This window comes from Chrysemys picta, chromosome 1 (genome assembly GCF_011386835.1).
Source record: "Chrysemys picta bellii isolate R12L10 chromosome 1, ASM1138683v2, whole genome shotgun sequence".
Lineage (NCBI taxonomy): Eukaryota > Metazoa > Chordata > Testudines > Emydidae > Chrysemys > Chrysemys picta.
In genome coordinates, this window is record NC_088791.1 from 246048482 (window position 1) to 246120570 (window position 72089).

Genomic DNA, 72089 nt, shown 5'->3' on the forward strand with positions numbered 1-72089 from the left:
ATCACTGGGGTTGGGGGAATTGAGACAAAAAAATTTGTTTAAAAAAAATCCAAAAGACTTGATAGATTCACATTCAGTATGGGTCTTTTCTGTGTGGCTCATTTATGGTATTAGTATTGCAATGTTAGTTATAGGCATTGTGAAAACTCATACATATAAAGAAAATGTGAAAGTTAGCTTAATAGTTTATAAGATGTCATTAACAAACCTGAAACTAATCTCTACATTAGCAAGTACTGAAGCCTAATATAAAAATATTTATTTATTAGCATGATTACAAAAGAAAACAACCTCCAGGACTCACAGGACTATCATGATCACACGTGGTAAAATGATTGGTACTACATGCTGCTGGATATCACTGATCATGTGGAATGATGATGTTTACTCCTTTGAATGCTACTAATGTTCTAATCAGAATATGAATCAGAGCTACAAGAACCCATTCTGTGCTGAGAATATGTACACTTTGAACCATCATGTTGGGATATTTCTGACAGATGTGTTTTTGCAGTTGTATCTGAAGAAATGAATACATCTGATGAAGAATCATCACTAGGACTTGAGTCATGACAACATCCATCTAGAAGTGAACAATTTGAATGAGTTGTATTACATTTTGTAGACTTTGATCTATGTTTGTCATGCCTAGATGATCTTTGATGGTGTAAATGCTTTCTATGAAGAGCAATATCTTTATCCCGTAGTCTTTGATAACCATGTTCTTTTGGTTCTGTACAATGTTGTCTTGGTTTGTGACAAGATTGATTTGTTTTTAAAGTTCTAGGTCTTGTTCTGTGGTTCTTGCATGTTTTCATTTCTGAAGACGAACAATTGTCAGGGGGCATTTGTGAAGAGTGGTTACATTCTAAAGTTTCAGTTGACGTTGACAGAATTGTATTTCTTTCATCAATCCTTTTTGATGGAGAGTTAATGGAGGAAGTATTATGGCCTGGTTGTTTTTCTGAAGGTTCTAAGTCTTGGCCATTTTCTTTAGATTTGTCTTTTGGTAAATGCACTGGTAGTTGATTCAGGTTACTATGTTCAGACTGATTTTTCACTACAGCAATGTCTTTTTTCAGTTCTTTGCAATCTATTTCTGAGATTGATTTGGCTTCATCTTTTGTTGGGTTTTCTCTTTTGTAAATGTTGTAAGTATTAGTTATTACTGGTTCCCTACAATAATAAAAATAAGTTCAGAAAGCAATATATACTTTTATGAATTTGGATAACAATTCAAAAATTATCTTACAGCAGAAACCTAATTTACCATCTGATGTTGTCTTTTACTGTGAGGAATTAACACTGTGTTCCAGAATTCAAAAAACCATTATGTGGATCTAACCATAACATCTTAATTATTCGATAGCAACCATGTACTATATAATGGGGGAGAAACAACAACTCACTGTTTGTTCTTCGCAAATATTGAAGTAAATATGTGCATCAACACTATTACAGCCAATATCAAACCAGTGACCGCTACACAGGCTATGATAATGTGCTTTAGAAGGCCTTTAAGATCTGCAGCTTTTGCTTTTTTCCTGTCATGAATACCTAAAGGAAATTGTACAATTCCACATTAGAGGGGGAAATTAGTGTATTATTAATAATTTTACAATGTGTTCTAAACATTGCCGCAAATCATAGTAAAACATTCTTCTCCTTTTTGTAATTTCTTTGCATTAGTAAAAATCCTGTTACATTTTTGCATTAAAGTAGCACCAAACAGAGCTCTTCAAAGTCATGCAACTTATGCACTTCGGGATATATTTTTGGTATATTTTCTTGAAATGCTCTTATGACTATGGCAATTTAAATACTTTGTCTAGATCAACTAGTAAGGATTCAGCCAAACTCCCTTTCCAATCACTCAGATCAGCTAACAGACAAGCATACATGAGAACCACAATACATTCTTTCCTATTCATGCTAAAAGCTTTGCTAGTAAGGCCAATCCTGTGGTCCTCAAGTGTCAACAGGAAGTGAACTGTAATTTCAATATTTAAGGAAGGCTGTGACGTTTTATTATTTAAACCCAGCATTGTATTTAGTGTTTACATCGTTGGACCAATTTTAAATACACCTCTACCCCGATATAACGCTGTCCTTGGGAGCCAAAAAATCTTATCGTATTATAGGTGAAACCGTGTTGCTTTGATCCGCCGGAGTGCGCAGCCGCCTCCCCCCCCCCCCCCCCGAGCACTGCTTTACCGCGTTGTATCCAAATTCGTGTTATATCGGGGTAGAGGTGTACAAATTATCTTTGCCTTGGAATCTTGCTGTCATATAACCTATCCAAATTAAGGACATTTCAAACAACATATCAGCGACTTAAATGGTGGGGTAAATTAGATAGGTGCAAGAAGTGAAGTATTGTAACTTTCACTGATGTGACACTTTGGCCCTAATTCATGAAGATACTCTTACACATGTACCTAACTTTAAGTTTATAGACTCCTAGGACTACTCATGCTTAGGGCTGGTCTACATGGGGGGGGAGGGGGGAGGAGATCGATCCAAGATACGCAATTTCAGCTATGTGAATAGCGTAGCTGAAGTCGAAGTATCTTGGATCGAATTACCTGGGGTCCAGACGGCACAGGATCGACGGCTGCGGCTCCCCCGTCGACTGCGCTACCACCGCTTGCTCTGGTGGAGTTCCGGAGTCGACGGTGAGCGCGTTCGGGGATCGATATATCGCGTCTTAACGAGATGCGATATATTGATCCCGGATAAATCGATTGCTACCTGCCGATACGGCGGGTAATGAAGCCGTACCCTTAAAGTTCAGCATTGTACTTAAGAACCTTCATGAATTGAGGGCTAAATGTCAAAACTGTGCAAGTTTAATACTACTACTTAAACCTGACATGCATTTTACACCACTAATTAAAGTGTAAAAGGATACTGAATCTGACCTACAATTGGGATTATTCATAAACTGAAAGTTAGGCAAGTAGTGATGTAGCTTGCTAAGCTAAACCCTCAGTGGGTGTGTAAAAATGAGTGTAACCCCTGATTTGGTATTCTAGGGTCAAATTCAAGGCTGGCATAAGTGGATACAACTTGTGTAGAAGTTAATGGTAGCTGCTCCGGCTTATGCTGGGCCTGGACTTTCTCCCAAATGTGTTGAGGATGGTGTGGATGTAAATTAGAATGGGGAGGGGGTGGGAGGGAATGGGGAGGGCAGCTTTCATTTCCCTGCTCATTACAACACTCTTCCACTCCATCAGCACGAAGCTACACTTATTTTGCATAGCCAATGAAAGCCAAACTTGCAACTTTCACTTTATCATGCCCTAAACATGTTTAATTTACAGCACTTTTAAAATATCTGCTAAATTTGGCTTTACCACCATTTACTTCAGGTTGAATGTGGCCCTCTGTTTCTCCCCAAATACTTTTTAAGCCTTGTTTATGAGAGATCTAAAACAGGACTCGTCACTACTCCATATGTGCCTCTGTCACACAATAGCTCCTCCTAACTCATAGAAGCATCGTAATAACGGAGATGAGTGAATAGATGGTCATGCTTAATAAATATATTTAAAATAGCAACAAGCTATGGTTTAAAATGTCTGATCATATTGTAGGGGGTTATGTGTAATAATGAAATACCCTTCTATCTCTTTCAAAGAGTAAGATTTAGGGGGAAGAGATTTCTGAGTTTCTGTCAAACAGTCCTGCACCTATAAGTAAGCTATTTGCTTCTATGACTTCTCTCCACCCTACCCCCGCTTCCCAGACCCTGTACCTACTAGTCTCCATCTCTCTTCTAGTGTCGGTATTGCTTTCCTTCCCCCCTTCTTCGTTGCTCTTCCTTTTTGTTTTGTTAGGACCCATTTCAACATTTTACTTAATCTCTCTACCTTTAATATAATTCATTGTGATGATTTCCCCCCCTTCAAAGCCAATCAATGATGCTCCTTCAGCTGAGTTGAGGTTGTCCCTAGAGAGATGATTATCTTCCCTCAGGGCTATGTGTACTGCCTCTGCAGTAATCTGACCTTGGATTTAGATGCTCTGCCAGTAAACATTTGGCTTCAGAAGGAAGCTTTGGAAGCCCAGAAAAATCAGTATGCATAGAAGCTGGACACACGTTGTACTAAATCTACTCCTTAGAAACAGCACCCTTAATTCTGGCAACCTAATCTGCAGCAACAGTTCTCTGGAATCCAAAAGCCAGCATTTATAGCAGTAATTTAGCATATATCTGATACTAAAATCCATTAACGTAAATAATCTCTCAATGCAATAGAGAGAGACTACCATCCAGCAGTGCTGCTACTGGACTCCACCTTATTCTCTCCAATAAATGCCACTAGTAGCCCTTTCTTCCCATAGTCTATTTCTAGGAATCACATGCTGTAGGTTTTCAACTGGATGATTGGCTGGTTGAGGGAAAATACATCCACACACATTTATTTGTTGCATTCATGTTAAAAATAGCAATATTGCATTTATTTAACTTTTCTTTATCTGTCGGCTGAGCTTTATTCCATAAAGTCCTGCTAACCCAGAGCCTTACTGGTGAACTATCTGTAAATTATTTTCTTGTGACTTGTTTGATGAATTCTGAAACCAAAGCCATGCAGCTTGAGTACCAAATTAAATTTAGTAAATAGGTAGACCATAGTTTTTGTATCGTATTTAGCTCTGATTTCTCATTAGATGCTTTTATTGTAATCTAAGCAGCCCAACAACAACACAATCTGCCCTTTTAATGTTGTAATTGAGGTCTATGCAAACAAATTGCCATAGCCATAGAAAAATGTTTGCCCTCTTTCAGCTGAACACACACAATACATTTTAGCTGAATAAAACTCAACTGAAAGGCATAAATCAAGAGTTTAAATATAGCAGTAGCTTACTAAGTCAATAAATACAGGACAACAAAGCTGAAATTATACCCCTGTTGCATTAGGTAAGACTCCTTTTAACTAAACTACAATACATTTTGTTGAGATGGGCAGGCAGAGCAAGCTGGTATTTTATCTGTTTGCCTACACTAAACCCTTGTCTTAATGTGCAGCTTTATTTTTTTTTAAATAAGTAACAGCCAATATTTTACCTTCATGCTCTTTAAAAAATTCAAATCGTTTGGCATCCTTCATGTTTGCCTTTGTTGTGACACTTGTAGGTTCTGTTTGGGAGGGGGGAAAAAGTAAATTCTAAGTGTGTCTTAATTAGTAGTACAATAAGCACTAAGGCAAATTATGGCTTCTCAGCAATCACTTACTCAGCCCATAACTGTGACATGCTAACAGGTTAAATGTGGAGCTGTGGCGAGCCAATATAGGCATTTCTAATGCACCTATGGCAGAGATAGCTAGACGCTAAAGTCAAGAAGATAAACTTAGAAAAGCTTTTTCTGATTTATTTTGAAAAATTTGACAGTTATTAATAATTTAAAGCTTGGCCTCTGACACTGTGTACACCTGCAGGGGTAGTTACATGTCTAACTACCTGCTTTGTGAATGCAAAACTTTCAGGTACAACTTTGGAGTTCAGTTTGAGGCAAGCACAGACTATGACCCCTAATATTTGGGTGCAGTCTGTTGTCGTTTAATATAAAATCAGCCTGTGGTGTGTAGGGAGTAGTCTATTTAGCAGGAAACAACTGAAGTGAAAAGCCATTTAGTGGTTATTACACTAAGAGATAAAACTGGAGACATTACGTACAGCAGACATTTTGATTTGCTACTCCAGTTTGTAATGAATGGATATTACCTGGCACAAGTGTTGCTTTAAATTGGTCTATATTTTCATCTGAGACTTGTAGACTGCGACTTTGTCCCTCAAAAGGTGTCTGTGTCTTGTTTTCCTTTTCACTGAATTCTGACTTCTCTTTAATAAGAGAAAATAATTAATTTTAAAATGGCATTCGTTAAGTCTTCACTACCTGATTATGACCATATCAATGATGTAATATTTCTTGGCTTTAAAAGTTAAAGATCATTTTGTATTTTTGTGAGTGAGTCATCTCACCCACCCATCCCCAACCAACAAACAAAACCGAACCCCCCTATTTTTTTTTGGGGGGGGGGGAATTAAACTACATAATAGTTTTCAAAATCAAGTTAACTGATGCAGATAGATAAACCAGACATATTGGGTGACTTCTAAATCGCACATATTTTACTTTACCTTCCAATTACTGCATTTTTAGCACATTACAGTAAGATGCTGAATAGTTTATTAACAAAAACACAAACACCACCCCACAATTTTGTAGAAGCAAGTCCTATTATGTAGACTCCTGACACTATAGGCACAATATCCAGATAGAAAGTGGACTGAGCCAAATCACCGCCAAGATATATTCAAGGCACCCTGGTAAAAATGAATGAGGAATATGCAGCCCATGAAAATAGCAGCACTACCAAACCAAAGATACTTAGTCTAAATATAGTCAGTTAGAATTATATTAAACTACCCCCCACTGCCACATATATATTTCACACATATTACCAATAGACCTTCATCTCCCCCCTCCACCCCCCAAAAAAGCTCTGTCTGTGATAGGAGGGTGGGAGGTGATAGTGTATGATCATGTTTCTGGCCATTTGGTTTTAAATGAAAGTATAAACATTTAATGTGCTTTTTATACTATAAGGTTCTGCTCCAAAGCTCACTGAAGTCAATTGGAGTCTTTTCACCAGTCTTTCATCCAATTTTAGGATGAAAATTAATATCCCTTTTTTTTTTTTGGTTTTATGGTAAAATATTTTAAATGTTTTATATTTCAAATAGTTTGTATCCCATAATATTAATGAATCAAAAAGGAAATGGGTAACAAATATTGGTTCATAACATGTTACATCAGTATAAATACAAAAAGTAACACTAGTAACAAAGTCAAAGTACAAAACATTTGTCATGTAACTGAAAAATGTCTAACAGCTAATGCAATATTCAACACAAAACTAACAACTTATTAGAACCAGCTCCCACTACAAACTTCCATATGCTGACAGGGACAAAAGAAGGTTGGGGGAGAAGTGACCTTAAAAAAGAGCAGTGAGGAAGACGTGGAGTAATGGGGAGGGTCTCATGGGAAAGGTTCTAAAGACCTTGTGAATCATTATTATTGTGAACCCTAGAGGCTTCGATACTCTTGTGCTCTAAGCTCTGTATAAACACACAGTGAATGACAGTACCTGCTCCAAAGACCTTACACTCTAAAAAAGAACAAGATATAACAAGTGGATGAGATAAACAAGTGAGCTAGAGGAGTGGGGGGGCAAGAAATAGTAGTTGTAGTACAGAGCAGTGGTGTGTGCAATTCTTAGCCCATCGGTAACAGTTATCAAGTAGCAGCAGCAGTGATCACACTGCATTGGCCAGCAAACATCCTTCTTTCTGAAAAGGAGTTTAAACAGCAATATAACTTATGAATGGACAGTGGACACCACTTAAAAATTGGTATTTGCCAACCTGTACTACCCTTTACCACAATTATTGCCTATTCCAAGAATAGGGGGACAGTGTAGTATCTACTGCAGATAGGTAACTACCTACCTACATTTCTAAAGAACCTGTCACTATATCGTCTATAAGTATGGCCATAATATCTACTGGCAAGTTATTTCTTTTAAATGGCAACCATGGAATCGTTTCCACATGTCTAATTTTCAATAACTAGGACATCCCCGATAGGCTGGGAACAGTTTGTAGATGAAAGAATGGATGCATGCAAGAGAGTACAGACTGATCTTTAGCAGTGTGGTTGGAGGCCCATATAAATTACCTAGAATATTCTACGTGGGGAAATCCCAGGAATATTTTTTTAAAAAAACCTTGTAAAACAGAAGCAAGATTAATTCCTTCAATATGGTATGTAAGCTTTTCTGTGGGAGCCCAAAATTATATGAATCGGAACATAGTCACCAATTGTATGAGGGACCTGTGAGGAGGAGAGCGAAGATGAATAGCATTAAGTTAGAAAATGAGCTACTCTGACCTATAAGATCTTTACCTGGAAATAGCAATCTCTAATAAATGCCAAATGGCACATTTTTCAAAATCAGTCTGATGGTCTGATCTCTCTTCCAGGCATGGAAGTAAAAACAAATCTTTCTCTGGTAAATCTTCACTAAGCAATTATAAGTAAGTGAAATAAAACTTTTTTATCATGCAATTAATGAATTTGCAGGCTTCAATAGATGATGGCTGCATATGAAGGAAACTGTTATTGCACATGCCAAATATCAAACTTGCATGTATTGAAAGAGAACCGTTTCGTTCCAAAGCACCAGAATATCTTGAATTCTCCAGAACTGTTTTCCTCTGTACAACTGGGACAGTAACAACTCATTAAATCTGCAATTTGGTCTTTAGCATACCTAGACGTTCTCAGATGAATGAAAGCGATAATACGTATTGTTCCTGAGTTAACTATACCACTTTCTGATCATTTTTTCCCTGAGTTTATCTCACAGGTTCCAGGTTCTTTGGGGAGGGAGGGACGGGAACAGAAAGGGCTCTTCAGGTGATCTGGGGACCAGTTACTTACATTGTAGGAGTGAAAGCAAACCCAAGAACATTGGTCAGTCACTTTCTATGGATATCTACTATATGTGTATAGGGGTAGCATACCAAAAAAGTACCACCACACCGTCGGGTCACCGTCATCTTATGATTGCACAAGATGTAATAGGTTTGTCTTTAACAAGCTTAGCAAAAAAATTACTGTCTGCTCATTGTGAAATTTTCAAACACTCAGAATTTGGTCAAATCCAAACCAGTTTCCTCCAGAGTAAATCCACATATGTACTATTTGTCAATGAGAACTATTTCCATGACAAACTGCAGTATTCAAAGCACAGCATTTTTGACTGTTGGGTAGTGAACTCCAAAAGTTGCAAGAATTTCAAAGTACGAAAAATATGTTTTCCTCGTTCTCCCCTCACTAAAAAAAAAAAAAAGAAAAAAAAGAAAAAAAAATGGCTGGATTATTTTTGCTCAAAGTAACCAAACAGAATTCACCTTTGGACAGAACAAACTGTGGAAAATGTGAGACACCCACAGCTTAATGTGTCAGTCATGACTGAAAATAGGACTTTGTCACAGCAGGATTAATGAACTTTTAAAGCCCATGTCTAGGACCCCAGCTCCAGGAATCACATTATGATGACACAATATCAGCTTTTTTTTTTCCCCTCCAAAAAAGTAATGCCTAGTCCTCTTGCTTCCAAAGAAAAAAGTTTAAAAACGTGAGCCACGTGTAACCAATGCAGTGAGGCCTGCCTGAGTAAGCTGACAGCTTGGAACAATGTCTTAAGAGGTGTGAACTACCCCAGCCAGCTCAGGTCCATCTAAACTGCACAAAAAACCCCACAGCAGCAAGTCTCAAAGCCAGGTCAACTGACTCAGGCTCACTGGGCTTGGGCTGTGGGGCTCAGAATTGCAGATGCTCAGGCTTAGGCTGGGGCACTGAGACACACCACCATCACGGGGTTTCAGAGCCCAGCTTCCAGCCTGAACATCTATGCTACAATTTGTAGCCCTGCTGCCCAAGTCCCACGAGCCTCAGTCAGATGATCCGGGCTAGCTGGAGCCGTGCCATGGGTCTTTTATGGCAGTGTAAAGTGTAACTGCTGCTTGAACTGACATATGTGAGCTAGCTTTATTCTAGCTAGCTGGGGTCCTGGAATAGTGAAACTGGCAGCATGAGCTGCAGCACAGGCTAACCCCACGCCTAATTACCCAGCGTTCTAGACAGGTTCATACAGCTCGTGCTGCCACAGCCTCGCTGAGCCAAGACCTGCATTAGTAGAGAAAAGCTTGCTCAAATATGTTGGCTTGAGCTGCAATCACAGCCAGTGCCTGCAATCTAGAAGTACCCACTGTGGGATGTTAGCTCTAAGCCTCACTGCTCTGGGTGGGACCACCCATCAAAACAATCCTGATGCTCCTAAGGGGAGGGGGAGAGCCCTATTCTCACTCGGGGGGGGGGGGGGGAGAGGGAGGAAGGGGGCTCCATATCCTTGACTCTCTGGGAGACAAGCCCTCAACCACTACCACTTCAAGTGGGAGGAAGGGTCCTGGCCTAAAGGTGTGGCCCTGAATTGCCTTAATCCTGCCCTAGTTTTAATGCTCAACAGTTCAGCAGCCTGCTAACTTTGTAGGATTGCACATTGTCTCTGAAGCTGCAATGAGAGAGACTGGCTTGGCAACTATGGTGCCTTAAGGAACAAAGGTCCAACACAGATAACTTCAAATCTCAGCTTCGATAATTTAAAGAACTGGTTCATAAAGAAACCATTCTAGAATGACTTTTCTAAAATGTTTTGGTCAAATTCATTTCTAAAGTAATAATACTGACATGAGTGAAGTTACTCCAGGGATGAATTTGGTTCAATAATGAAAGAACTAGATTAGTATAAATGTTTTAGGGGGGAAATTAATTATCCCTTGAAAAAGATTTTTTTACATACTAATCACAGAAGGACTTGCTAGCATCTCGTGTTTCAAATACAGAATAATTTGCAAGCAGAAGGATAGCACAACAAATATTTCTGTTATTCCCTGTTAATTACAATTTGCTTAATTTAAGGAAATTCCACAGAATGAAAGCTCTCTCTTGAGATTGTTGCTAGTAGGCAGCATAAACACTGTACAAGGCAAATAGTTACAGTATATATAATAAACTACCTATCACAAAACATTTTTGCTTTTTCTTTGTCCCCAGGCCGATTCAACTCTACGATGTTCACTGCAAATGACATCAGATTCCTGTCTTTAGAGATCTACTGTGTAACATCTTGCATAAAAAAGTTAATGTCTTCAATTGTGACTCTTTTAGCATGTTGGGTCATGCTGGAGCTGTTCCTTAAAGTAGAAACTGAATCTATGATAGTAAAAATTCTAAGAAAATAAATAGTAGCTAATGATATATCGAGTAGAGAAGGGAAGCTAGAAGTGATGACCTGTAAGTAGGGCCTGCGCTCTGAAAGGGCCCATTGTGTTTGCCACCTGCTGCCTTTTGCAAACCCTGAGTCCTGCTGCTGCTATCACTGAATGATACTCCACTTGCTCTTATCTAGGCAGAGCTATAGCAGTGACAATCAAAGCAGCACTCCCTGCTCTGTCCCATACCCATAGATCAGGTAGATGGACAGCTCCAGCATTCAGTCAAAATGCATAGCAATGCTATAACTGCCAAAATGTCTCTGCCCCTAATCACAGAGGGGGCAGAAGAGAGCTACCGGGGTACAGTAGCAGAAAGCCTCCCTTTCCTCCCAGCAGCCAGGAACAAGAGGGTAAAGTCATCTTTTCAGCAGCTGGGTGGGAATGGGGTAGAAAAGATGGAGTGCCCCAGCTTGCTCGCTCTCTGCCTCTTGCAGATAGATGGTTTGGGATTAACTAACTAGTTTATTAACATTCAGGGTCCATTCTCCACTGTCTTCTCTGCTGATGTTTCCATCAGGGAAGTGCACATCAGGCAGCACATGCCCATATGCAGTTCTGTGCCATTTTCCCTTGGGAGAAAGACTCATTCATGGATACTTAAAGTGACATGAATTTAAGTGACAAGTGGCAGGAGATTAAGCAGGACTGAGAGTGCTCTCTGGATGTAAATAATCATTGCCCCTTATGCAATTAAATTTCAAAAACAAATTAAAAACACACAAACCATTACTCCTGTGTGAAACTGCTTTTCCTAGGGCACTTTTAAAATCATACATAATGTAAAATATGCTGCGAAGACACCAAATTACACTTGAAACCCCAAGAGTTATGTGAATGAATACCTTACAATCCATGACTTTTGATATGATCACAATAGGCCAAAGTGAGAGCCATGCCTGGCCGGCCTCCACAGTTGTGGGGCACTTCTTGCTTCCTGAGGGACATTAACAAACTTGTTCTGCGATCACTCAGCCCTATGGACTCTGCCCCCTCCTACTGCTATAAACACTGCAGTGGAGGTGCCAGGGAATGATGCTGGGGAAGTGGTGTCTCTTCTGATAGCTCTGAATGATAGGGTTGGGAAGACTCTCCCTACCTGACTGATAGCCAGTGTTTTAGTATCTTCCTGTATCAGGACCTATTTTAACTGATGGCCTTGAAAATTACATGTGATGAGCTTTTGTTAGGAATGCTGTATATTCTTAACTTGCTTCAGTAAAAACTTCAAAACATGTTTTTCTCTTATGTAGCTTTTAAAATACTTAATATCTTAGAAGGACCTTTACACTTGTCAGCCTTGAATCAGAAAATGAAACTTGTTGGAAGCAGATTTCTAACAGCCAAGGGCTACTATAATTACATCCCTATTAATATGCATGTTGGTTTGCTATTTTCTTTCTATGTGCAATCAATCCACATTTCCCTTACCTTTATGTTTTTTTAAATTTTGAAGAATGTTTTCCATGACTGAAGAGTTCATACTCTTACTAACTGTTAAAGGCACCTGTGTTTCTATACAACAAGAGAGGGAGGGGAGAAAATGTTTATTTTAAAAATGTTTTTACTTCTATAAACTCAAAGTATTGCATTGACAAGTTGCAGTGCTGATATATTTCATTGCTTACAAGCAACTCGGGGAATTGCTGTTCTCAACCTAATCCGTAACAAATGAGCCTTTCAAGCTATTAATAAATCAGGCCCAGAAATATTTTATTTCCTTTCTTTTATTCTTTGGTTTTGTGTATTTCTTTGTATTTTCATTTTTCTTTACTAGTGAGTCTTTGTTCTGTATTCTCAGGGCCAACTCCTAAGTCTTTACTCGGGCAAAATATTCATTAAAGCAACATTCTCTACTCAGTATTTATTGTCTGTTTTCAGTGTCTTTCCCCATGATGAAATAATATTTATTCAAGAAAGGCTACCCTGAGCAGAGCATGGTTATACTATACTATTCAATGTCACAAATGTGTATGAGGAGGTGAATTTTTTCTAGTGCTGGAAAAGGTACTTGAAAAAGAAAAGCATTTACCCATTGTTCTACTGCAATGACTTCTCAGATCCAATTCTAAAAGCAGAAATAATAGTAGGATCGATAGGCCACTAAACTCAATGGCAACAGGGCATGGCGCCTTCTCCATCACTGAACTGAACATGGCATACCAGCTGATGACTGGTTGTTCAGTGGTCTACACAATGCTTGCTGTACCTCTTTCCAGAGGAAGAGTGAGAACTGCTGAGAGAGGCTTCAGTTTCTTCAGGCACTCCTCTGACTACCACTGCTCTCCCTTCCCTAACAAGAGGTTTCACCTTCTAGCACCTTCCTATTTGTTTAATTGCTTGGGCTACTAAATAGGGTGCTGCATGCATCTGCACTCTTTGCATGCCCCTAGCACCAGCTCTAGGCCTATGTGAAATGTACTTCTGATCTAAGTTCAGTGGCAGCAGGATTTTTATGTGCGTACATACTATAGCCACCAATATGTTTGGTACGGCATTTGAGGGAGCTTTTTTTATAGCAGGATTTTTTTTTAATTACATTGTGTACATAGTTTAGGGGTAATAAATTAGCCCCTGATCATGCAATCACGTATTTACCTGCTTAACTTTAAGCACATTAATAAGTCCCATTAAATTTATCTACTGAAATCATTACTAAAATCAATGGGACTGTTCATGTGCTTGAACTTAAGCAGGTACATAAGCAATTGCAGAATCAGGGCCTTTATTTGTAAGTTCTTAAAAGAATAGATGGCTATTTGTTTTGCATGCCTTTTTCTCTCTGTTCAAGAAATGTAAACGTAGTTACATTTCTTATCTGGTAACGTTTGCCTCTCTCATCCTAGCTATTGGAGGCATTCAGCACACAATTTCATAGTTTCTGGATTTTAATAATGTTATTTACCAGTACCTCTTACACTGTGTGAAGTTTATATAGCAACTGTCTGTAGTCCAAGTTAAAACTGAACTGAAAATAGAGGCCTTGTACCAGATCTTCAGCTGATGTAAATTGACAATGACTTTGGTGGCACTTCACCAATTTACATCAGTGGAGGATTTGATACTCTCTGTGTCCAGTATGTTAACGTGTGTTCATCCATATTTCTAATATAACAATGTTATGTTTACAAAATATAAATATTAATGGAGAGTGAAATATACATACTATATTCTTTCTGTAAGTCCTGTAATACATTCTTCAGCATTCTCACTGACACTTGAGAATGGTTTCCTTTTACACCTTGGAGATTATATGTTTGAACACCTATAAAAAATATTAAGTTACTAGAAAGTGATTGAATCTTATATTTAAAAAGTTATACCATAAATATTTAGATTTACCCATGTGATCTTCCAGCGTCTGTAAAATACGGTTCAACTGACGAAATGGATAAGTAGCAGACTCAGGCAGACCTGCAAACAAACATATGAAAACACTTGTGGTCAATTCTTCCATACTTTAATTGTAATGAACAGTATTTTTGCCAATCAAAAATGAGGATGAAAATATCTTTTGGAATGATTTAATTATGTAGCTAGTAAAGTGGTAGTAGCTAGTAAAGAGGTGCCATACAATGAGTAGATGCAAATGGATTTTAGGGCTTCTACGAGAACACTCTGTGATAACAAAACTAAAAATGTAAATGGCTTCACCAATGCAATGGCTCAGTGGAAGAACATACTGGAGACAGAAATAAAAACAGGCTTGTTAGATTGGCAGCTTACAACGATGGCAGAACAAGCCACACTGGAGTGTCAGAGACACACTGGTGCTCGCAGTCAGGATTTCTCAGTGCTAAGCATTCAGGCAGAACTTTTCTAATAAGTTTTGAGAGTAACAGAACCATTAGTTGCCAGTAGCTCATAGAAAATAAAATAAAACAGAATTTAAAAAACACTGGTCATAATTTCTAGTGAGTCCAATTACCCTCATTTTCCTTTCTTGCAGAGATCAGTCAAAAGCTGGACTGTTCCTTATTAGAATATAAATATGTAAAAGATATGGGGAACATGTTTAGGCTAAGATTTTCAAAGCTGTCCATTGGAACTGGATGCCCATTAGGCTGGGAGTTGGCATCCTGAAGGAAGTGTTGTAATCTCCATCTGAAGCTACAGTTCTTAAGTGACATCCACTGCTATTGTAAAAATGGGATGAAAAATTAAACTTGCCTGTCATATCCCCTTCTCATTAAAAGGCCTCTAAAATGCATGAAAGAAAAGCAAAAAAGAAAAAAAAGGAAAAAAAAGGGGGGGGGACACAGCACAAGATGATAAAAACAATAAATTGCACTTCAGTTGTACAAACGCCCATTGGCCTGTGAAAGGTAAAACTGCCATTTAATCTTTAATTCAGCCTACTGTACCTCAGTACATATGGTGGGCAACTTCCTACAGTAAACACAATGATGTTAGGTAGGGCTTAACGTTAGGTTTCCTGGGTTACATTGGTATAACTTACAAACTTATCTTTACTTTTAACACTATGTACACTAATTGGATAACATATTGAGGTTGTTTCCTGGTTGAAGTAATAAAGGAATCCTAAACTAAATAAATGCCAAATGCAAATAAACTCTTCTCTGATTGATTGACACTTTTGATGCTGATGCCTCTCAGGAAAAGTAAGCTATATTAGCAATTTGCCTCTGTCTGCTACCTCTGAGGTAGTGGTGGAAGCATCTATATTGCTATATATTTCATCACTGATCTCAGAAACAGGCTTCTCAATCAACTATGGTTACAGAGCAACAATGGAAGGAGGTGGTTCTAAAGGCAAAATTCCTTCCAATGAATCGGAAAATTGCTCTTCTTCATAACCAAATACAACAACATACCAGTATTTAAGAGAAACAAAAAGGGAGGCTTTAGAAGAACAGCTTCCAAATCTCTATCCTACACCCACTGTGGCAGCCCAGAAGATAGGTACTCTTCTCAAATTGTAGTAACAGCTTTGTCACAAAAATTCCTTGCGTGACTTAATCGTATCTCTACAAAATTCCCAGAGCAAACTTTAAGCTGCAATTAAGGCTGAAAAAACATATGTAGCTACAGGGGAAAATGCCATAAAAAGGAACATACGGGCTTCTCTATGAATGAGATCCCCTTCTCTGTCACCTCTGCAAAGTTTTATAATTTTGTGTCAAATACAAGAAGTTTTTAATAGGCTTCCTGTAGCAGACAGATGATTAACTGAAAGTAGAACCAATTTTCACAGTTTCTGTGGTGGGAAATATTCAAGGATGGAAAATGTTAAATAGTCAAGCTCTTCATGATACAATGTTTCTGAAGGGGGAAAACACATACAATTTTTTTTAAATATCTTTTTCCTAACCTGTTGGTTTGCTCTCTGTTGGATAAGTTTCTTCAAAAAATGCTGAATGACTACTTGTTTTTTTCATACTATTGGTTGTCAAATCTGTAAATGTACAATGTTTAATATTAAATTTTCTAAAATTGATTTGGTGAAAATGAAAATCAGTGCTATGATTTGGTTAATGTATTGGCTTTACATCAATAAAAAACCATTTGCTGTGTGAAAAGCATTTTGATTATCTAGGGATTAGACTTTTCAACAGGAAAATTCTGGTCATTCCCCTGTCCCCAAATCAGTAGATGGTCTACTACTGGAGCACTATCCCACTCAGAAAAGTGGAAAAACAGAGACAGAGTAAATTTCATTCACAATTGTTAATTCAAATTTATCAATCTACATTCTCAGCTGGTGTAAACTGATGTGGTGCATCTGCTCCATTTTCAAAGACTTTGCATATGCCCTTTGCAACAGGAGTTCTGAAGCAGAATCAGACCTTCAGTGGCATCAACTGGAATTGAAGGGACTGAGGACCTTCCAAGTTTTGGACCTAGCCAGGGAGATCAGCCTCCACCAATAGGCAATACTGAAGGAGACACTGAGCAGCAGCAGCAAGTGCAGGTGTCCGTACACAAACATTTGAGATTGTATAGAACTTCAGTTTTTACTGCTGTTGCTCCTATCCATTGCTTGCTCACCTCAATCAAGCAGCTCTCCAGCTACCAGTTGAGATTTATTAAATTAGGAATTCAGTAGCTAGAAGAGAAATTGAAGGAGGGGAGGTTTCAAAACAGTGAAACAGCTTTCTTGAAAGCTATGTTTTCTCCTTTCATAATTCTTCCTGCATCCCTCCCTTCAACATCATTATTATTATTTTAGGCAGGGCTGATAGCACTGCTTATTATTAAGGTTGCCTGACACTTCCTATTATTAGCTCCTGTTTTAGTTGCTGATAACTTTGTGATACTTTAATTATTTGGGCTGATTATTTATTTATTTATTTTTAGGTTTCAGCCAAAATTGTTCAGCCATTTCAGAGAACAAGACTAGGAAAAATGTAAAAAAATTCTTGAGACTTTTTCTTTGAAATGCTGTTTTACCCCCATATTTTGGAGTAGAGACTTGAAATCGGGCAGTGGGGTGGCCTGTGTGTCAGGAATGTGCCTTTTGCTATCCCCGGGAAAATTCCCCCAAGTTTAATCACATCATAAGTCTTTGATAAACTGCAGTTTGCATATGCTCAGTAGAGACTTATATTTTAGCAGCTAAAATCTCTGAAGATTCAATCTTCACTGAGCATGCTTATGCCTCTCACAGCTCCTAGTGCTGACCAGATTGTGCATCTGCCATCCACACACAGAGCAATTTAGCATGCGCCAGCCCAGGGCTATGAGGGCTCAGAAGGACTCTCCCTGTAATTGCTGCTCCCAATGGATCCCTGGGCTGGGGCTGGGCACTGGAACTGAACAGGGAGACTGTCTCTCCTGTGCTGTCAAATACTCCACTGAACAGGCAACCCTTATTTCGGCATTTCCTGTCTTTGAGTGCTTGACTTTACAGCTTTCATAATGTTTTTAATATAGTTGATAGTAGAAGATGGTTTCCACTATTGCTGCCAATAGAGAACTGCTTTCTTTAGACCAACCCCCCAATTAAAGGCATCACTTTCATGATAGCTCCATCATATTGCTTATATGGGAAAATCTGTTTTACAAATCTAGACCTTTTGGCTAATTTTACCCTTACCGAGCGTAACATTTTCTACTTACCAGTAAAAGGCACTTGATTTTGTACACTGTACAAGCTATTCAAAGTAAAATTATTTATTAGCACTGGAAAATCTTGTGCATAACTTGTTATATCAACTTTTTTAACTTTACCTAATTCTGAAACAAAATTGAAAGATTAAAAAAATACTATTTGCATTTATGTTCCTTTGTGGGAGAAATTTTACTTGATATTATAAAGTTACAAAATAAACACCATACACTGCCATTAATCCAAACTCAAAAACTACAGTTGAAATCAAGATACAAGATATTATTATGATCATATGTATTCTATAATGCTACAGACATATGCTGTAGAATCCATACTCCAGAATTGTGCTTCAGGATGCAATCTTATATTAAAAAGAAGAAAGTTTCTAGCATTTATGGTTGCACAGAAAACCTTCCAAACATGAGGCAAGCATAAATGGTTGCAGTTCTATATCCTTGATTCTGCAGACAGCCTGAAATAGCATCTCTGTAAAGTCTGAACAACTCTCATTCATCTGAATGGGATGTTAACTCTGAAACATGATGGCAATTACATATCAATATTAACTATTACAAGGGCCCTACCAAATTCATGGTCCATTTTAGTCAATTTCACCACCAGGGAGTTTTAAAATTAATCAATTTCACATTCAGATGTTTACATCTGAAATCCAAAATCATCTTTATACTTGTTTGTGAGAGCCAAAACCCCATCTGTCAAAACCTCCAGTTTCCTCTGACAATGTGTACATTGCAGTTGTGGTTTAAATTCGGTGTGCTGCAGAGTTTTCCTGCATTACAAATTTAGGGACAGAGGCCCAGATCCTAAAGGTATTTGGGTGCATTGATTTAGATGGAAATTAGGTGAGTGTGGCACCTAAAGATCTTTGAAGATCTGGACCAGAGTACATAGAATTTAATATCAAATTTAATAACACATATAATATTACACTGATTGTATTATGCATGCAGTGCTGTTGTGCATGGCTAACATGTACAACAGCACTGCAATAACATAATACTAATACTGTTGTAGCCATGTTAGTTTCCCAGACGCCAAGAAGAGCTCTGTGTAGCTCGAAAGATTGTCTATCTCACCAACAGAAGTTGGTCCAATAAAAGATATTACCTCACCCACCTTGTCTCATTGATTGGACTACTCATTTTCAAATTTAATTCAGTAAAACTTCAAATTTTAAATTTATCTGAAGTTGATCTCCAGTATGCCGCACAGGTGATTTGCTGAATCATCAAGCTTTTCATGGAGTACACATGTCCTTGGGTATTATTGTTTGTATTGAATATTTTTATTGCAGTAGCAACTAGAAGACCCAGTCAAAGCTTAGGTAGGACTCCCTTTGTGCTAGTTCTCTTCACATACATAATAAAAAGATAGTGCCTGACCTAAAGAATTTACAATCTAAATACTACACTGAGAACCACTTGCATTCAGTGATCATTTACTCATGAGTAGTCCCATTAAAATCAGTGAGACTGTACATCTGAGTAATTACTCACCAATGTGAGTAAGGAGTTTACAATCTGTCTTTAAATAATATTACGGTAAAAATCATTTTATTTTGCAACAATGTAGAAATAGCTTTTCACAGGGAATTAATATTTTATCGAAAAGAGAAAAGAATTTCTTACCTGCTATAAGAAGTTTTTTCCTGTTGCTACCTGTGGAGTTTCTTTCCATATTTCCAACCTCAATTTTTGCAAGACTTTTTCCTCTTACTTTTGTATTATTCTGTATTTTTTTATCCAGTGAACTGTTTACGGTCACTTGCAAAACATCATCTTGTACTACTACTGAATTTATTTTATTTTGTTGGTCAATAATATTGCTGGCGACAATATGCACCTCAGGATTCGCTCTTGAATTTTTTAAATTGTAAATATCAATCTGAGTTTGGCTTGAATTATCATTGGAATGGAATCTTATAGTAATATTAGTTCTTGTTAAGCTGTCTTTGTTATTACCAGTATTTTTATCTTCCTCCAAATCAGGAAACAACATCCTTTTCTTTTTACCCTCGTCTTTGTTTTCATTATCCACTTTCTTATATTTTGACTGAGTGTCCAAAAGTATATTTGGGAAAATCTTCTGCAGCTTGTTAATAATCAGCATTGAAGAACCGTTAGAAACCTGAGCTGCTTTTGTTGTCACACTGTTAGAAGATAACATCTCTTGCACATCAATGTGCACTCCACTTGGTAATAACTGTGTTTTTACAGATGGCCCTGAAACTATATAATTGCACATATTAAAATCATAATTCTGTAATGTGCACACAATAGGTGTGAAATTCAGATGGCTAACGCAAGGTCTGTGCACTATTTAAGTTTCACTTAAGCTCAATTTTTTAAAGTTGAAGTGGGACGTAAGTAATGCACAGACTTTGTGCTGGCCTTCTGCACAGGGATGAATTCTATCCCAAGAGGATAGATAAGAAATTTAAAAACTGGGAATACTTGCCTTTTACATCTGTCATATTCACAGGTGTGCTTAACACTTCATCTTGTTTTTCTGAAAGTTTATGTTCATGCATCATATGCTTCTGGTGCAGAACTTGGATCCGATGATCTAAAATAAAATAGGTGAATGACTACTTGTGAAAAGGAAAAAAAAAAAAAAGCAAATATCTACAGTATTTTAAACTGTTTTAAAAGTGTCAAATACTATAGTAAATTGTAAATGAGAATCACTGACCATAAAATATTGCTTCTAATTTTTAGCAATGAAATATATCTCTAATCCAGGAGAGAAGAAAAATAAACAACCCCAAAACTATTATATAAAAGGATTTAAAAAGAGAAACAATGTACACAAGAGGAAAGTGTGGCTTATCAAGGACTTTAAAGAAACTGAGAATGTGAGTATAAAATCCTTATGTCAAGAGTAACCTCATCAAAATGAAATGTAAACTGAGGTGAAAAACTAACGTATGTCATTAACCGGGTACTAGTTTCCTGCATTTATTGCCTCTACAGAACTGAACTCTTAGAGCTGGGCACCATACACACAGAATAAGCACACATTACCCCAGATGTATAATCACATTGAGACTGTGTCTGTAAAGGAGTAACTACAGGTCAATCCCTTGTAATTCCTATCTACCAGTCATAATAGGGAGACTCCAAATTGGGATATATAACAAAAGTAGAGCTGATGTGTAATAATCTTACGAATACTGTAGGATTTGCTATGCATTAGTCTGGAAATACTGAGACGTAACAATTTTTTCCTGTATAAATGTATTAATCTAGCTTAATAAGAGCTGTGGGAGGTTCAAACAGGAAGAGAACACAATGGTTCACTGGATAAGCAACCTCTGACCAAACGTTTAGGGCAGTGGTTCTCAACCTTTCCAGACTACTGAAGCCCATACCCTGCCACCCAGGCCTGAAGCATGTAACTTAGCTTTGTGTGGCCCCCTGTGGCATGGGGCCCCAGGCAATTGCCCTGGTTGCCACTCCCTAACTCTGGCACCGCACTTGCAACCTCCCTAAAACCATCCCATTACCTCCCCCACCCTGGAATCACAACCCCGAAGTTGAGTAACACTGATCTAGATGAGTTGATGTACTGCCTGGAAGACCTCTGCGTACCCCTGGTTGAGAACAACTGGTTTAGAGTGCCAATTACGAGACAATGGTATACTTCCAGCCCCAGGCTGGGTACTAGACAGTAAACAGCTAAAAAGCACTTCTCAGGAGAAGAAGGGGAGTCAGTTGTCAGTGGCTTGTCTACACTTACAGCGCTGCACCGGTGCAGCTGCATGGCTCTAGCACTTAGTGAAGACACTACCTACGCCGACGGTAGGCAGCTATGTGGACAGGAGAAGCCCTATGCCAGGGGTTAGGTCGGTATAACTGTGTTGCTCAGGTTTCAGAATAGCAGCCGTGTTAGTCTGTATCCGCAAAAAGAAGAACAGGAGGACTTGTGGCACCTTAGAGACTAACAAATTTATTAGAGCATAAGCTTTCGTGGACTACAGCCCACTTCTTCGGATGCATCCGAAGAAGTGGGCTGTAGTCCACGAAAGCTTATGCTCTAATAAATTTGTTAGTCTCTAAGGTGCCACAAGTCCTCCTGTTCTTCTTTTTGTGTTGCTCAGGGGATTTTCCACATCCCTGACTGACATAGTTATACAGACATAAGTTTGTACTGTAGATGTAGACCAGAGCACAGGCTCTGTAGCAGTGTCTGAAGGAGCTGGGCCTTCCCAGATTCAGGAAACGATAAGCCTTAGGGAAAAGCAGGCATGCATATAATCTGGTTTATTGTTTTTAAGGTGTATTTTCTCTGAACTGCCTTTGTTCTAATAACTCATACTTTGTTTGAAGAAGACTGTTCGGTCTCTAATTACCATTGTCATTGCTTCCAGAGGGAACAGAACTGCAGGCACTAAGTCAGACCTGCTGAGTCAACCATGATTAGTACCAGGGAACTGTCATCCAGGGCCCAGCTTGAGTTGGAGAACTATGTGATTCCACCCCAGGCAGGGGATGACGAGAGGTCTGAGAGGTTGGAATGCTCGAAGAGACAAGGAGGGGTCAGAGATGCTGTTACCTGGGAACTGTCACAGGGTGAAAGGAGGCACTGTGTGAATCTGTGACATTAAGATTTTCATCAAACTCCAGCTATTGTTAAGTGAGTGACTTTAGTTTTCTCCTTCAAAAAATTACTTCCACAGATGAAGCTAACGTCTGGTATAACACACACTTTCACTCTGAAGATGATAGAAGAATGGAAAATGGAAGAGGGACTGAAGAAGCATTTTCCCAAAGTGGGCTTCTGAGCTAGGCCTTGAATCTATACAATTATACTGAGTGGAGGTATGCACAGAGCTCCAATTGAGAATTTTAGAAACTGCTGTGGTCTGGCTGTCTGTTTGGTAGTAAGCCCAGTGGTCTTGAGACCTTTTGCCTTTTTGGTATTTGGACACCAACTTCTTTATAACAAGCATTAATACATTCGGTACTCTATTTAGACAGCCTCTGAGCTAAGATATTCCCCTGCTGGCCTTTCTGCATGGGTAAATAAAAGCCAAGGCGGTTTTCCAAAACACTTAGTTCTTCAGTACAAAAATCTCAGAGCCTGTTTCATATTCAGATTGTAAACGACAGCAGTCTCTGAAGAGAGATGAAGTCTAAGGGAAAAATAACAACAGGGAAATAAAATGGTTGAAACTCCCCCTCCCCCACAAGAACTACTAATAGTAAGTTTGTCTACACTGTGGCTGGGAGGTGTAATTTCCAGCTTGGGTAGGCATGCACTCGAGCTAGCACAATGAAAACAGTAGTATGACTGCAGTGGCATGGGTGGCAGCTCGGGCTCACCACCCAAGTACAGCCATGGCTGAGATCATAAGTATATACTCGGGCAACTAACCTGAGCCACTGCCTATGCCACTGTGGCCACACTGCTGTTTTTAGTGCACTAGCTTGAGCAGAGCTAGCAGTGTACATCTACCTGAGCTGGAATTATACCTTTCGTCTATGTTGTAGACGTGCCCGACATTACAAAAAGAAGCAAAATTATTAAAAACACTTGAAATTATTGCCAGATCTATTACGGATATTTTATTTTGTGGATTGTCTTGACCCATTTTTATGTCATCATTGAAATCTTTCGCTGAGTGCTCTTCTGTGATGGATTTATAGTTTAAGCATAACATAAGACATAACATTCTAGACTGCATGCACGTAGTAATTAATAAATATTGTAAATTCAGATAAAAGAAATGCTACTTACTGAGTAACTTAATCATTGATTTAATTTTATTTTTGGAAAGGACTGGACCTTGTGCATCTGAAAATGAAACATTTTACAATAAGACTCTATTATCTAAATCATAAATATAGTTAAGATTTTATTTCCAAAATATAACTAGTCATACTAAAACTCTTGCCATGGTATTTATTACACTGTCATACACCAAGCAATACAGGTCTGTTCCTTCAATGAAGTCAATGTGACAGCTCCATAATCCCTTGTGCTAGCAGGTGGTGTGCTCAATCCAATGGGAATGCTGTGGTGCTTCTAGGTGCCAAAAGCAACAGCTCTGGCAACCTGAGGGGCAGCGGCCATTTCCATTGCTTTATTATTTAAACAATATAAGAATTCCAAAGGCTGTAGTGATGATAAATCTCCATAAAAACTACTTTCCACATTATTTCTCAGAAGCCAATATAACTCCCTTTTACTACAATTACAGAATATCTTTAAACAATTCCCTGTAAATATGCATTGATATTTGCATATATAAAGTTTTTAGAGCTATCAGTCCAGAAAAGGAAAGTTGTGCATAGTTAATCCTGCAGGCTTTACTGTAGCTAAACATCTTATATAATTGTGTTATCTGTTGTTGTGGTTAATTCATATGTAACCAATGTGTGATGAACAGATTTAAGTTGAAGGTAGAAGTGTAGGAATATGCAGGACAGTATTATAGCAGTATAGGATTGATAAGCATATATTATTAGTAAAAATTTGTTAAGTATATAAGTAAGGAAAAGCTGTAAATAAAGCATGGCCTACAGGCCGACGCCTGTCAAATTTCAGCTTAGCCATATCAAGCTTTAGGCCTGACAGAAGCTGACATGACTATTGACCCAAGGGTAACCCTATACCAGTAAAATTGTAAGATGATTGTAAAAGATGTATTAATGGGTGATGTTCAAGCAAAGATGCCACAATATGCCCATCACTACCGCAAGATGCCTGATTGTAACATCATGGGAAACGCTGCAATGACAGCAAGTTACCATTGGGACACGTTGATATAAATGTTAATGAAGGTAAGGAGAGCTAAGAGGATAGTCTATGAAAAGGAGGCACCACAACATTAATGGGGTGTGGAAGTCCAGATAAGGGAAAAGGGGTTGGAACCCTCATGCATATGCATAAGGGTTATGATTTAACACAGAATAAAAGGGGTTCCCCAACATGAATAAAGGAGGAAGAATCCAACAGGAAGGAGATCCTCCACAAATGACTACCTACTGAGAGATACCCATCTCTATGGTACCCCTGGGGATGTGAGTATAAAATCATTGCTGTTAGATGTTTTGTGGTTTATTTCTATCTCTGTGTTATGTCTTAGTAATTGTGGTTTTGTTCATGAGCTTAACAAAATTGTTAATAAAAGGACAATTGATAACTTGAGAATGTCATTGTGCTCATTGCTATTGTTCCTTGTGTGCTCCTAGAGTCTCCAAACTTAATGATATTTCTAATAGTGATTCTCACCCTGCTATTTCTGATACTGTAGCCTCAGGGAGCATGAACCTTTGGCACAGGTCACTGTGGTTTAAGATACCATTGGTAATCTCATCTATATTATAAAGGCTATATTACTCAGACAAAACTCCCACTGAAAAAACGGGGCCCTTAAGAGTTTGACATAACCACCTACCATACCCATTATGAACACCACAATATATTCAAGAAGTATATACGAGAATCTAAAGTTCCAACTCTAAACCAATGACAAAGCTGATTTTGAAATGGTTTTAATGATAGACAATCTGCATACCAATTGACTCATTTACGCACATGATGGCTTAGAACAATACCAGAAAAATATGTAAAAAGGTCTGTAATGGTGTATGACAATTGCTTCCAAGTATGCTGACCTTTGGTAAATGAAACAAACAAAAAGTACAGTACTCTTTTGATGAGACATTAATGAATGATTAAGAATGGATACAGCTGCATCATATGAGCCCTTGTTAAAAATATTCTTTTCACTTTGTGTCTGTCCCATAATTATAATAGAGATATTGTGCGAAGCAGGCAGTAAGCATATGCAGTAAAATATTTATATTTTTACAATAACTATATGGTATTTAACAGTGCATTATGGAATGCAGTTACTTTAGTACTTTTCCTGCTGCCGTTATTTATTGGCAGACCTTACACTTGAAATATACTATTCACTTCCAGTGAATTACTGTAATAAATCACATAATTTCCAATATTCATACTCTTTTGATATTGTACACAACTTCCAGAGGACTAGTTTTCCTCTTTCCTTCTTGAATATTCACATAAATTTTGAAGAAACTGGTATCATAAACAGCATGAATAATCGCATGGAATAGTTTGGAAGTATCAGTGGAAAAGAACAGCAGAGAAAATCTTGTTGGGAATTAAATTTACATTTTTTGAGAGAACTACAAAAACGGTATGATTTTATTTTAGTAGTATACTATGTGAACACTTGCAGAACACCCCTGGGCTATAACCAGGAATTTGATCAGGGTTTCTATTTAGGCAGGTTTTCTCCCATAAAGAGCCATTAGGATAAACAAAACACAAATGTCCTGCTTCTTGTTGTTATCATGGATATGTCTACACTGCAGTCAGGATGTGTGACTGCAGCCTGTGTAGACATACCCGAGCTAGCATTAATCTAACTAGCCCAGGTACCAACAGCAACAAATCTGCCTCAGCAGGGGCTGTACAAACCCACCTAGAACCTGGAAACATATTCAGGTGACTATCCTGTGCTGACATCTGTGCTACAGATGCATCACTGCTACTGTTACCTGGGCTAGCTAGAGCAAAGCTAACTCTGGTATCTACACATGCTGCAATCACAGCTCCGCAGTGTAGCCATGCCTGTATTACACTAGAAGCCAGGGGCCACCACTGAGACTGAGGCCTTTTTATTGTGCTAGAGGCTGCACAAACCCCCTGGAGGAAACAATCCCTGGCCCACCGAATTTACACTCTCAATCAGAGTTTACTTCTTCACACTTCCATGCCCCGCCTTGCTCTCTCTTTAAGGAGAGGATCCCCCAGGAAGAGAGGGGAGTCTCAACACTCTGCCCACCTGAGGGGGCTGCATTAGCCATGCCCCCAGTTTGTATCAAGTGAACCCACTGCATCACCTGTCCCCGGGCTGTGCTGCGCTGGAGGTGAAGCCCTGAGGGGGGAGAAGCAGCAGCAGCAGCAGCCATGGCAAGGGGCCTATCAGCACCTGTGGTCTGGGGGCGCGCTGAGCGCCAGGCCGGCCTGCCTGCCTCTAGGGGGAGCTGCCGCGCCTCCCCATGGAAAGCCAGGCCTTGTAGGGCGCAGCCGCTGGGGGGAGCTGCTCCCAGCCAGGCTCAGCCCCCCCAGTCTGTGTTCGTGGGGCGGCGGCTCAGCACCCTGCGGTGCCCGGGAGCAGCCCGGGGTAGGATCCCACGCGGGGCCAGTGGCGGCTCCCTACCTGGGCCAGGCTCCCCCGGGGGGGCCGCTTGCGTGTCGCCCCCGCACAGGGAGCAGAGGAGGAGGAGGAGGAGGAGGGAGGCGGGAGCCGCAGCCCCTCTGGCCCGCACCATGCTCACCGCGGCGCCTCCGACCTCCCTGCCCCGCGGCCGGGCTCGGTGTCCAGGACACGGGGCGGCACAGAACGCGGGGCCCTCTGTGACCTCACCCGCCCGGGACAATGGCACCGGGTCGTGCGGGGCCCGCGTGTCAAGCCCCTTCCTGGCTCCGCTCGCGCGTGGCCCGGGAGCTCCCGCGAGGGGCCGGGAGGGCAGGGCTGGAGGGCGCCCCCGGCTCTCTGCGCTCCGGGCAGCGACAGCCTCCTAAGGGCGCCCACAACCCCCGCGCAGGGAGACGGGGGCCGGAGCTACCCTGGTGCCCGGGGCCAGGGAGAGCGGGCAGGCTGACTGCGGGGCTGGGCAGAGCCCGGCAGCGGGACACCTTCCCTTAGTAGGGGGCTGGGGGTGCATTGGAAAGGCGGCTGCCCCCACCGACAAGCAATGGACGGAGCTGTGAAACATAAGGCGATTAAAAGCGTCCGAGGGCGCCGTGCCCAGTCGGTGGAGCTGCGTGGGGCCCTCGCGTTCGCTTTCCCCGCTGGACGGGTGCCATAGGGAGAGGGCTGCAGTCCCCGCTTGTCTGTTCTAGCGCGTCCCTGAAAAACTAAACTCTCTTGGGCGGGTCTGCAACGATGAATCAGTCCCTTGTCTCTCTGGGCATCGCTGAGGTACAAATAAGAAAGCACAGAAATATTTCAGTTTTATAAATGCCCTGTCAAATCTAGGAAGAAAGGCCAGGTGTGCCAAGTGCCTAAAGGTGGTGGGGTAAAAAGGACGTTTTATTATCAAAATACTACAGATTAGATTGTAAACTTCTTTGGGATATGGACCACTGTGCATTCCTACAATGTCCAGCAAGCAGATTAGATCAGACTGGACCCTGATCTTATCACCATGCAAATAGGAATAGTACAAATAAGAAGGATGACCTAAAGAATGATGCTTGTAAACAATATCCCTTCAAAAGCTCTGACTGCCACTAAGCTTTTAAATTTCCTTAGTTTAGTCTGACAGTAAATTAAACACCTTCTAGGTATAGTATTTCAATCTGCTACTGTAGTAGTTGTTTGAATAAGTGAGTACACTTGATGGGCACACAGTATGTATTTGCATTCAAAGGCAATTAATGCATCGCAATAGCACTAAATTATTGTTTTTTGTTGTCAAGTATCAGAGGGGTAGCCGTGTTAGTCTGAATCTGTAAAAAGCAACAGAGGGTCCTGTGGCACCTTTAAGACTAACAGAAGTATTGGGAGCATAAGCTTTCATGGGTAAGAACCTCACTTCTTGCATCTTACCCACGAAAGCTTATGCTCCCAATACTTCTGTTAGTCTTAAAGGTGCCACAGGACCCTCTGTTGTTTTTTGTTGCTTATTACAAAATGAAATGAGAGTAAAAGGGCACTGGAAGTATGGAACTTTTTACTGTTGTTAAAGACTTTTAAATAAAATGGTCCAAATTCATCCCGGCTGTCTTGAACTACATTGTGCAGTTACAGCCAGGATGAATTTGACCCAGTATCTTGAGTGATTTTGTCCAGATCCACTTGGCACTCATAGAACTTTTTCCTTTGTTTTTAATGGAAGAGAAGCCAACCTGATTCCATTATTTTCTTCCCTATTTTGTGCACAAACTTAATCAGTGATTATGTTGGCACTAGGCATGTGCACAGTTCTAGCAATACTGTTTTCTAGTTATCTTCTGCAGAACCAACAGGAGCTCAAGAACATTAAACATTACTTTGGTGTAAACAGAGCCCAACATTGCTTGCTTTGAAGTCCATGAGGGTTTAGTCCAGAGTAGTTTAAAAAAAAATTGTCAACTGCTCATACAGTGTACAATAGATACAGGAAAATAGAGGATGAAGAAAAGGAAATAAAAGCGGCTGGGAAAAGGAGAAGATAAGGAGTGAATGGAAAAGAAGGAAGGGATAGGATGGCCTGTGTAACTTACGTTGGGACTTAGGCCCACATCCTCTAAGATATTTAGGCTCATAACTTCCATTGAGAGGCCTAAATATCTTTGAGGATCCAAGCCTTAGGCCATGATCCTGCAAACTGCAGCTGAAGTCAATGTGGCTCATGGAGCAGTTTGCAGGATTGGGGTCTTATTTTGTAAATGTTTTTCTCACATGTTCCTCGTACAGTTTGAAGACATTATGTGAGATGAATTGGTGCTCAAGTTCTTCCTTTGTCTTTAGCAGGGAAAAAAGCATTGTTAGAATGAATGTTTTACTACTTTTTTGGCTTTCTTCTCATGTTTCCTTTATAGTCTCATACTTGTGGAGGAAAGTGCTACTTAGCGTGAGTAAGGCAGACTCTGGCCAATACATGTTTTTTACATTATTAAATAGAATGTGTAATGTTGTTTTTCTTTGTTTGTTTTTTGTGGAGGGGAAAGAGGATGGAAGGAAGAGGACATTAGAAGGAATAGAATTAAGTTTAAATTGCTACAGGGCAGAAAGAAAAATGTGGGGATTTTCTCCTCCCATCTTTATTAATGTCAAACAGTTCACTTAAAGTGTTTGTTGGCCTTGATCTCAGACACTTCTCACCACCACACTGCATAGATACAGATTGTAGTAGTAGGCATCCTTCAGTCTCAAGAGACCATGGGTCTGCGCCCCTGAGAAGTAAAGAATTTTACTCAGTTGGTTTTATGGCAGCCAAGAAAGTGGCTGAAGAGATCCACTCAAGAGAGACAATCTCTGCCTCATCTGTCACATTTAAAGGTGATGTTTTGACCCTTTGGGCTCTGCCTTCTGTGAGCTCTTTTCTCCTCTGCGAAGCTGGACTGCTTCCTCTCATAACTCTGGAGACCTTTGTTAAGCTCTTGTTTCCAAAGGCAGCGGTCCTGAGTGTGATCTTCCCATTTGTCCACATCCATGTCCATTTCTTTGAGGTCTCGCTTGCACACATTCTTGAAATGCAATTTGGGGCATTCTTTGGGTCTTTTTTCCAGATGCCAATTTGCTGTAGAGGATGTCCTTTGGGATGTGCCCATCATTCATTCATCACACATGCCCAAGCCAGCAGAGGCATCTCTGTTTGAGGAGAGGTTGCATGCTGGGTATGCTGGCCCATTTGAGCGCCTCAGTGTTGGTGACTCTCTCCCTCCAGGAGATTCCAAAGATTCGATGAAGGAAACACATATGAAAGCTGTTGAGCCTCTTTTCCTGATGAGAGTATAAGGTCCATGTCTCACTCCCATACAAAAACGTGCTGATAACACATGCATGATACACACAGATCTTTGTGTGTTCTGTCAGTTTGTTATTTTGCCATACCCTCTTCTTCAATCTAGACATTGTTGTGGTGGCTTTTCCAGTGCGGATGTTGAGGTCTGTTTCAAGTGAAAAGTTGACTGCTATAGTGGGCCCCAAATATGTGAACTCATTCACCAATTCAAGGTCATAGTTGTTCATCTTGATGGAGGGTGCTTCCTCAACTCCTTGGCACATTATGTTAGTCTTTTATAGGCTTATAGTAAGCCCGAAGTCTTGGCAGCCTTTGGAAAAACTGTCCATTAGGCTTTGAAGTTGAGCTTCTGTGTGGGTTGTCACTGCTACGTCATCAGCAAAGAGGAGGTGTTGGATAAGGGCCTCTCGAGACTTGGTTTTAGATCTGAGTCTTGCAAGATTCAACAACTTTCCATCAGATCTTGTGTGCAAGTAGATTCCCTCAATTCAGGAACCAAAGGCTTGTTTCAGTAGCAGGGAGAAGAAGATCCCAAACAAAGTGGGGCAAGTACACAACCTTGCTTAACTCCGCTACGAATCTGGAAAGCCCCAAACACTGACCCGTCATATTGGATTGTGCCGTACATGCTTTCATGGAAGGATGATAAGAACATACATAAGAACGGCTGTACTGGGTCAGACCAAAGGTCCATCTAGCCCAGTATCCTGTCTACCGACAGTGGCCAATGCCAGGTGCCCCAGAGGGAGTAAACCTAACAGGTAATGATCAAGTGATCTCTCTCCTGCCATCCATCTCCACCCTCTGACAAACAGAGTCTAGGGACACTATTCCTTACCCGTCCTGGCTAATAGCCATTAATGGACTTAACCTCCATGAATTTATCCAGTTCTCTTTTAAACGTTGTTATAGTCCTAGCCTTCACAACCTCCTCAGGTAAGGTGTTCCACAAGTTGACTGTGCGCTGTGTGAAGAATCATACGTAAGAGCTTGGGGTGGATATCCAATCTTTTCTAGGCGCATGAATAGTCCATTTCTACTGACAAAGTCAAAAGCCTTTTTTGAGATCGATGAAGGCTACGTAGAGGGGCTTTTTTGCATTCTCTGAATTTCTCTTGTAGTTATCTCAGCAAGAAGATCATGTTGATAGTAGACCTTTCAGCTCGAAGCTGCATTGTGATTCAGGATAGATTCTGTCTGCAAGGGTCTGAAGTCTGTTCAGGACAACTCGGACAAAGGCTTTGCCCATAATACTAAGAAGGAAAATGCCACGATAGTTGTTACAGTTGCTCCTGTCACCCTTGTTTTTATAGAAAATGATATTGGCATCTCTCATTTCTTGTGGTACTTCGCCTTCTTTCCAGCACAGGCAGAGCAACTTGTGAAGATGTTGCAGTAGAATAGATTTTCCGCATTTTATGACCTCGGACGGTATGCAGTCTTTTCCGGGGGCCTTTCCATTGGGGAGTCCATCTATGGCAAGGCTAAGCTCCTTGAAAGTCGGTTTATCATTGAGTTGGTTCATAACAGGCAGGCTTTTGATGGCGTTGATGGCTGCGTCCGTAACAATATTTTCATGAGAGTAAAGCTAGAGTAGTAGATATAGATATAACAGACATAGGTTAAGAAAATATAATCTCCTCTTTGTTCAGTTTAGTTGGTATTTCTGATTTCACACCAGGATTTTCACAGGACATTAGAGCCAGTTGGTAATTTAACAAATTAATCTATTTTGACTAGCTTTTCCAGAATACTGATCTTGAACCACTTGAGTAAGTGTCAAAGCAATGTAATTTGAACTGTGGAGAATTTTTAACCTACCTGCAGTTGAAACAATGGCTCTTTGCTAGACCTGATTAGGAGATCATTCAACAGCACCGAACTCAAAATTTGAACAAAGGTCTCAGAGTTATCATAATATGGGCAGACCCCAAAGACAAGTCACTGAGTTATATGTAGGGCTTCTGGGTTTTGGGGTGGGGGGGGGGGGTATTAATTTCATTTCTGAGGTCTTTTGTTAGCAATTTTTGAGTTTTAGGTAGATGTGAAAAAAACAGGTTTTTGTGGGGTTCTTTGTACTGTATATACTATTGTAATGAATAATGTACATCATATACATTACGCATATATACTGTTATGAGTAATCTCTTTGTACAGCACTGTTTCAAACAGCACTATGTTAAAATGCATTAGGGAACCTTTAAGGCTCACCAGCAGGGTCTACATGCACCAATTAATGTGCAATATGTGAGTGCGCTTTAGAAATCACACCTCTGTAGTCCACATTACTGCTCCATGTAGACAAGTCCATAGATGCAAGTGACCATTTCCAATGTTTTTCCAGTGTTTATTGCATAAATACCAATTTCATTTTTTGTATCAGTGTTAATCAGTTAAAACCTAAAATCAGAAGCCCTAGTTATACAGTACACAGTGGAAATTTGAATTACTTAACAATTATTGAGGGTATGTGGTAAATGAAGGGGGAGGGAGTAGCTCCCTTTTTTAGCTAGTAGCTATAAAATCCCTCTTAGTAGCTGTTCTCTAATTGCTCTACCTGTAAAGGGTTAAAATGTCTCACTTCTATGCATAGGTAAAAGGAAGTGAGTGGGCACCTGGCCAAAAGAGCCAATGGGAAGGCTAGAACTTTGTAAAAATTAAAACAAGACTCCCCTTTTGTCTGTCTGTTGTGGTTCTCCTGGGAAGAGGGAACAGGGTAGCAACTATGCTGTAAGAAGCTTGGGGCCAGGTATGAAAAATCATCGCTATCATACCTAGAAACTACTCATTTGAAACCCCAGATATGTAAGTAGATCAGGAAATGTATAGGAAGACATGATTAGGTTTATCTCTTTGTTTCTTTATGGCTTGTGGACTCCTCTGTGCTAACCCCAGATACTTTTGTTTTGCTTGTAACCTTTAAGTTGGACTTCAAGAAAGCTTAATCCTTGTAGTTTTTTTTTAATCTAGCAAATGCCTAAGTTTCCAGATATATTTTCTCTCTTTTTTTATTAATAAAATTTATCTTTTTTAAGAACAGAATTGGATTTTTGTGTCTTAAGCGGTGTGTGCACATGTTGTGTAATTAGCTGGTGGCAACAGCTATTTTATTTTTCTTTCTCAGTTCTTCCTCGGAGGGGTGTGTGAAAGTGCTTGAGGGTACCCCACAGGAAGGAATTTCCAAGTGTGCTTTCCTGGGTTCTCAAAGGGGTTTTTGCACTTGAGTGGTGGCAGCATCTACCCATCCAAGGTCAGAGAGAAGCTGTAACCTTGGGAGTTTAATACAAGCCTGAAGTGGCCAGTATTAATTTTTAGAATCCTTGCGGGCCTCCACTTTCTGCATTCTAAATGCCAGAGCGGGGAATCAGCCTTGACAGGGTATCTGAACAGTTAAACTTTCTAACATTATTACTGCTAATTTCCTAGTGAGCTTTTAAGTGGAAGTTAGTCACATACTTTCTTTATATGTAATTGATTATTAATAAATTCAACCCAAACAGCACTTAGCAAAATGGGGTCCTGGTCCATGACTAAGGTTCCTAGGTACTACAATAACACAAATAATAATAATCTAGTAGCTGGAGGGAAATAGATGACACATACACACTGGACCTCATTGGTCTGAATTTGTGTACCTGAAGAAAGGAGGAGTGGGACCTCTAAGCACTAAGGATGGGATGGAGATTAAAGATAATTAGGTACGGCCCAACACCTAAACAAATATTTTCCCTCATTTTTAATAAGGGTAGTGAAGAGCTTAGGGTTAGGGGCAGGGTAGCTAATGGGTATGAGGATATGGAAGTAGAAATTACCACAGCCAACGAGGAAGTCAAATAGCTTAATGGGACTAAATTGGGGGCGCCAGATAATCTCCATCCAAGAATATTAAAGGAACTGGCACATGAAATTGGAAGCCCAATAGCAAGGATTTTTAATGAATCTGTAAACTCAGATCATACTCTATGACTGGAGAATTGCTAATATAGTACCTATTTTGAAGAAAGGGAGAAAAGTGATCCAGGCAACTACAGACCTGTTAGTTTGACCTCAGTTGTATGCAAGGTCTTGGAACAAATTTTGAAAGAGAAAGTAGTTAAGGATGTAGCGGTAAATGGTGATTGGGATAAAATACACCATGGCTTTACAAAAGGTAGATCTTGCCAGACCAACCTGGTCTTCTTCTTTGAGAAAATAACTGATCTTTTTAGACAAAGATAATGAGTAGATCTAATCTACCTAGATTTCAGTAAAGCATTTTATGCAGTTCCACATGGGAAATTATTAGTTAAATTGGAAAAAATGGGGATTAATATGAGAATTGAAAGGTAAATAAGGAACTGGTTTAAGGGGAGACTGCAACAGGTCATACTGAAAGGTGAACTGTTAAGCCGGAGGGAGGTTACTTATCAAGTTCCTCAGGGATTGGTCTTGAGGCCAACCTTTTTAACATTTTTATTAATGACCTTGGCACAAAAAGTCAGAGTGTGCTAGTAAAATTTGTGGATGACCAAAGTTGGAAGGTATTGCCAATCTGAGGAGGATCGGAATATCATACAAGAAGATCTGGACGATGTTGAAAACTGGAGTAGCAGAAATGGGATGAAATTTAATAGTGCAAAGTGCAAGGTCATGCACTTAGGGACTAACAGCAAGATTTTTTTCTATAAACTGGAAACTTATCAGTTGGAAGTGACAGAGGAGGAGACAGGCTAAGGTGTATTGGTTGATCACAGGATGACTGAGCTGCCAATGTGATGTGGCCGTGAAAAAGGCTAATGCAGTCCTAGGATGCATCAGGCGAGGTATTTTCAGTAGAGACAGGGAAGTGTTAGTACTGTTGTACAAGGCACTGGTGAGACTTCATCTGGAATACTGTGTGCAGTTCTGGTCTGTCATGTTTAAGAAAGATCATTTCAAACTGGAACTGGTGCAGAGAAGGGCTACTAGGATGATGTGAAGAATGGGAAACCTACCTGATGAGAGAAGACTCAAAGAGCTTGGCTTGTTTAGTCTAACCCAGTGGTTCTCAACCTATTTATCATTGTGGGCTGCACATTGAGAACCACAGAGCTTCCCTCAACCCTTCCCACAGACCCCTATGCCCAGCGCCCCAGCCCCCACCCAGAGACCCCTCCATAGAGGACCACTGATATGCAGCATGGAGCACTTGCGGGTTTAAACTAGTGTAAATGGTGGATTCTCTGGAACTTTCAGTCTTTAACTCATGATCTGAGGACTTCAGTAACTCAGCCAGAGGTTAGGGGTCTATTACAGGAGTGGGTGGGTGAGGTTCTGTGGCCAGCAATGTGCAGGAGGTCAGACTAGATGATCATGATGGTCCCTTCTGACCTGAGAGTTTATGAGTCTATGATGTATGCTGTTTCCCCCCCACACACACACACTATTATGATCTTGGGACTTATTACCACTATATTTTAAACAAACAGATACTTAATCCTAAATTACTGACAGTACCAGCAAAGGAATACATTATAATACTTCAGCTGATAAAAGATAAGCCATCAATAACAATGTGGTTTAAAAATCATTGGAAATACAAGAAATGGAATTTTTCCATTTTGTGGCATGCTTGGTGTGCACACAGCTCCCTCTATGGCAGTTCCACTTCTGCCCAGCCCACGGCGGGTAAATGCTGGTCTTTACTGGCGTAGAGTGTTGTATCCAGATGGATTTCATTCTCAAGACAGTATATTAGTAGTATTTTCCTTTTAATTGTAAAACATTAATGTATTTTTGCAATAAAATTTAAATATTTGTGTATTTTGTTACATGACTGTAACAGTGGTAGGGTTGTAAACATTTTATTTCCTGTTTTGTTCTGAAGCCTTCAAGCAGCTTTCTGAGCAATGTGATGAATTTACAGATGTGAAGGAAAGAATTTCAAACCTGAAAGATACCTTTGAGCATCTCTGCCAGGAAGCTCCACATTTGCACTGAAGTCCAGAGCTGCATGTGAAGATCACCTGGTAGATTATTATCATCGTGAATTCGGGCTGTGAGAAACTTGATTTTAGTCTTTAGTGCCAAACACACTTTCTTTTTTAATACCCATTTCTTGATTATTTTTATTTTATTTACATAATCCAGATAAATTGTCACAGGAAGTTGCTCAGGCCAATAATTTAACAAGATTCAAAAAGGGAGTGGATATTTCTATAGAGATCAAGAATATCCACAATCATCACAATTATAACTAAGGCTGTGAGTTTGCCACGGATTCCGTGACCTCTGTGAGTTCTGCAGCAGCCGGTGTGGTTGGTTCTGGGGCTGCCCAAGCAGCTCAGGCAGCTCCTAGGCTAGTCACACCGGCTGCTGCTGGGGCAGTCTTGAGCCACCGCGACTCCCTCCCCCAGCAGCAGCAAGAGCAGTTTGGGTGTGGGAGGGGGCTCTGGGTGGCGCTTACCTTGGGGGGACTCCCCAGAAGTGGCAACATGTCCCTCCCTCAGCTCCTAGCTCTGTGCGCTGCCTCCAACCTGGCCAATGGGAGCTGCGGAGCTGGCAGTGCTCGGAGGTAGGAGCTTAGGGAGGGATATGTCGCCGCTTCTGAGAAGCTGGGTAGGGATCCTGCCAGCCCCGCCCAGCCCCAGCACCAGTGGGGGTGCCAGTCTGCTCCCACCCGAGCACCCGTGGCACCTCTCAGACTGCCCTCTCCAAGCACTCACGCCCCGCCCCGAGCATCTGCGGCCCCTGCACATCTGCTGTGCCCCTCAGATGGCCCTCTCCGAGCACTCACGCCCCCACCCCGAGCATCTGCGGCACCTGCGCACCCGCAGAGCCCCCTGGGCCGCCGTCCCACTCAGCATCCGCAGTGCTACTCGGGCCACTCCCCCAGCACCCGCGGGCCTCCCAGCACCCACGGCACTCCCAAGGTTTAGTCAGGGATATAGTACAAGTCATGGACAGGTCACAGGCCGTGAATTTTTGTTTTCTACCTGTGACCCTGTCCATGACTTTTACTAAAAATACCTGTGACTAAAATATAGCCTTAATTATAACAGAAATTTCGAAAGGGATATTAAATGTCAGGCTTCAGGGTTTAAGATAATTTAACTCTTAGAGATCAGGATGAGACCTAATGAGGTGGGCAGATTATCTCACATCTGCTGTCAGTTTCAGGGTAACTGCATCTCTATTCACTCTTCCATGGTTACCAAGGATACCCACTTAGGCTTCTGGCTCCCAGTTGTCACCTTGCTTGGATGGAGACCCGTGTCTCACTCACTTCTGACCAGGACTTTAAAACTGCACAGCTCCCTGCCTTACACTGTGATAGCCCCAGGAAGCCAGTCTGCCTAAACAGGTCAACATCTGCACTTTGTACTTGTAGTTACAAGTTACCACATGGCTCTTTCTAAACAAGCACATTTATTCTTAAGAAACAAGCGTTAGGTATAAAGGAGAGATTGTATTGGGAGTGACAGGCAGGTAGTTCAGCTGAGTGAGAAAAGACATCTGAGGAGGTAGGGGACAAAGTAGCTCTTCTGCTGAACATCAGCATCAAGAGTCCTGTTTTCCTTTTGTTGACTAGTGTGCCCTAGTGCCCATTAGGCCCAAACAAGTAAGTCAGGGCTGTCACTTCCTGTCCAAGTAGCACAGAAATGCCCTTTAGAAGGCTGTCCTGTCACAAGCTAGTAAATACTCTTGATTAGTGGGACTTTATGTCTTTAATTAGTCTAGGTAGACATGATGAGGGAAGAGTTGTGATTCAAGGTCATGTGAAGATTTAATTGTTGCCTTCCTGAACATCCTTCAGGAGGGACAGGTGATTAAGACTCAAATTCCTTGTAGGATGGCAATGGGTGAATTAATGCCAAAGGCACCCATCTGTTTTCCTTATTGATTGCCAGTATATTATTCAGAGCTCCCAGGCCTAGATACTTAGAGATTTCAGTTAAATATAGTTTTCTGAAATTGGGGGATGTCTATATGCTGCAGTCTGGATTTTTATTATTTTTATTATTTTTATTATTTCTATATATGTTTTACTTCTTATTTCCCCCCCCCCCCCTACTTGCTTTTAAAAAGCCTCTTTATGAAACCTGAATATACGCTCCTTCTGGTTTGCCAAAGGAATGTGTTTGTTTCATATTTCTTATTTTCAAACCTTCATTACAAATTTTCAGTTTTATTTCACGTTGAACATATGTGAAGGCTGTGTCTACACTACAGCGGCACAGCTACACTGCTGCAGCTGTGCCATTGTAACGCCGTAGTGTAGACACTTCCTACATTGGCGGAAGAGGTTTTTCCGTTGCTGTAGTGAATCCACTTCTCTGAGGTGGATTCTGTCAACCTAGCCACATCAACACTAGTGTTAAGTTGAGCTCACTACTTTGGTCAGGCTGTGAAATGTTTCACAGCCCTGAGTGACGTAGCTAGGGTCATTCTAATTTATAAGTGTAGACCAGCCCTAAGGCTAATACATAGACCTGCAATTTGGCTATATACTGTACATATAATGTAATCAGTTGTTTTAAAACAAAAGTGATGTTGACTATTATAATGTGAACTGCTTTCCTAATGAAAAGAATTAAAGGTATGTAATTGGAGAAGTATACAACAGTGGTTAATATGAGACTACTTGAAAGAGATATTACAACTTATAATCTTCTTTTATGGGTTTATGTTGTTAGTGTTTAATCAGGCATGTGAATGTATTCAGGTGTTAAACCATTCTATTAGCTACGAAAATTGCACTATTATTTACCGAGCTCTTTGTGATATATTGTTGTTGGCTTTTTTAGTTTGTTGCTTGTCTCTACACAGACTGTTTAATTGTCCTTTTTACTTTTGTCTTTTCTCGTAAAGTGTAACTAGGATAGATTAGCCATGTCAAAAATCACATAGTTTTTTCATCTGTTGTACAAATTAATCTTATTTCCTTTCCTGTTTTACTGAAAAGAGGTGGGAGTACAAGGAGGTGCTATGCTCCTTTCAGCTTTCGTCAACGTCTCTAAAGACAGCACCTCTAGTCTCGGTGGTTCTACCTCTAGAAACCCTCAGAATGTTTAGCAGTAAAGGTGGAGAGAAGTGTTAGACAAAATATTGTGTGTTTTGTGGCCCTTTGCAGCCATTTGATTATGCTATGCTCTCCTTTAGTGGGAAATTTCTTATGAAGTACAGTTCCTGCTGCTGGTTTTAAGCAATTTTTGACAGAAATTCAGGTTCGGCTGATCGCGGCTCCCACTGATTGCAGTTTGCTGCTCCATGCCAATGGGAGCTGCAGGAAGAGGCGTGGGCCGAGGGATGTGCTGGCCACCCTTCCCGCTGCCCCCATTGGCCTGGAGTGGTGAACCATGGCCAGTGGGAGCCGCGATCGGCCGAACCTGCGGACGCAGCAGGTAAACAAACTGGCCTGGCCCGCCAGGGGCTTTCCCTGAACAAGCGGCAGACCAGCTTTGAGAACCGCTGTTCTAGATCACTCTGAATCAGTGACATGTCCTCTTCATTATTTACCACTCCCCCCAATTTTTGTGTCATCTGCAAACTTTATCAGTAATGATTTTATGTTTTCTTTCAAGTCATTGATAAAGATGTTAAATAGTGTAGGACCCAGAACCGATCCCTTTGGGACCCCATTGGAAACACACCCACTCAATGACTATTTTGAGACCTATCAGTTAGTCAGTTACATTTTGAGATCTATCAGTTAGTCAGTTTTTAATCCATTTAATGTGCGCTGTGTTAATTTTATAACATTCTAGTTTTTAAATTAAAATGTTATGCATTATCAAGTCAAATGCTGTAGAGAAGTCTGTATATTACCTCAACTCTATTACTTTTATCAGCCAAACATGTAATCTCATCAAGAAAGGATATCAAGTTAGTTTAACAGGATCTATTTTCCCGCGTTCTTTGACATTAATTACATATCCCTCCTTTAGTTAATTATTAATTGAGGCCCATATCAGTTGCTCCATTATCTTACCCAGGATCTATGTCAGGCCAGCAAGCCTAAAATTATCCAGGTCATCCATTTACTCTTTTTAAAAATTGGCACAACATTAGCTTTCTTTTAGTCTTCTGGAACATTCTCAGTGCTCCAAGACTTATTGAAAAATCAGCATTAATGGTCCAGCATTCTCCTTAGCAGGCTCTTTTAAAAATCTTGGATGCAAGTTATGTGGACCTGCTAATTTAAAAATGTCTGACTTTTGTAGCTTCTGTTTGACATTCTCCAGACATACAAGTGGAATGGAAAGAGTGTTATCATCTCTTATGATAAGATTGCATCATCTGATTTTTTTCCTCAAATACAGAACAGAAATATTTATTGAACACCTCTCCCTTTTCTGCAGTACTATTGATTATTCGATCATTTCCATCTTGTAATGGACCAATGCCATTATCGGGTTTCTTTTTATTCCTAATATATTAAAAAAACCTTTTCCTTATAGTCCTTATCTCTGCTGGCTGTAGATTTCTCCTTGTGTCTCTTGGCTTCCCATATAAATTTTCTGAAATTCCTAGCTTCTGATTTATATTCATTACTATCAACTTCTCCTTTCTTCCATTTGTTATATATTATTATTAATTTTTTTACAGCAGTCTTCACTTCCCCTCTAAACCAGGTTGTTCTTTTAACCAGGACGGCCTTCTTCCTCAAGTGTGGGATTGTGGATTTTGGGGCATCTAATATGGTGTTTTTAAATTATTCCCAATTATCATTCATATTTTTCTGATTAAATTCTTCCTCCCAGCTGACTTGGCTCATAATTGTTTTCAGATTTTTGAAATTGGTCCCATTAAAGGACCAAGTGTATAAATTACTGGTCTGGACTTTATTCTGCTTGCACATTCAAAATATGATCAAGTCATGATTACCTGTACCTAAGCTACCATTAACTTTAAGTTCTGTGATCAGTTCTTCTTTATCCGTCAAGATGAGATCTAATATAGAATTCCCCCGTGTTGGCTGCAACACTTTTTGAGTTATGAAATTGTCACCTATAAAGTTTAGAAATTCCAGGGATGTTTTAGTACTGGCAGCATGAGACCTCCTGCATCTGTCACTCAAATTGAAGTCCCCATGATCACACGTTTTTTTCCCCTACACACTAAAGATAGGTTCCCTAATGTGCTTTGGGCTGTAGCAGACACCAACTAATACCCATCTTGTGATTTATCTGTTAGGACATGGATCCATAAGTGTTCAAGATCATTTTCTTATGAGTTATCCGTGACTTGGAAACAGGTAATGCCATTTTTGACATAGAGTGCCTGTAATGCTGCAGTAGCATGGAAGGGGTTAAGTTGCTGCTTTGGGCTGGAGTGGCCCTGCCCCAGTGCACCTGCAGATCATGCCTGGACTGGAGGGGGAGTTAAAAATATACAGGGCAAGCCTAGGAAGGGAACAGACTGAGTTTCTCCAGCCCTGGAGAGAGCACTGAACAGCCTGCACAGCCCCTGCCCTCGCAGAAGGTGGGTGCAGAACCCCTGAGTAAAAGGGGAAAATAATTGAGGCTTGCACTGGAGCCCAGACACTCCCAGGGCCCCTCTGAAGTCAGAGAGGCCCCTAGCCTGGAGGGAGGCTTTTCTTTATCTTTCTTCTGTTTAACCCCTTTTGCTGACTGTGGGTTGTTGGTGGCATCACCAGAGACATGGAGAGGGGATGAGACAGTCAAGAGGCCCGAGCTGGAAGGTGAGTGCTGGCCTGCTAAAAGGATGCCCTGCAGCACCTGCTGAGGATAGGGTGGAGTCAGTGGACTCTCATGTGTGCCCCGCCCTTGTAGCATAAAGGGGGCACCCTACCACGAACAGATTCATGACAGTGCCACTTCCCCGCTCCTTTTGCCCACGCAGTCCTTCCTAAATAGATTATAACCATTGATTTTAACATTCCAGTTATATAAATAATTTCATCTGGTTTCAGTAGAACCAACTAGAGCAAATGCTCATAAATGAGCAATTCCAGTTCCATTTGTTTGTTACCTAGGCTCTTAGCATTTGTGTATAGGCAATTCAGGAGTTTCTTCTCTTCGTGTCCTTTGGTTTCTTGATTAATTTGGTTCTCAACATCTTGATTTTATGCTAACCGAGCATTCATGTTCTTACAGGTTGGGCCAAGCTGCCATCCACATGCGTGATCTGTACATCTCTCCATTCTCGTGGTCCTACTGGATGTTGAGAGGTGTCTTCCATAGTTTCTATGTTGAGAACCTGGTTCTGATTTGAAACTTAGCTGTATGGAATTCCTCCTGCTTCTATTCTCTCTGGTGGCCCCAGTCCACCTATCTTCGTCTGTCTCCAGCCATGTAGAATGCCGCAATGATCTCATGTCTCTGGTGGTAATGAACTGCAGACCTCCTCTCTGACTTCCTCTCTCACTGATTCGTTTGTGGCCAGCTCCATTCTTCTTTGAACCTGGGGAACTGATGTTTCTGGACCTGGAACTCCTCAGCTTCTCTGATCCTTAGTAGTATCTCAACTTGCCCCTTCAATCCAATAATCTTTCCCTCCAGCACAGCCACCAACTTGCACTTCATGCACAGGAAATCTTTTCTGTCTTCAGGAATGGAAGAGATCATGGCACATCCGTTGCAGGTCACCATCGCTGTTCCATCACTGGCCATCTTGATATTACAGGTAGAGTTGAACCTTGAAGGAAAGCCTCTCACACTTCCTTTCCAAAGTCCCTCTGAAACTGACCTGTTCTAATGGTGGCTTTAACACCAGCACCCTTTCTAGTCTTGGAAAAGTCACTTAACCTCTGATTTATTTTTCCTATCTGTAAAATGGAGATAATCCTACTCCGCAATGTTCTGAGCAATAATTAATGAATGTTTGCAAAGTGCTTTGCAGATTGAAAGTGCTACATAAACGCTATATAATGTCACAGCTGTAATTTACTGTATCTGAAGCTGAATGTGAAGACTATGCACAGACTCCAGCTGGTACAGACTGTGGCTACTCACCTTCTCTGTGGTTTAGGCCACACAGTACATCATATCAGGCCCGTGCTCAAGTTCTCCACTGGTTCTCGGCACATTCCCATGTCAGTGTAAGGCATAAGGTCAGAATCTTCAAAGCAATTAATAGATGTAGGCCAAGCTACATTAAAGACCAAATTTCGATCTGAGCAGCCATGACAGCCGTGCTCCTCTGTGACAATGCAGATCACAAAGCCCAGGACAAAGCACGTGAGATGTGGGGACAAAGCATTTTCAGTCATGGGAATTCAGCTATGGAACAAATGTCCAAAGGAAATCAGATGAATCCAGAGTATGACTATCTTTAGGAATCACTGCAAAAGGCCTTTCCACCATAGGAATGATACAATGCTGACACCCCTTCTACGCAATAAATTGTTGTCAACCCTCAATCCTCCAAAAAGGAAATTAACAAAATCTAAAGGTGGGGAACCTATCCCAACCAGAGTTTTTACCCCGCAGAGGGAGAATTGCCAGAGTTGCCATGATGTCCACTAACAACTTCACTATTGCTATCAATTTTACATGGAAGGTGTTCAAATACTATGGTGGTGGGTGGCAGTACAGAACACTAAGATAGATAGATAGATAGATAAAGTGCCAAATATTATATAATATCTCTCATAGTTGTTATTTTTCTTATTCACTGTACATATGTACTATGTGTGGGTATCTGTATGCACATGGTTTCCTCTAATGAATGTGAACTCAAATTCATAAGCAAAACAAAACTATGAGAGCTGGATGAAGAGCATGCAAATTATGGAAAAAATGATAAAATGTAGCAATATATAAGAACAGCCATACTAGGTCAGATCAATGGTCCATCTAGCCCAGTATCCTGTCTTCTGACAGTGGCCAGTGCCAGATGCTTCAGAGGGAATGAACAGAACAGGGCAATTTTGAGTGATCCATTGCCTCCATCCAGTCTCAGCTTCTGGCATTTGGAAGTTTAGAGACACCCTTCTGTCCCTGACCATTTTGGTTAATAGCCTCCATCCTCCATGAACTTATCTATTTTTTTTTTAACCTAGTTATACTTTTGGCCTTTACAACATCCCCTGGCAACAAGTTCCATGTTGACTGTGCATTGTGTAAAAAAGTACTTGCTTTTGTTTGTTTTAAACCTTCTGCCTATTAATTTCATCAGGTGACACCTGGTTCTTGTGTTATGTGAAGGGGTAAATAACACTTTGTATTAACTTTCTCCATTTATAGATCTCTGTCATATTCCCCTTTAGTCATCTTTATCTAAGCTGAACAGTCCCATTCTTTTTAATCTCTTTTCATATAGAATCTGTTCCATACCCTTGATCATTTTTGTTGCTCTTCTCTGTACCTTTTCCAATTCTAATATATCTTTTTTTAAATAGGGTGACCAGAACTGGATGCAGTATTCAAGGTCTGAGCATAGCATGGATTTATGTAGTGGATTTATGATATTTACTGTCTTATTATTTATCCTTTTCCTAATGGTTCCTAACATTCTGTTTGCTTTTTGACTGCCACAACTCATTGAACAGATGTTTTCAAAGAGCTATCCACGATAATTCCAAGATCTCTTTCTTGAGTGGTAACAGCTAATTTAGACCCCGTCATTTTATATATATATATATATAATTTAGATTAATTTTTTCCAATGTTCATTTCTTTGCAGTTATCAACACTGAATTTCATCCGCCATTTTGTATGTGACTGACGAGTGTAACATTACAGCAAAATGAAATGCACCAAAGAGTAAGGGCATAGTGGTGTTTTTCAAAGTCTCTGGGGGCAGTTTGGTACCCAAACCATACTGAAGGTCAATGGGATGTTGAGTAACAAACTCCCATTTAAGCCATCGAAAATATCCCCCGGCATGGATAGAAAGCTTTGTATTCTATATCAATATAAGAAGAAGAGAAAATAGAACCGAAGAAGGACAGCATGGTTGAGGGACTCTAGAAGCTATAGAGGTCTACATAATTGAAATTCTGATAACAACTGTTGGAAAAGACTCACCCTGCAAAAAATGCCATTAATGGAAGGCAAATGGATTACACAGGCACAACCTGTTTGGAAGAAATTCAGGTATTTTCTGAACAGAATAATGGCAAAAGGTAGCATATAATAACAAGGAGAGCTAATGTTCTATTGTGCCAGTACTTACATTAAGTAAGCACTATTTCTAGAAACATTGAGTTATAGGCATATGTGTATTTTGAGGAATCCGTAGGTGCAGGTTTGTGCAATATTTTAGGCCGCTGTCCTCCTAGCATTTACCCTCATGAGTAAAGTGACTTACCTGGGTAGCCCCATTGACTTCAAGTGCTTGTGTGTTTCAGGGTGGGAACCTTAGTTCATATATGATAAGTTTGCAGAAAGAAAGACAATCAGTTTCTCATAACAAAACACCCACTTTACTATTCAACTATCTGTCATCCTATTGCAACCAAACACAAATTCTCTCAGAATTCATCTCACTGTGCATGCTGCCTCACTCCTCCCACTTTCTGGTTCCCATTTCCTTCCTCCTTTTATTTAGGGTCCTAACATCCAACTTCCCCCCCTATGAACAATGTAACAAAGACTACCTTCCCATTTGACACTACAGCCTGTTCATCATTCCAAGCAGAAAATTACTTGTTTTAATTACCGATACAATGTAAAATGATTGTTTATTGGCATTTAGTAAGAATGACTTAATATCAATCATTTTTAATGTAGTTATATTAATTACAAAATAATATTTATAAGTAAGGACCATGATAAACACCATAAATCAGAACATTACTCAGTAAAGGTGACATTTATTTAGGTGAGAGAGACACCACAAGGATCTCTGCCCCACGTAAAACCCTTGTGTTGGGCTGATCATGTGTGTCACAGTTGCCAACTTTCACGTGGTGAATAAGCACCCCGACTTTCACAATAAGCCAAAAATCAAGCTAATCCCATTTCAAAACAAAGCCAAAACAAGCCAATCCCTAGGAACCCCAACACTCTATGTGACTAGATCCCCCTGGCGTGCAGTCTGGGACTGTGGTGGGCCTGCTGTTCATCCCTGACTCTCTCCCCCCCTTGCCGGGAGCTGATTAAAAAAAAAAGAAGCAACAATCTACAAGCCAAACACGCTACAAGCCAAAAACTAGCCAACAAGCAACTCACAAGCCAAAAACAAGCCCAATTTCTGCGTTTTTATCATGGGTTTGGCATGTGTGCTGTGTGTGTGTGTGTGGCGGGGGGAATAGAATAGTCCTTGCACACCCAACACATTGTGGAGGCAGTCTTGACTCAGGTTTAGAATAGACTAGTGCAAGGAGTGCTGATGAGGAATGGGATGGGCCATAGTACCTGGATATACACAGAGCCAGAGCCCCACAATTTCCATGGAGGACATGTGGACAGATGACAGCTGTTAATCTAACATACAGAAGGGCTGAATTGAAGCCCTGCCATCTGTTTGCAGGTTGGAAGAATGGGAGCGGGGGTGTTTTCCTCTCCTCCACCCTTCCTTAGTGCCCTGCACAAAGCCAAAATAATTAAGCAGGCAGGGATGCATTTCACCCTAAGTGAACAAGCTAGTATTTAATCCCTAAATATTACTACAAATTACAAGTAGACTGGATAATTTATTTTACTACTCGTACTAATTTTATGTAATTGTAATCAACAATATTTCTTTTGGGTGAGCGCTAAAGCTGGTGACAGAGAAATAACAATAGAAGAATAATCCACAAGAAAAGTGCAAAAGCAGAGACAGATCATGGACATCATATCAGATGAACGGTGGGTACAATGTGTACCAAAAAAAGGGGATAGTTCATGACAAAGAAGAGAAAATTGATGCTATACCCTATAGTTAGTGTGACAACATGTAGTTAATGTGTATTTAATGATTCCCACTCTGTTAGCTCATTTTTCTCGCCATTTGAAGTTGCCACTTTTTTAATACATAGAACTGTAGCCTCAGATTAGCTTCATTCCAAAATAAATTTAGACTACAAGTCAGAGTTCATTTAAAAAAAAGAGCAAGTGTGATGGAAGATATGTAGAGATATTGGTACATCAAAATAGATGTATATTCATTCATAAACACCCTAAGGGTGAAATCTTGGCCCCGTTGAAGTCAATGGAATGATTCCCATTGACTTCAATGAGGGCCAGCATTTCTCCGAAAATGATTGAATGTTCAGTGGGAGCACTTGCTAGCAAAGTTTTAAGGCTCAATCCTGCAAAGTGCTGAGCATGTGCACGCTTACTGAGGTTGCTGAGCACGTTGCTAGATAAGGCCTTACGTTTATAGCTTTTGAGACTCTGTAGAACACTTTTTTTAACCTTGGCTATTAGTTTGATCCTGAAATCCTTACTCAGGCAAAACTCCAACTGGCAGCAGGGTTTTCAATATCTCCTCTGTCAGTTTATCAGGTAAACTTCGTATGCAGTGTCGTTGAAGACATGTCGATCCCAGGATATTACAGAGTCAAGGTGGGTGAGGTAATCTCTTTTACTGGACCAACATCTGTTGGTGAGAGAGACGAGCTTTCAAGCTGCACAGAGCTCTGTAGCTCAAAAGCTTCTCTCTCTCATCAGTAGAAATCGATCCAATAAAAGATAGCACCTCGCCCATCTTTTCTCTCAGGTAAACTTTGTTTCACTGGATCAGAATCCAAGGGGACCAGTCATGAAGATTGGATGCACTGAGATGGTGCTGGAGTTTAATTTAATTGATATTGGCCAGTATTATGTTGTTTACTTTGTGCTGGATTCTGGCCAGCTCTTGGATGGTTGCATGTTTGGGGGAAGGAAGGCAGGGGCAAGGATTTACTCTTGCATCCCTGCATGCAGGCTGCACAGAATCCCATTGTGGATAGGCTGTTGTGAGGAAAACAGACAGGATTTTCAACTATCCAACTTTATACCATACATGGGTAATGACGATTCCAGTTTCAAGATCACATAGCTTTCTAAAAGAGAAACTCTAGTTCAACCACGAGTTATTGGACTCATTACAGGAATAATCAGGTGAAATTCTATGGCCTGTGTGATACAGGAGGCCAATCTAGAGGATCATGATGATCCCTTCTGGCCTTAAAATCTATGATCTATGAAAAGAATATATAAATAGCCCAAGATGGGACAAGCACTCCATAGACCTAACATACAATCTTCCTGGAGATGTGAATGTATAACATACATCTATGTAGTAATTAGCTTAACTATTTCATATCTACTAACACTTCCTTCCTGATTCTTAAATATTCTGTATACCCCTTCACAGATTGTAAATTGTAATTATCATTAAGCAGGAGTAGTAATTATATTGTAATATATAATTTCCACCAGACGTGTTTTAATTATTTTGTATAAATTAAAAGATTATACCAATAACAGGTTATACAGAAAACCATAAATAATGAAATGGATAATTAGAGAAGACAAAGGGAACCCCATATGAAGCCACAGTACCAAGACTATGAGATAAACACCTGCAACAAATTAGAGGCAGACAATTAATTCAAAAACAATATGCAATGTATTTTCCATATCTGGCTCATATAATTACCTATGCGCTGTTCCTACAGTTATATTGTTATGCCAAAAGATGCTAATGGCTGCCATCAGGTGAGTGTTGAAACCAAAGACTATCCTAGACCTTGTTAAAGCCAGTCAGTGTGCCACGTACACTCTTTCAGGATCCACAGAAGGTGCAATCAAGAATCCTTTATGAAGTAAAAACAGTTGCAGTCAGTGGTGGCAACCACCCAAGGCAATAGGCTCCAGAACTAACCCAGGTACATTACAAGGGTTTCTTTAGTCACAGGTACAGGGGCTAGGACATTGGTTGCAGACTGTATGTGATAGAAGCAAAAAAAACCAGGAGGAAGATTTGGAAGTACAACCCTGAGAGGAAGCAGAAGGACAGATCTGAATAGAGCTGATTGAAACTCAAAATTCCTGTTTCACTGGAAATTTGACATTTCAAAATTAGTTTTTGTTCTGATTTGGAGCAAAAACTCATTTTTGAAATTTCCTGGGAAACAGACAATTAAATTTTAAAATGTTGTTTCCAAAACATTGAAACATGGTGTTTCTGAAATAAAATATGCTCCCTGGCATTCATGCAGCTGCTGACTGAAATTAACATGATTCCTGTCAGTTTCACTGCTGTTCAGGGGTGAATAGCAGTCCTGAATTTGACCAGACTGAGGGACTTAGGCAGCCCAGGGACCCAGCTAGCCCAGAAGTCTTGAAGCTCTGCAGTCCCTGGCCGTAGGACAGTCTGCATGGTAAGTTTCAAAACCTGCCTGGTGGAACCCTACCTGTATTTATTTGAAGGAGTCACTGAAAACAACATGTTCCCATGAACTGTTTTGCTTTGAAGAATTGACATTTTCTGGTGTAAAACCACTCAGGTTGGAAAATTTGTGACTAACTTTGCCTCTTGGGCCCAGAGCTTGCCTATGTGGCAGGCTTGGATGCCTGAGCATGGAAACTGCCTGCTGTTGTTGATTTCTATTGTGTTGATTTTGTGAATGTTTTTTGCAAATAGACAATATTACACAAGACTATACCTGACATACCATCAATTTCTCATACTAATGGAAACACCCCTGCAAGACTCCAAATTTTGGCTAATTTCCCAGGCCCAAATGGCAACAACATGTTATCAGAATTATTGTTTATTATGGGGAATTATTGTCGGTAAGAAGTTTGATACCAACGTGAAAAGTTTTTAGAAAGTAAAAATAAAACAAACTCTCAAACTGCCTTTTTATGAATCTCAGTCATTTCTAAGCTGTCAATGTTCCATCTTTCACAGCTATTTACCTGTCATTAAGATGTCTACTGAAGTGAGGACATTTAAAAAACTATAGCATGTACTTATATAGCCCTTTACAATCATTAGCCCTTTTCCCTAGAACTCTGTCCTTTCAAATTAATTCCTAGTTGTGTGATAATGTTTAATACTATGACACAATTCTTAATTCCTTACCTGCTGTTTCAAGAATTCTAATCCCTAATTTAATTAATGAGCTTTCTTTCTTTCTTTCTTTCTTTCTTTCTTTCTTTCTTTCTTTCTTTCTTTCTTTCTTTCTTTCTTTCTTTCTTTCTTTCTTTCTTTCTTTCTTTCTTTCAAACAAGGCCAGTATTTTAAACAACAAGGCTCCTGGTGTGCTGAGACCACTGCCTGTCATGCTGACCAATATTTTATCTTTTTTTTTTTCTGTAATGGCTGGCTGGATCTATCTGTTGTCTCTTGTCTTATACTTAGATTGTAATTTTGGGCGGACAGAGATTATGTTTTTTGTTCTGTTTGTACAGCGCCTGGCATAATGGGGTCCTGATCTGTGATTAGGGCTCCTAGGCACTATGATAATACAAATAAATAATAATAATAATCTTTCACTAGTCCACTTGAAAATAAATACTTTGAATTAGTTGTGATACTGTATGGTGTTCTCTTTTTAATCAATTTTTTTCTTTTAGGAAGGGGGTATCTGTAAGTCTGGTACATTTCCGTGCTTATGAAAGGCTGAAAGCACTGTTTAGATTTGGATTTATGGCAGGTAGACCATGTATTTAAGCTTCCTCAAATAGGGTGAAATTCAGGCCCAACTGAAGTCAATGAGAGTTTTGCCATTGACTTCATCCATAGTTCAGTCTTAATGTTTGTGAAGCATGTTGAAGATGTAAAAAACAGTGTGTTAATTATTAGTACATTTGTCACGTCACTTTGATCCTAGCCTAAAGCGTTTCTCCAATTTAAATCTTAAATCTTTCTTAGTGGAGACAGCCAAAATGACTGCACTTTACAAAACAGGTGGGATTTTCAGTAGTGCTCAGTGTTGTCCTAACTCTGTTCCCTCTGAAATTAGAGGGTGAATTTTTGGCCCCATTAAAGTCAATGGGAGTCTTGCCATTGACTTCAGTGGGACCAGGATTTCACTCAGGAAGTCTTAAGGCCTGGATCCACAAAGGGACTTAGGCTTTGCAACCCTGAGTGTCAAATGACACCTATCATTTAGGCACCTAGAAAATCACAGGAACAACACTCCAATCCACAAACTCCTGTGCAATGCATGGGGAGAGACAGGCACCTTAGAATGAAATCCACAAACACTAGCATGCTGTGGGGAGCTGCCTAGGCACCTAAGTAGCTTCTATTTAACTATTTATCCAAGGGGCAGCTGTCACTGGGTCAGAGAAAGAGAGAGAGAGTGAGAATAACTGTATAGCTGGTGGTTAGGGTATCCACCTGGGAGGTAGGAGACCCAGGGTCAAGTCCCTCGGCACCCATCACTCTTTCATTATTCAGAGTGCAGAAGCTTCAATAGGAAAGACTGAGGGAGTGGCACATCAGAATATCCCCTAGTTCAGTGGATAGCGTGTGCTCCTGAGAGGTAGGATTTGAACACGAATTTCCCTTCTCCCCATCAGGAAGAGAGGGGGTGGGGAAGTGAACCTGGGTCTTCCATGTTCCAGGTGAGCCCTTTAACCACTAGGCTAAAATAATAAGGTGAGCACATCCTCTTCCTGCATCTGTATTTTGAATGGGACCCAATCCGGTAGCCTCTGAGCACAGCTAGCGGATTGGGCCTTGCACAAGTGAGATAGGCATTCAGCTGCTTACCTTACTGTGGTTCGTGGCTCGCTCGGGGGCTTAGGTGGGTGATAGGCCTCCAGACACGGAGAGTGAGGTGGCAGTGCACATGCCCACAGGCAGGTACTTAGGTGCCGAGTGAGTTGAGATGCCTACAGCGTTCGGCTGGAGTTTTGTGGGTCACAGTGGAGCCTAAAACTTGGAGTTAGGTCCTTAAACCTGGCACCTAAGTACCTTTGTGGACCAGGGCCTAAGTCTTATCATGAGTGCATACAAAATAATCAAAGACATATAAGTCAGGTCTTAACTCCCAGTAAGATCCAAACTCCCTCTTTGTACTTTGATTCTATTTGACTCCCATTGCTGGGTGTTCAAGGTCAATGGGAGTAGAATTGGGCTGTCCATCGGAATCAGTTAATTGCAGCCAATGAAGTCATTTGGGATTTACACTAATGTAACTGTGCTTAGAAACTGAGCCCTCCACCAGCAATGTTTGCAAGTGCTTCATATTCCTGTTTCCCAGCGGCTTTGACTGAAACGTCTGAAACTTAGTTCCATTTCTACTCATTTCCCAAGAAGAGAGTAGCTTCGATCATCTTGTTTATAATGGCTGACTTCATAGGAACAGGAACAGGCCCTAACACCAGAGTGATTCACATCAGAATCTGGCCCCAAGTGTTTCATCTCATAGCCAACATGTTATTCAAAAAACATCTTTAGAATCCCCCATCCTAATTGTGGTCTTTATTTGAATAGATATTTTTGATCTTTTGCCGTTTGATGTAAGTCTCCAGCATGTTCCCATTTACATTATTGAAAATTAGTTATATTTCTTTTTCTTTCCTAGTCTCCATTAGTATTTACACTGAATGGATTCTTTTTGTATTGCGCTTGTTCTTGATATAATGTAAAAATTAAGTGAGAATATTCTAAAAGTAATAATAAAAAAGTTTAGAGAGACAAGGTGGGGGAGGTAATATCTTTGATTGGACCAGCTTCTGTTAGTGAAAGAAACAAGCTTTCAAGCTTACACGGAGTTCTTCTTCAGGTCTGTTCTATACCTGCTCTAATAGCCTGGGGCCAAAATGAGCTAAGCCAACACTGTAAACAGTAAAAATGTTTGTTCATCTTAATTCGAACGTTTAGTTCCAATAGGTTACTGTCAATGTTTCACTGCTTGGCCAAATTTATGCTTGGTGAAGTAGAGGCGGGGGACTGCTAGGGAGCCAGTTACAGCTCCTCAGCTCTCTGCCCAGCCTCTTACCCAGGGCAGGTTAGAGCACCCCATGAATTCCTTTAACCTGCACTAGCTTTCAACATTCTCCAAGGGACCATCTTCCAGCTGAGAATAAGGCCACTGAATCTGCATAATTGCAAATTCTGTGGCATCCCCTGGCCCCTTTCAGCACCCTAATGTCATTCTCCATGACAGCCTACCTAAGATGTGCAAGAAATTCCCTGTACAGCAAACAAGGTCCCTGGAAATGCAGCATTTTAAGCTGCTTCTCATTCATGCTCCTCCCCTTCCCTTGTCTGAGGAGCTGCAGCGATGTAAGAGCAAGTTATGTTAGATCTATGCTCATGGGGACTCTCTGATACTGGGAAAATCTCCAGTCAAATGAGTAATACAAAAGGAGCAGAGCAGGGCAGTGATAAACAGATGCAAAATTTCAGCAAACACACGGAGGAAAATAACATAGTATTTACTGAGACTGAAGTCTAATTAGTGACTGTGAAATTCTGGTGCAGAACTGGCCTTTTGCATCACTGGCTCCAGCAGTGCAGTGGGAGTGGTGATGGGGAACCACAGATGGAGATTTTGTTCCAGGTGACCTCTGTACCCCTTGTTTGCTGTGGAGAAGAGAAGAATGTTTTCAACATCTTGTGGCAGCTATTATGGAGAATGGCATTGGAGAGATGGAAGGAGCCAGGACAAGGCCACAGGATTTGCAGTTGCATAGATACAGTGGCCCTAATTCCACACACAAGTGGTACAGAGCAGTGGAGCGCACTTTTGGCAGCTTTGAATCGTGGTGCTGTGTTGAGGGATGTATTTCATTCTTCAGCCTCCATGTACTTCACCTGACTAAAACCAGAACACTGGAATTTTATACAGGAGATGCAAAATTCACCCTGATGATCTATTTTAAAAGATTGTTTGATACCTATCTGAAATAAGTTTTCTAACTTAGAGGCCTAACAAACTCTCAGGCTTGAATAGGTATAACTTTACTAAGTCATTTGTAATAGATGTGGTCATTAATCATTGTTGATCAAAACAGCTTGGTCCCATTAAAGTATGTAAAACATGCATTGAGTGAGAGACTTAGTTATGGAGTCACCGTTTAGCAGAGCGGTTAAATGCAAAGTTGTATTACACAGAGTACTGCAAAAATAACCTCAGGGTTTTAGTTTTGATTTCCATTTTATTGATTTGCACTAGGCAAATTTAATTCTAAATCTTACAGATGGCTGAGCCAGTCATTCAATTTGTCTTTGTAGTGAAGAAACCATTAGAAAAATGGAAAGGTGAAGGTCACTGCAATCTTTTCTGGAATGAAGCCTCAAGCACCAATTTTATTCAGAGGTCACATAAGTACCAAAAGCTTTGAAATCCACATGCCATGCCATTATGTAAGTGTTTAAGCATTAGCTGTGTAAGTTAAAACTCACAACGCTGCATAAACATGCATTATTTTAGAAAGAGAACATTGCTCGCTAGAAGATAGAAAACTGTGCACCTGGCATAATCCCCTCCACACGTGCATACTGTGTGCGTTTCAAGTATGGAGGGCCTCTGAAGTTTATGTGAACGTAGAGTGGATACCAAGGGAGCTTCACACACCTGTACGGTATGGAAGTGTCTGTGCTGGCTCAAATGGTCCCTGAGGGGGATGGGCGAAGTGGACTGTGGAGTTTTCCTTCTGTGAAAAATGGCCTTTTAAGAGGGAAGACTGTGACTGGTCAGCTGGCCCCCCAGTTGGGTTTAAGAGAGGGCAGCTGGACACTAGAGAGAAGGAGGCTGGATGAGTCAGGAAAGGGGCAGAGAGATCAGCTGTGGGGCTCTTAGTGCCTGAGAGAGAAGCTGTAGAGAGCAAAAAGCTCTGCGGCTGCTACCTGTGAGACAGGCCAGAAGCTGGGAGACCTGGTGGTGGGGGCATCTGGAACAAGAGGAATGCCTAGGGGAGTGCCACAGTCCAGTACAAGGGGCTGGGGAAAAGCCTAGGAGGGATATGACACTTTCATTAAGCCGAGGACAGATGGCCATTGTTTGTGCTATTGCTTTGCTTGAGCTTTTGAAGTCCAGTAGAGGACTTTGGGGTGACGTCTGAGCGCGGTCCAGTGTGAAGGATGATTGAGGCTTATGAAGAGTGTGGAGTCACAGAAGATGGTGAAGTCTAAACCTTTGGGCTCTGGCCCTGGACTCTACGTTGTGAGCTGAGGTGCCCTTATTCATTAATCACTTCATGACATGGGTGTTGCTAGGCTACGAGAGTGGTGGAGAAATGCTCTTGAGCAGGGGAAACTGAGGGTGGGGTTCCTTCAGGGCCACCCAGGTCACAAGGGGATGTGCTGAGAGGGTGACCTTAGGATAGACTCATAAAACACCCACTCTTTTCTCCTGTGATGCCTGATCCCAGAATCCTTTGTGCCTCTGATGTCAGAGCCCTTTGTGCTGTTTCAGATGAGCTCGGAATGTTGTAACATGTAATTGATTTTAAATTTCATCGTGCAGCACAGGGTCAAGTATTCAATGCTTTTGAAACTGACCATTTCACATTTAAGATCGATCATAATTTAATATATCAAAAAACTGGAGAGAGACACTCTAAAAAAGAGGCTGGTTTCCTTTTTTTTTTTTTAAAAAGTGACTGCCAAACAACACCTTGAGAATCACTAGCACATAAATGTAATGACATCCCTAGATGGGAGGTCTGTGGTGATTTAACCCAAGGCATTTGAATCTAAAAGCATATGCCTCTACTGCTCCGTTTAAATGGTTGGCTCCATTAATTTAGGGCTTGTCTTCACTGCAACCACTAGCTGGAATTAGTACACTGGAGTTACTCCACTTGAGCTAGCCTAGCTCAAATGAGAGTGCTGCTGCACAGAGTGACTCGATAGTTTTAGCAGAGTAATTGGATTAGCAGCTGGTTGGCTGTACTGACTCCAGGGGTAGTCATGCTACTACAAGACTAGCTCAAGATTTAGGAACACTGGAGCTTCAACCTATATCCCTGATAGGCCAGCTAGCTGGGGTTTAAAGCACTGCTTCACTTGAGCTTGAGATTTGTGTGTGGGGTCAGGAGTCGGTTTAGGGGAACACTCAAGTTTTACCTCAAGCTAACACTGCAGTGAGGACAAGGCCTTAAAGGTGGTAACAGACTCATGAACCTCTTCATGTAGTCTATCCACCACAAAGGGGGACAAAGAGCCACAGTGGATTTGTATGGTTTATAAATACGTATTCTTGAAGTAGTATAGCTGTGATGAGACGTTTCCTTTATGACCCAACAGTAATTTTCAGTGTTCCTTTATATACTTGGCTATCAGGGCTTATAGCACTTAATATGCTTGGTTCAGCGTGACCAGGTTGTTTCCTAAAGCTGCTCTTTTCCTGAAAGGTGCTGTGTCTCCTATAGCAACCCAGGTCCCAGCACTAACCCCTGCTGCAGTAGTGAGTTATTGAGGTGCTATTAGGGCCTGCAGCTGTGATGCGGCAGCATGAAATGCTATCCTGGGACGGGAACAGCCAATGGAAGAGTAGCTTGAGCTAGAGGAGGGGCTGGGACGACCTTGGAAGGAGAGGTTGTTGGAAAAAAGGCTTTTAGAGAAGAAGGAGAAGGACCTAGATGTTGAGTTTGCAGATGAAGTGGAGCTGGGGTAGGAGATAAGGTGATACAATAAAAGAAGAACAGGAGAATAAAAGTGGGGAGTGAGAAGGAAAATAGGAAAGGTTTCAGGTCAGGAGAAGAAAAACACAGGGCTGGGTATATCAGCAGACACTATTGAAGAAGGGAAGTAGAGGAAAATAAAATCTACAGATGTACCAGAGAAAGAATCGGGGGGTGGGGGGGCTGAAAAAGGGAATTGATTGAAAAGCTGTGTTAGATTAAAATAGATCCTGAAACCAGAGAATGAGAAGCCTACCCCGCAAAGGATCTAAAGTAAATGAACAGAGAATGACAGTTTGAACATCTGTTGAAGGAATACAGTTCAAAAGCGCCTAATGGTCAAGCGAGGGCCACTAAGTGAAGAAACACCGCTTGAAAAGAGTCCCAGGAGCACTACAAGCCAAAGAGAAGCAATGGACAGGACAGCAAGAGAAGAGTTGGACTTACAGTCAAAGAGAGGAAAAGTGAACTCTTTTCTGAAGTATCCCAGGGGGAGCCGTGTTAGTCTGGCTCTGTAAAAAGCAACAAAGCGTCCTGTGGCACCTTATAGACTAACAGATGTATTGGAGCATACGCTTTCGTGGGTGAATACCCACTTCGTCAGACGCATGCCTAACCCATGCGTCTGACGAAGTGGGTATTCACCCACGAAAGTGTATGCTCCAATACATCTGTTAGTCTATAAGGTGCCACAGGACTCTTTGTTACTCTTTTCTGAAATGACCCAGTATACTGTTGAGTAATTTGTTGTTTTTTGTTGATAAGGATGCATTTGGTGTTAACAGCCCAAAGTAGGGAAGAGTAGTGTGTACTAGCTCACAAAGGTTAATGTGTTGGTAATTTATAGTTTATTACTCTAAGTAGTAAGTACTTGGCAATGCTCTATTTATGCTCCTGCTACAATTTTGGGTCTTCTCTTATCAAGTTCTAAAAACTTCAAAATTATTCCTTTTGTTTCGGTTTGCCTCTGCCTCTCCTCACAGTTAGCATTGCCAAGCATAGCCTGGGTCACTGCACTTCCATCAGCTGTTTCTCAGCAGTCTAATTTTTTTCTTTTCAGTTACCACAATTCTCTAGCCACATAGACACTCCCTGACCAAATAAAACATGGCTGCCAATAGAATATACAGATGCAGAAGTCCTGTTTTTGCTGTGGTACTGGAGGAAAGGTCAGTCACTGTAGAATGATTACTTTAGTGCTTTTCTGAGAGAAGTTCACAACATCTAGGGCAAAGTATTATTTGCTATTTGTGTTGGAAAACTGAATAATTTTGTGGGTAAATTCCTTTCTCCTATTCTGCCCCGCCTACAAGAATTATACTGATTTCCTGCATTCTGTTGCGTTAAGGTCTTTCACTATATACATAAAGCATCTTTACCTCATTCAGTTATACTTCTCAGATTTTTTTTAATAACTAAAATTCCTTAGTACTTTATCTTATCCCACACTATGTCTTCAGCAGCACCACCCCCCATGCCACTGGCACCCCTGAACACCAATAAAACAGATACGCAGTTCACATACTATTATTTGAGCCCCTGAATGTCTGCCTTCTCCTGGTGGAAGAAAACTGTATTGCAGAGAGAGTGCATTTGTTTCCCTCAAGTCTTAGTGTAGCAACAAAGGTATGGTTTAAAAGGCAATACTAACAGAAGGAAAGGAGATAATTGCTAAAGCAGACCAAGCCCTTCCGACTTCCATTCAAAATATATTGGATGAAAGAGCGTATTATTTTTTTGTCTGTGGAAAGAAAAAAATATTTCCCCTTTTATAGTCTGCATCATGGCATGGCCACCAGCTATCTCTGTTCAGACACTGGCATGGCAGGTACCCGCTTACAGAGCGACTATGATAAGTATTTTAGATTTAATTAAGTTTAAAAAAGGGGGGGGAGGGAAAGGGGGGCCTGATTGAGGTGTTCAGGCACTCAGACTAGTGGCCCGTTGCCAGTATTGGTTTTAACACTATTTCAGGCAGGGGTAGCAGTGGAGGCTGTTCCACTCAAAAACCGGCCATGCATGGTAGGCTCTGTACCTGGGGACATGCTGATCATCCGGTCAAACTCCTTGAAGCAGGGACGGGTAGATTGGGAGTTGCCAAACTTGCCTTGGCATCCTTTGCCTTGCAGTAGACACCCTTTGAGTTTTTTTAATTCTCTCCCAACACCGGTTAGCTGTCCTCTTGATCGCCTCCTCTGCTAGCTTCTTGGAGAAACTCTCATACAGGTGCTGATTTTGGGTGCATCTTCCAAAATCAAGTTCCTTGCTGTACTCACACCAGACAGCAACCAGAACTCTGGTGTGATCCTCTGGCCAGTTGGCATGCTGGGTCGGGGATCTCCCAGATGGCATCTTCTAGTGCTGCTTGGCTGAGCTATGCAGAAAATTGAGTAGGCCATGTGGAATGAAGGATTAAATGCCAACCAGGTGTATATAAGCCAGCAAGTGGCTTTTGGTGCATAGGAGATGAGTGGGAAGTGAGTAGGTAAAAGGGCTGGAAAATACAGCCCTAGGGCATACATAGTCCAGGTGTTCTCAAACTTCATTGCACTCCGACCCCCTTCTGACAACAAAAATTACTACACAACCCCAGGAGGGGGGACTGAAGTCTGAGTGCACCCAAGCCCCGTCGCCTTGTGGGGAGGAGGGGACAAAGCTGATGCTCCAGGGCTTCAGCCCCAGGCAGGGGGCCGGTAACCTGAGCCCCCTTCCCAGGGCTGGAGTCAAAGCTTGAGCCCTGCCACCCAGGGTGGTCTAATGCCAGCCCTGGCGACCCCATTTTGAGAACCCCTGCATCGTCTATGATGACACTGAAGGACTATCAAGAGCAAGGTCTGGGATCCAGTCTTCAGTTGCATCCACACTACAAGTAGGTGGGATAGAACCTCCTTATCCAAAACCTGGGCTCTAACCCATAACCACAGCCAAGCAAACAAGTCTGTTCAAACCACATACAAACTTGAATTAAAGAATTTTATGGTTGGGGGAGTTGGGCTAAAACCCAGGTAGGAGTCCACGTTATCTCTACAGCAAAGCCCTACTTTTAGAAATTCTCTCCTTCTTAGACTTCAAACACCTTGTTTGTTCTCAGGGAGTCATTCAGCAAGGTACTTAAGCATATATTTTAAGCATGAGACTAGTCCCATTGAAATCACTAGGACTTAAAGTTAAGCAGCTGCTTAAGTATCTTGCTGAATCTGGGGCCTTACTTCTCATCCTGCACCTTTGATCACTTCTTCATTGTCTTGTCTGGGGCTCCTCCAGCTTTGCCTCTGTTCCTCAGGGCTCTGTCCTTGGTTATCTGCTCCCTCTATCCCTTTTTCCCTAGGCCATCTCATCCAGGCGGGTGACTTCATCTACAATCTCTGTGCCAACTACTCACAGCTCTACCTCTCCACCCTAATCTATGCCCCTCCATGCAGTCTCACAGCCCTGATTGCCATCCCAATATAAATCTTCCTGGATGTCTTGCTGCCACTCAAATGCAACACAGAATCATAGAAATGTAGGGCTGGAAGGGACCTCAATAGGTCATCTACTGCAGCCTCCTGCACTGAGACAGGACCAAGTAAACCTAGACCGTCCCTGACAGGTTTTTGTCTAACATGTTCTTAAAAACCTCCAATGAGGGGGATCTCACAACCGTCCTTCGTAATCAGTCCCAGTAGGTAACTATCCTTATAGTGCAGTGTAATAATTGGGTTAATAATGCATCCCTGCTTCATAGGACTGTTTTAAGGATAACATTCTGTAATGTTTGTGAGAAGAGCTCAGCTACTCAGTGATGAGTACCACAGGAAACTTTTTTAAAAATGGACTCCTCTCTCTCCTTCTCCCACATCTAGCTATCACTAAATCCTGCCCTTTTTCTTCTATAAGATCTAAAAAAAGTGCCATTTCTTCCACATTTCCACATCTATAAACCCAGTCTCAGTCCTAATCATCGCTCACCTTGACTACTGCAACCTCCTGTCCTCAACACACCCCCTTCCACTCAATCCCAAATGCTGTAACACAAATCTTCACCCTTGCCCATTGCTCTGACCATGTTCAGCCTCATTCCCAGTCCCTGGACGTTGAGCCCGATTGGTAATTATTACATTATGAAAACTGAAGTAATGCTTCTTTACTTAATTTAAAAAAATGTACTGAATGTTAATGATTTCATATGTACCTGTCCCCTCTGCTGAGGCCCTGTCTTGGCATTGCATCTCACAGGATTGAGCCCCTGATTTCTGTCTTCAATTTCCATTTGAACAAACGCTGTGGTTCATTTCACTTGAAATGTCAGTTTGAAGTGAATGCTGTGTATTAAGGTGAACAAGTCACAAAAGTGGGATGCTAAATTTTATATCAGTTTAGGTAAATGCAGAAAGAATGCCTATTTAGAATTACAGTACGTGCTTATCATTTATTACCATAGAGGTAGTGCATTATACTAAAAGGTCAATATATTATACTTCACATTATACTCTGTAATGTAAGTATCAAAACCAGTGTCTTCTGCTAACAACTATAATAAAGGATTATGTATGTTAGAGTGTGCTTTCCTAAAATTAAGTGGTAATAATTTATTTGTTAAATTATTAGTTTAGTAACATTAAGTACAAATAACTGTACTGGTTGTATAATAATTATACCTATTGCCACTGTTTTTTGAATTACTTCCATCTGAATAAGAACAAATATACTTTTTAGTATGTCAACACACATTTTAAATAATGACATTCCATTTAATTTTCCTATTTGGGTTTTAAAACTTTTTCCCCCATTGATTTGTCAGTGATTTCCGCTGTAACTGACTGAAATATACCGTAAATTAGCAGATGGCTTCCGAATCCTGGATTAGCTGTCACGGGTGCCATAATTCTGTCAATAACACCAGTAAATGCATGAGCCTGACTTTGTTCCCCTTATTTTTATTTATAAATTGCATTTCATAATAGCAATAAAACACTGCAGGCCAGGCATTTTGAAGGGATTATTGCACTTCTCTTGTGATTAAAGTCACTCGGCCTTTAGCCTTGCACTGCATAACACCACCCGAGGTGTTCAGTAATAGTTCAGAAATGCACTGCATGCTGTGCCTTATTGCTTAAATATATTTAGCTGGATCATACAGAAAAATAATGACAAAACTAAGAGAATATAGAAGACCTCCTCCCCCCAGTTATTCCATTACTTTTTAATTAACTCACAAGTAATTCTCAGGTTAACTGTTTGTTAAAATGTACCTGAAATGTGAAGTAATCATTTCCCTTTTATGATTGTGGAATCTCCTAGTATATTAAACACCAACCTTTTAATATAATTTGGCTTGTTGCATAATACAGAAATGCAGCTAAATTCTTAAAAGGGTTAAACTGTTACATTCTGCATTAAATTACCACTGTCATTCAATTCATTAGATGAGTTTATGGAGTTACAATATGTCTGTAATTTATAGCCTGCTTACTGACAAAGCTTAATGCTAACATATGCCTAATTTGCCAAGGTTATCTCAAGTTCCATTCATCTCCCCCACTAACAATATGCCTCTGATTCCATGCTTCATGGATGAGGTACATGCGGTTTCATATTTAGTGCTATCAATCACAAGTAATTGCCTCTAGCTCCCCGCCTCAGTGTTCAAAGTGATTTCTCTTCAGTGTCTGATGATTGATGAAAAGTGGAGGCTTAGCCAGTGGAGGGCGTCATCCTCCATCCTTAGCAACTAAAAATCTTCCAGAAGCTGAAAATCAGAGGAGAGATATACTTCACTCTGACATTTCCAAACTTTTATCTTTCGGGGCACACATTATTTCTAACCAGGAAAATATGCTTTTAGATATATTTTGATGCAGCAACAGTGACATCCAATGGCAATTTAGGTTACTCCAAAGTATGCATTCCCTGGATTTCACAAGTGATATACCGTACTAACTTCTCATCTTCTATAAGGCCCCAGTCCTGCAAATCATGGTGTGTGGCTGCCTATGCAGACCCCCTTTGCCTTCAATGAAGTTTCACAAAGGTGAAGTGAATTACAGGATCTGGGCCTATCATAGGTGATCAGAATTCATTTGAGGATTTTTTGGCACCAGCTACTTTTCCTGTTAGGCTGGGTGTTACTTAACAAACCACATTTTAGTATATGATAAAATCCTAAACAGGCATGGCCCCGGTTTTAAAAGTTATTTAGGCATTGCTGTGCTCAGCTTTGCAATGCCTCCCAGATTTAGAAGTCTACATCTCATTTTCAAAAGGGATCTAGGCATGTAAGAAACTAAATCCCATTGACAGCCAATGGGATTTAGGTTCCTGAGTCTATCGGTACATCTGCACTCATGGCAGTGTGTTGAGTAGAGACACTGCACACCCGGCTAGCCTGGGTATAGACAGCAATGTAGACAGTGTGGCGTGGCTTTACTGAGTAGAGCTGAGTGCTCTGGACTCCTCGAGTATATACCTTACATGACTCTCTACATACCCAAGGTGCCTCCCATGTCTACACTGCTATTTTTAGCAGTCTAGTGTCCTGCTGCCTCCCCTCTGCTAGAGCTTTCCTCGCTGCAGTGAAAGGCTCTGGCAGCAGCAAAGGGACTGGCAGAAGGTAAGCAGTGGGGAAAGGCTCCAGCAGTGCTTTCCCTGCTGCCAGAGCCTTTCACTGGTGCATGTCGCTACACACTGCAGTGAGTACAAATGCAGCCTACATGTACCCTACATGCTGTGCCAAGTGTAGACAAGGCTTTAGGCTCCTAAATCAGTTAGGTGTTGCACTGCTGAGTACCACAATGCCTACATACCTTCTAAAAATGTGGGTTTAAGGCCCCAATCTTGCAATAATTAACACACATGCTTAACTTTACTACTGTGAGAAATCCCATTGACTTGACATCCTATTAATTTACAATTCCCTGGGCTTTATTTTTGTTTACTTGCTTGTTTGTGTTTTTTTTGTAACGAGGTCTTTATACTGATCCCTTGTAATGCCATATACTTTAGAGGAATATAAAAAGCTTAGCAAGATAGCTAAGCGCCATACCATCTGAACACCTAAAAGATAGTCCAATCTAAGGACCCAATCCTGAAACATTTATGCATATGCTTAATTTTAGACCCATTAAAGTCAATGGAATTACTTGCATGCCTAAGTGGGTAATACTCACAAATGTAAGTCTTTACAGATCAGAGCCTATTTCTGCAATTAAAAAAATGCGAAAAAAAATCTAATTTTGGGAGGACTAAATGTACACTGAAGATCTTCCTGATTCCCCTAGAAAATACAAATGGAACGAGTTAGCAAATATGCTTTGCCAAAATGCATTCATGTTTTCTGTTTGGATTGGGTCATTAAGAATATCTAGGTCCTATTCTGCTCTTGGTTACACCACTGTGACTTGTGTAGGACTCCATATACTGCAATGGAATTATTGTGCCTGATATTCTGAAACTGTCTGTCTGACATACACCAATGAAATGGAAGGCAGTATCTGGCTCTCTGTTCATATATATATTTACTGTGATCTGAGATACTGAGTGAAATTGATTGATTGCAGAAAGAATAATCCCAAATGGGTGAGTAGATTTATAGACATTAAAATTAGAATGCTATCCATTTGTTTTCCTGTACAGGAATACAGAGAATAAAATATCACTGTTAGTTTAAAAATTAAGAAGAGGTAGGAAACAAGATCAAATAAAGAAAATTCTAATTTTGATGGTGTTCTTGGTGTTAAATTTCATTCAGTGTCCCATATGATAATGGAAGCATGCTATATTAAAAGTGACATTAGCCACTCAAGATATATTTGTTTGTTTTTGCTGTTTAATACCAGCATTGAATGAAATGCCATCAAAGTACAGTATTCATGTGCTTCAAGGAAGTTTACTGAAGAAAACATACATTGTATGGCAATTAAAGTACTGTAAATGCACAAAATATTAACTCAGTGTTTGTGTTGCAAATAGTGAATGTGCTCGTTATGAACTAGCGCTTAGAAGACTTTAAAACAGCAATGACTCATTTATACTTAAACAGGCATTTTGTTTTATTTCTAAAAATTTTGGTCTAATACTTAAAAACAGAACCAAAGAATCTGTTAAATTCTTCTCTTTCCCCGCATTCCCACCCCTGAAAGGACTAAGCATCCACTCCATATTGTATATTTCTGAATCTTTTTTTTGCTCACTCCCAGAGAACAGCAGGTTGAATTTTTGAACAGATTGTTTTACAACAGTTTGTGTTAAGCATGATTTACACTTGACAATGAGTTTTCCAGTATGGCAACAAAACATGTAATATGTAAATAATACATATTAATAATGAACTAGTTAAGATAATCCATATCCCAAAAATATCTGAAGGAAATGAAAAAATAAATACAGTAGATACCTAATTTACATGCACTTTTTTTCTGAAGGGGATAGAAAAACAACTCTTAAAGGTTTTTTTCCCCCTTCTGATCTACAAGTATCAAGGAGGATATTTTAAAAAATATAAATGTAAGACAGTACCTCTAAAACTATACAGGCCAGTAACCTAAGAGAAATCACTACCGCGAGTATTTACAAAACTTGTTCTTTTTGTATTAAAGAATGTTTCTTAATCAATGGTTGGAAGAAGAGTTCTTTGTTAATCTTTGCATATATTCAAAAAGGCTGTAAGGCTAAGTGGCTGCACTTTGCATTGAGTCTGCTGACTTCCTATTCATAGAGCCTCTGACAAGCGGGGGATGGAGTGGTGCTGTGCTATGGTTTGTGGGAATAGGGGCTTTCAGTTCTGGTTTATTACATGGCTAATTAACCAAGGTCACTGAGCTCTTTTTAAAGTCTGTCAATAGAGACATCATTGGTACTTTAACAGATCTGGTTATTATCTTGCATGCCCTAATACTATAAGGATGATAAAGACACAATGTGTGCATATCGTATATATGCTGTGGGTGTGCATCCATAGATGTGTATACTTACACAAGGAACACATATAAAATTTAAAAAGAGCATAATCTCATACTTTCTGGATTTTGTAATTTCTTTCCAAAAATCGAATCTAACTTTTTTACAAAACATATTTTATTCCACAATGTGTCACGTATCTGAATAATTAATAAATGAATGTATAAACGGTAACAATAAGGTTCACTATACACTAATATCTGATTTAGCTATGACACCCTATCTCCAAGTGGGTCAATTTTTGTATGCATGCTAACAAGGAAAGGCTGCAGAAGAATAATTGAGTATGTAAATTGGTGAGTTTCAAGATTATGTAATACACAAAGCTAGGCCTCACTTGGGTGTATGGGAAAAGCTGAAATGTTTCTTCTAATATATGGATGTAGCCATTCTCCCAGGTATTGTAGTCAGCAACAAAGGCTGAGTTCAAATTCTTGTAACTAACAAACACCACCCGCTCAAGGCCCCAGCCAGGATTTCTGTGATTACTTCCCTGGGTGCTTGTAATAGGAAATACTTCCCCATGCACAAGCAATGAATCTGTATGAAACAAGGAATAGCTGATTAGGGGAAAAGGGATCACAGCATCAACTTGGGAAAACACAGCAGCAATCTATTTCTATGAATAATAAAACACTCCCCCATAATAAGAAGTCCACTAACTTGGTTCCTCAGTCACTAGTTTGAAGTCCAAAAGGTAAATGTCCCTTTACTACATCATTTCCTCCTTTGTTATCTGCTAACTCCTGCCTCAGTTTGGGGTCCGTGGGTAGCATAGTCCCAGAGTCCTGAGATACCCTTGAGTAGGCCTTGCTCCAGTCCCTTGGGAAGTGCTCCCTGGTCCTGTCCTGAGGCTCTACCACCTAACCACCTATAATGATTTCAGTTTTATTTTGTAGCTGGATAGGAGGGGCCTCAGCAGAGTTCACTCAGGTCTGGTGCTGTCTCACCTCAAAGAGTCTTCCCAAATAGAACAGTGGAGGGAATCAATAGAATACAAGACATTTAAGCAGAGTCCTTCCAACAAGATAAGGGCTCTTTTCTCAGTTTAGTTCCACTACCCAGTCAATTCTGGGTTTGTATACAGTAACGGTGACTCACAAAGTGTCATGGGATGAATTCCGGATAGGAAGCTTACGCAAACAAAACGCTTTGTAGCCACACTTCACCTGTTGACCAATAGATGGGACAGGGAGTTCCTTTCTCTGGAGGTTCAGGCCCCAGAACTTATCTATCTATCTATCTATCTATCTATCTATCAAGTTAATAATATATATACAGAAGATATATTGTTAATATATAATATTACACAGAAAAAGCAATTTTAAAAGAACATTACGTTTCAAAGTCAAGCACTCAAATATTAGGAAATGCTAGCATTAAGGATGCCCATATAACCTTAACTCAGCCTTCTTGTGTTTATGCATTATGATATAGTCTTTAATTACATTATCACATACCATATTTTTCATAGGAGTTCTAGTCCATTAGATGGCATCTTATCAACATTGTCATCAGCAGGGTCGGATCCTTTAATTCCACTGCACAGACCTCTGCCACTTGAGCTAACAGAGATGATAAAATAAGTTGACAAACTGTAACAAGCCGCTACTGAGAATGTGCAAAAAAGAGATTTTTTTTTCAGATACTTATAGCTTGGGCATATTACAAATTTAGGTAGTTTTTCATAGGGATGCAAAAGGCATATTCCTGGCACCAGAGTGACTCATTACCAAATTTCAAGCCCCTGTATCAAAACAGAGGTGCTAGTGTTTCTCAACAAAATGGTTGTAAGGATCTTTTTAATATGGACAAAACAATGTCCTTTTCCTTAGCTTCCTTCTCAGAAATGTCTGAACCACTTTAGTTGAAACTTTTTTTAAAAAAAAAGAAATCAGCCTGAGACATATACTTGGCATCAAAAATTCCAGTTCAAATTATCTAAGTTTGGCAAAGTTATAAGTAGGGTCCTACCAATTTCATGACCATGAAAAATATGTCCCGGACCGTGAAATAAGCCCTTCCTTGTGAAATCTGATCTTCCCCTTTCTGCTGTGAGTGTCCCAGCCAGGGTGCTCCTAGCTGCAAGTCCTTGCTGGGCTGGGGAGGGACAGGACTTGTCCTTCCCTTGCATGGCTGCTTGGGGGGCGGGGCTGGAAGGAAGGAGATCAGACCCACTTTCGGTTACCTTGTGGGTTGGGACCCCCAGGGTTACAACACTGTGAAATTTCAGATGTAAACAGCTGAAAACATGAAATTGACCAATTAAAAAACCCTCTAGCTGTGAAATTGATCAAAATGGACTGTGAATTTGGTAGGGCTCTAGGTATAAACAACTGAAAACAGGGAATATAATGGAAAATGTCAGTCATCCTTAATGATGTGTATTGCTACTGCACTACCTATAATAAAATATGCATATACACACATATACAGTTATTTGAGCACTCATGTGTACAATAAATCTGAACAGCTGAGATGCAATCCCTCGCCCCCAGAAAATTCCCCAGACTTGTCTTCTTAGAGTACCTAGTCCCCAAGGTGCTCTGATAACAGCATGTCTATAACCTAGTGTGACAGGGTGTACCAGGCCCTTTGAGACCCCTTGCCATCCTCCCACACCCCCTCCCAGGCAAAGAGCAGTAAAGGTGGGTCCTCCAGGCCTGCCTAGAAAGGACCCTGCTGTGACGTTGCACCCCATAATGCTTTATAGAAATATGCTTATGAGTGTAAATATGATATAACTGGAATATGTTTTATGCTAGATATGCCATGTAACATATTTTTGCAAAGGTTATGTTCTTCTGCATGTATTCATCCTATTCATAGGCATGTATAATTTTAATATCTGCAGTTATGAGCGTTGGCTCTATGCTTGCTTGCATTTAAAGTGTTTGCTGTAGAAAGCACCTGAGGTAGATTTGGTCAACATAGTGTGAAGGGGTTATTCAAATAATTGGGAGTACTTGGCTAACAATGGACCTTGATAGACGCCAATCCACATCTGAGCTTTCCTGGGATCGTCCTGTAGAGAACTGAGAAATGCATGGACATGTGACTTGCCCATGTGACTCCAAAACTCCATCTTGTAGCTGTGATTCTACACAGAGGGAGAGAGGGGTTTCCATCCACAAGAGATAGCTATATAAGCCCCTGGGAAACCCCTTCATTTTGTGTTCAGCTGGCTCAAGAGATGGCCTCTCCACCCCTAAGAGATGCCTGAAAGAAACTGGAACAAAGGACAGTAATTACAGGGGTGTAAGTGATTGCTGGACCCAGACTAGAAGGAGGCTAGTCTGTCAAAGAAGCTTATTGGAACATCTCTGAGAGTGCGATTTACCTGCATTTAGTTTCCTACTGTATTAGACTGAGACTTGCATGTTTTATTTTATTTTGTTTGGTAATTTATGTTGTTCTGTCTGTTATTACTTGGAACCACTTAAATCCTACTTTTTGTATTTTATAAAATCACTTTTTACTTATTAATTAACCCAGAGTAAGTATTAATACCTGGGGGAGGGGGGCAAACAGCTGTGCCTATCTCTCTGTCAGTGGTAGAGGGCGAACAATTTATGAGTTTACTCTGTATAAGCTTTATACAGGGTAAAATGGATTTATTTGGGGGTTTGGACCCCATTAGGAGCTGGGTATCTGAGTGCTGGAGACAGGAGCACTTCTTAAGCTGTTTTCAGTTAAGCCTGCAGCTTGTGGGAGATGTGGTTCAGACTTGGATCTGTGTTTGCAGCAGGCAAGCGTGTCTGGCTCAAACAAGGCAAGGTACTGGAGTCCCAAGCTGGCAGGGAAAACAGGCTCTGAGGTAGTCCCAGCACATCAGGTGGCAGTTCCCAAAGGGATTTCTATGACCCAACCTGTCACACCTACTCCAGCAGGGAACAGATGGAGGGAACCCAAGGACTGTAACCCCCAATGTAATGGGACTGAGTGGGAAGCAGCCCAGAGAATGAAGTTGTAGTACATGGCTGCTGTGTGTAGGGTCCCTGGATTGGGACCTGGAGTAGTGGGTGGCCTGGGTCCCCTCACTGGCTACTGAGGAAGTAGCCTAAGCCCTCAGGAAGGGATCAGGCTCATTTAGAAGCCCAAGCAAAGGGCTGGAATTTGAAGAACTGAGGGATGAGGATGAAGACCCTGGTAAGGGCAAACAGATCATTTGACCTCTTGGTTAACCACTGCTGGGAAGGGCTTAAACTTAAGGAGTGACCTGGCTGGAGAGCAGGGGTAGTGAGAGCTGCTGAGGACAAAGTCTCCAGGGAGAAAGCCCAAGGGACAGTGCTCTATAGGAGGGTGGGGGCAGACTTAAAGCTAGCCCAGCAGGGGCTGAGAACTGAGCCCAGAGACAGGGCTGCAGCCACCAGCCAGGGCACAGAGATAATCTTTGTTGGACCTTTTGTTACCCTAGAAGGGATTCATCTATTTGCCCATTTTAGACAGTGATTTAGCTGGAGGGCTGAGCCACTGAAGACCTGCCTGATGAGGGCAACAGCCTATGGAGGGGCCGGGAGCTGGAAAAATGAGTGCAGGATTGCACTTAGCTGACATGGGTGCTCAGGAGAGGTGTGTGCCCCTGTCATACCTACCTTTGTAAATTCCCTGGGTGCCCATTGTAACGCTTTGGGGTTCACCCAGGCCAGTAAGAGGCTCAGTCAACACCTGCTTTGCAACCCTGGGTACCTTAAATGCTGTGCTACTGTGGCTCACAGACCTGACATCAACAGCTCGTATACAGCCATGAGAGTCTCACCCTGGCTTCCACTACCCAGTTACTCTTTGCAGGGAGACTGCAACAACTCTTCTCCCCAAAAACACTTCTCTGCTGTGCTCAGCCCCTCTCACTGTAACACTCACAAACCTTCTCAAGTTCCCTGCTCCTTTAAAGATACAGCATGCAGCAGCCTGTTATTTAACTGGGGTTAATACACTGAACTGAGTTACTTTATAGAAAAAGTTTAAGCTGGCCAGTCTTCAGCCAGGATCCAGCACAGAGCCAAAAGTGCTTGGTTCCTTGGTCTCCACAGGTGAAGGACAACCCAAAGTCCTTTTCCAGTTCCATATAGCTGCCCCCACCCAGTTCATTATGCTGGTATCAAGAGCGAGGAAGGTCTCCGGGGAGATTCAGACTTCTCAAAGGGGTCACACCATCTTGATCAGTTTCCAATTCTGGTGAGTTCCCATGTGATGCTTCCTGCTGCAATTTTACAATGCAAATGAAGTCTTCTGCCTGCCTGGGAGCTAATTGCTTAGTTTACTGTGTAGGTATCTCCATTGTCTGCAATGAAGTAGACAGCGGGAATTCACAACTCTTGGTCTAAGGAAAACCTCTTATCACCATTTCCTCTTCCCACCCCCTGATATTCCTTGTGCCCTCTTTCATCCTCTCCCTTACTCTTCTCCTTAACCTTTCACTCTCTTCCGGTCCTTTTCCCCCTTAATATGAAAGCATGCTTTAGTCTCTCCCATATAAAAAAATACCCATCCTGGACCCCCCCTTGTCTCTCCAACTACCACGCCAGTTCCCTTCTATCTAGACAGCATTCACTGGGCTTAGAGTTTAATCACTGTCTGGAGTTCCTCTCCTCCAATTCCATCCTAGGCTTTATCCGATCCAGCTTGTGTCCCTTGCACTCCAAGGAAGCTGCCCTTGCCAAAGTCGCTGATTATCTCTTCCTTGTCAAAGGTCAGAACCAGAACTCCGTCTTCATCCTTGATTGGTCAGCCACCTTTGGCACCACTGATTATGCTCTTGAAATTGTCCTCCTTTGGCGTCTGTGACTCTGTCCTCTCCATGTTCTCCTTCTACCTCTCTACCTCCAGCTAGAGGAGATGTACTTGCACTAGCTCTGATATACCTAGTGCACTAAACAGCCTGTACAGTGGCAGCGTGTGCTGGGCCTGTAACTTCATTTGTTCAGCTCTGCACATGAAGGGAGCATGGACTCTGCTATTCTCTGGATTTACATCTCTTGTGTACATTTGCAACTTGTTTGTGTTCAGTTTTTTCATTTGCAGAACTTTTTTTTTAAACCCAGCATTCCCACACTCTCTACTCTTTCACCTATGCTTACATCTTTGTTGCTTGCGATGGCTGTTGCCATCATGACATCACTGACAAAAGAACACCACTCTTTAATGATTGCCACCAGTCTGTCTTCTCTGGGGACATTTCAATGTCAGCATAACAATTTCAATTTTTACCTCTACTTT

General features: G+C 40.9%; 1 protein-coding gene across 2 annotated transcripts; it reads right to left on the bottom strand.

The window, feature by feature from the left end:
- Window positions 1-251: 251 nt before the first annotated feature.
- LOC135980803 (uncharacterized) lies at window positions 252-14398 on the bottom strand. 2 transcript variants are annotated; one of them, XM_065581022.1, is made up of 7 exons: window positions 14257-14398; window positions 14081-14179; window positions 12346-12429; window positions 5734-5850; window positions 5075-5146; window positions 1410-1557; window positions 252-1176 (listed from the first exon to the last, which is right to left on the bottom strand). In XM_065581022.1, exons 1-7 carry the CDS (start codon window positions 14369-14371, stop codon window positions 411-413), a joined length of 1401 nt encoding a protein of 466 aa, XP_065437094.1. In that variant the 5' UTR covers window positions 14372-14398; the 3' UTR covers window positions 252-410. The 2 variants fall into 2 exon arrangements, with proteins under 2 accessions (XP_065437094.1, XP_065437095.1); XM_065581023.1 differs by lacking the exon at window positions 12346-12429.
- Between the last annotated feature and the right edge of the window lie 57691 nt (window positions 14399-72089).

Coding starts and splice junctions, on each gene's coding strand:
- LOC135980803 (XM_065581022.1), bottom strand. CDS start 14,371: ATGGAAGAATTGACCACAAGTGTTTTCATATGTTTGTTTGCAGGTCTG. Junction 14,180..14,256: donor GACGCTGGAAGATCACATGG/GTAAATCTAAAT, acceptor TATTTTTTATAG/GTGTTCAAACATATAATCTC. Junction 5,851..12,345: donor AAATTTAAAAAAACATAAAG/GTAAGGGAAATG, acceptor CTCTTATTAAAG/AGAAGTCAGAATTCAGTGAA.